The sequence below is a fragment of the Cicer arietinum genome, chromosome 3, assembly GCF_000331145.2.
Source record: "Cicer arietinum cultivar CDC Frontier isolate Library 1 chromosome 3, Cicar.CDCFrontier_v2.0, whole genome shotgun sequence".
NCBI lineage: Eukaryota > Viridiplantae > Streptophyta > Magnoliopsida > Fabales > Fabaceae > Cicer > Cicer arietinum.
Window position 1 is genome coordinate 3,992,848 of NC_021162.2, and position 62,185 is coordinate 4,055,032.

At 30.5% G+C, this 62,185-nt stretch overlaps 4 protein-coding genes across 5 annotated transcripts; 1 reads left to right on the plus strand and 3 right to left on the minus strand.

Annotated features, from left to right (window-relative positions):
• Positions 1-8,761: 8,761 nt before the first annotated feature.
• LOC101502419 (isoliquiritigenin 2'-O-methyltransferase-like) lies at positions 8,762-11,869 on the minus strand. Its single transcript, XM_004491815.4, has 4 exons — positions 11,490-11,869; positions 9,939-10,255; positions 9,787-9,851; positions 8,762-9,100 (listed from the first exon to the last, which is right to left on the minus strand). The coding sequence occupies exons 1-4, from the start codon at positions 11,864-11,866 to the stop codon at positions 8,762-8,764; spliced, it is 1,098 nt and encodes a 365-aa protein (XP_004491872.4). The 5' UTR covers positions 11,867-11,869.
• Positions 11,870-26,337: 14,468 nt separating this feature from the next.
• On the plus strand, positions 26,338-29,732 carry LOC101498236 (uncharacterized). Of its 2 annotated transcripts, none has more exons than XM_073366745.1 (5): positions 26,338-26,916; positions 27,942-28,146; positions 28,284-28,345; positions 28,708-28,846; positions 29,188-29,732. In XM_073366745.1, exons 1-5 carry the CDS (start codon positions 26,390-26,392, stop codon positions 29,314-29,316), a joined length of 1,062 nt encoding a protein of 353 aa, XP_073222846.1. In that variant the 5' UTR covers positions 26,338-26,389; the 3' UTR covers positions 29,317-29,732. The 2 variants fall into 2 exon arrangements, with proteins under 2 accessions (XP_073222846.1, XP_004491861.1); XM_004491804.4 differs by having other exon boundaries at positions 26,341-26,916; positions 27,942-28,080.
• Positions 29,733-29,829: 97 nt separating this feature from the next.
• On the minus strand, positions 29,830-37,188 carry LOC101498569 (phosphatidylinositol 3,4,5-trisphosphate 3-phosphatase and protein-tyrosine-phosphatase PTEN1). The gene is made up of 8 exons (XM_004491805.4): positions 36,984-37,188; positions 35,881-36,204; positions 34,790-34,966; positions 34,012-34,125; positions 33,003-33,191; positions 31,750-31,995; positions 31,105-31,206; positions 29,830-30,238 (listed from the first exon to the last, which is right to left on the minus strand). The coding sequence occupies exons 2-8, from the start codon at positions 36,163-36,165 to the stop codon at positions 30,086-30,088; spliced, it is 1,266 nt and encodes a 421-aa protein (XP_004491862.1). The 5' UTR covers positions 36,166-36,204; positions 36,984-37,188; the 3' UTR covers positions 29,830-30,085.
• A 5,137-nt stretch (positions 37,189-42,325) lies between these two features.
• LOC101498905 (cyclic nucleotide-gated ion channel 2) lies at positions 42,326-48,967 on the minus strand. The gene is made up of 8 exons (XM_004491806.4): positions 48,648-48,967; positions 47,779-48,436; positions 46,543-46,758; positions 45,464-45,780; positions 44,753-44,864; positions 43,992-44,228; positions 43,372-43,458; positions 42,326-43,102 (listed from the first exon to the last, which is right to left on the minus strand). The coding sequence occupies exons 1-8, from the start codon at positions 48,671-48,673 to the stop codon at positions 42,617-42,619; spliced, it is 2,139 nt and encodes a 712-aa protein (XP_004491863.1). The 5' UTR covers positions 48,674-48,967; the 3' UTR covers positions 42,326-42,616.
• Between the last annotated feature and the right edge of the window lie 13,218 nt (positions 48,968-62,185).

Consider the following 62,185-nt stretch of genomic DNA (forward strand, 5'->3'; position numbering starts at 1 on the left):
CGTGGGTGCAGGCACATAAAAGGCTGACGAACGTACACCTATCAGGCTCAAAACCTTCGTGTACCATCCTAGTGAAAAGCTCGATCGCTTTCTCACCATGTCCATGTATGCCAAACCCATGTATCATTGAATTCCAAGACACCAAATCTTTCTTCACCTTCATTCCGCTAAAAACACCAAACGCAGCATCCAAACAACCACACTTTGCATACATATCAATAAAAGCATTCAACACCTTAGTGCTGCATCTAAACCTACACTTCTGAATTGAATCATGAATTTTCTTCCCCAAACCAAGCATTCCCGATTCGGCGCACGCAGCCAAAATACTTATCAAAAACCCATCATTAGGCCTCAACCCAGCCTCCTCCATTTCATCATACAACCCTGTTGCCTCCTTCACCTGACCCTTCTCAGCATACCCAGATATTATTGTTGTCCACAACACCAAATTCTTCATAGGACACCTATCAAACAACATCCTCGCCATATCCATATCACCCTTTTTACTATAACCACAAACCATAGTAGACCAAGAAATTATATCCCTTTCACCCATTCTCTCAAACACATCAAAAGCCTTCTCCATTTCCCTCGCCTTCGCAAACCCATCCAAAACCGTATTCCAACTAACCATATCTCTCTCAGGCATTTCATCAAACATTTTCAAAGCACCATCAAAATCACCACATTTAACCAACCCACCAACCATAGAGTTCCAACTAACAACATCCCTTTCCTCCATACCCAAAAAAAACCTCATCGCGGTGTCAACACTCCCACACCTACAATAACAATCAATCAAAGAATTGGGCACAAAAATATCACCATAAAAACCCAATTTTTCAACATGGGCATGCACCATTCTCACCAAACTCAACCATTTACGACCATTACAACCCTTCAAAACAAAAGGGTAAGTAAAATTATCAGGCAAAACACCATTAACCTGCATCTTTAAAAAAGTTTCAATAGCAAGAGAAGTGTTCAAATCATCATTATTATCATTATCATTATTATTCCTCACATGTGCTCTAATGAGATAGTTATAAAGATGAACATTGGGGTCAGGAACTTGATTAAAGACATTAACAGCAGAAGTTATGTGAGAATTGAGGGAATAAGCAGCGATGAGTTTTGGAGCAATGTAAAGGTCTTGGTGAAGAGAGGATTTGATGAGTTGAGCGTGGATTTGTTTAACAAAGTGAAGGTTGGTGCATTTGTGGAGATTGGTGAGGTTATCCTCTAAGTGTTTTCGAAGAGAGAACCATGTGAAGACACGAACACTAGATGAAACTTGCATCATTCTCACCACTATATTCTTTCTATGAAAATGAAAGGGTCAAATACAATCTTTTTTCATGTGCTTTCAATGCGATTTCAATTAGGGTTTGCAAATTTTTGGGTTTGCATTTAGGGATTGGAAGAAGCTGAAGTATATGGTTTTTTGAACCAAGATGCAGCAGGGGAAGTATATTTGGTTTGGATAATCACATTTTGGTATTTAAGAATTTTTTAAAAAAAATTTAAAAGGTTTTTAAGGAAAGTAAATTGTGTGTTTGTGTTTGTTTTTTAAAGTGAAAATAACAAAAAAAAACATATTATTAATTTTTGGAGAAGATATTATAAATAGTTTTTATTTTATTTTGTGTTTAGTCTAATAATTAATTTTCTTTTTTGTTTTGTTTTAATAAGTATCACTAAATCAAAGAAATATTTGCATGCTTCAATATAATTTTGGATAATTTAATAATTTAATTTTTATTTTCTTGATTTAATATTATGGAACTTTGAACATTTTTTTAATTGTGTTAAAATGATATAATATTTTGTGATTTAACAATTTATTTTTTAATTGAATTGCGGGTAACAAATACAAACAAGTATGGATACTTAGGTATTTAGAAGGTACAAATATGAGAATTAAGATTGATATTCATGAGGGTACTGATCTAAGTAAGTACATATTTTTCTTTCTTCATGTTGCGAGTACTATAATACTCTACCCATTATCATCCCTACATATGCTATTAATGTAAAAAAATTACACTATCGATAAATGTCACAAATCACAGCTACTTATATGTATTACTTTAGAAGTAGATGTGATTAAAGTCAATCATAGCGATCATATGATATGATCTTTATTGACTAACATTATAAAAATTATATACACTTATAATGCGCATATGAAAAACATATGCCGAAAGATGTCAACCTCTTAAATGGATTTTAGTTACCTCGAAGGATTCGTCTCCTCAAGTTTGTGCGAGATTTCCCCTTGGTTAACCTAGAAAAAATATTAAATAGTGATTGCTTAGATGAATAAATCATTTATCTTCTTGACCAATTAAATATGATTTAGATTGGATCAACTTATTTGATGTTTATTAATATATAGTTATATATTTATATTATGTCAAATACTATATAACTTACATAATATATAATATATTAAAAAATATCAATACAAAGGAGAAGATAAGGTGAGAGGGTATGAAGAAGATATAACGAATAGCAAGGTAGTGGAAATTTTTTTACGCACCATACAGGTGAAGTTTGATCATGTGTTGACTATGATAATTGAGTCCCACGATAGTGAGACTTTGTTATTAGCAGAGTTGCAGTAAGTATTGATAGTCACATGAATAGAATATTAGAGAAAACTAAAAAAGTAAAAGAAGAAACTTTGAAAAGTTAGGTGCATCTAAAAAATGTTGTTGAATTAAGTCAAATGAGAGAAGGAAGAGGTCATGACCATTTCAATAATGGTGGAATAGGAAACTATAGAGGTATAGGTTGATGAAATTTTACAAGAACAGGACATGGCAATTTCAACCAATACATAGACAACAATTTCTATATGTCAAATCAAGAAAAATGTGAGAATAATTTCAGCCATACCAATAGTGGCAGAAAAAGAGACAACTACAATCAAGAAGGGACAACATATAATTATTATCACTGTGGAAAATTGGATACAAAACAGTTAACTACAGATATCGTCATCAGACAAACATGGTAGAATATTAGTATCAAAATACCAGTGAGAGTTTTGAAAATCCACAAAATTTATTTTTAGCAAGTAATAATTTTTCCAAAGATGAAGATATTTGGTATTTGGATATTAGATGTAATAATTGTTAGAACCAAGTTGGTTTGAAGAACAATGATCCTTAATTGTTTTCATGATAACATAAAGTATTTTGTGAGAACAATTTATTGTGTTAATAATTTATTTAAGTGTGCATATTCTTGTTACGAGAATTAAACGTTTTTACGCTCCATCCTCTAATGAATAAATAATCTAAACAAAGCAATTACGACAATACTTTGTTACATCTGTTGAAGTGTAATTGATTATTAAAAGCCTGCTCTCAATGCACCTCTGTTGAATCTTTTGATACAAGTTCACTTTGGTGATTCTGCGTTTGATAATCTTGACATCTAATTTGACCTTTGATGAAGTCAACACTATGATTAAGTCAACACTCTAATAAGTAGTCTATGCTCCAACTGGCTTTGCTCATTATAGAAGACTTATTCTCACTGAAGAAGTGCGTAACATCATCTAGTCATCCTACATTTTCTATCTAGATATATCGAATCAATTATAAAGATGGATTTGGACAAACTTTTAATGTTAATTTAAAATCTCTGAAGATTTGATACGTGAACGTCAAAAACCATATGCAATCACAAAATGGTCAAAAGCCCTAATGGACTAAATGACTCTATAAAATAATTCGTGATCATCACTAAGAATATATGAAAAACAAAAAACAAAAAACAAAAAACAAAAAACAAAGAGAATCACTTATGTCATTAGAAACACTTGAAAATCTCTTGTATTAGCTCTAAGTGTTGAGAAACCTAATACATCTTGTGAGGACAAAAATCTATGTAAACATTCTTGTGTGAGAATTCATTCCAAACCCAATTTAAACACTTTGTAAGTTGACCCTATAACGGATATCATGCTCAACCATACTAAGCTAGAAGATTGAGATGATTTGAACACAATCAATTGACTATAATGTGTTCAATAAACATGTGATTCCTTTGGCGAATAGTGGGTTAAATTCTTCTGCGTGAAGGAACTAAATGTAGCAACGATGTTGGTGGTGAAACATGATAAATTAACTTATGTTTCTTCTCTTATCTCCTTACTTATTATTTTACTCACTCCTATTTTCAACATCACATTTTTAAATTATATTTATTAAACAAAGCATAATTCAAACCTCATGCTCTTGTGTTTTTCTCTTTACAAGAAATTTGATGATCAAGATAAAAGATGTATCTTTATGAGGTTACAATTCAAACTCAAAGGCCTATAAACTTTGTAACCCAAAGAAAAAGAATGTGATTATCAATTGATATATGATATTTGATGAAGAAGGAATGTGGGACTGTTCGTCAAAGTCCCAAAAAAGAGTTGATCATGATTTCAAACAACTATGAAGAAGAGAATATGCATGTAGATCCAACTCTTGGTGAGCCAGAAACATCCAATAGACAACGAAGGCAACAAAGATTATTAGCTAAATTAGAGGGTTGTGTTTTTGGATAATGATAATGACCCATCATATGAAGAAATTATCTACTTTGCTTTATTTGCATATTGTGAGCCAATAAATTTTGGAGAAGCATCAAGTGATAAGAATTGGAGAACAACATGGATGAATAAATTAATGCATTTGAGAAGAACAAAATGTGGGAGCTGACAAAATTACCAACAAACAAGAAGCCTATACGAGTAAAGTGGGTGTACAAGACAAAATACAAACCCGATGATGAAATTGATCGCTTTAAAGCGAGGTTGGTAGTTAAAGGATACAAGCAAAAAACCCGTATTGATTATTTTTAGGTAATTGCTCATGTTACAAGATTACATATAATTGGAATGATTATTTATCTCGTTACTCAAAATAATTGGAAAAGACATCAAATGGATGTTAAGTCAACATTTCTTAATGCTTCTTTGGAACAAGAAGTATATGTTGAGCAACTTTCAGGATACGAAGTCAGTGGAAAGAAGATAAACTACAAATTAAAGAAAGTATTATATGGTTTGAAGCAGACGCCAAGATCGTGGTACAAAAAGATTAATTCTTATTTTCTACAACGTGGTTTTAAGAGATGTCCATTTGAGCACACACTATATATCACATTCATTGATCTAGGAGATGTTCTTATTGTGTGTTTTTATGTTGATGATTTTGTTTTCACTAGAAATAATTGAAAGATGATGGTAAAATTTAGGGAGGAAATGATTAACCATTTTGAAATGACATATTGAGCCTAATTTCCTATTTCCTCGGTATTGAGGTCACTCAACAAAATGATGGTGTTTTCATTTCTTATAAGAAGTATGCAGGTGATATTCTGAAGAAATTCAAGGTGCAAAATTCAAAACCAATCTTCACGACCGTTGAAGAAAAGTTGAAGCTGACAAGAGAAAGTGATGGTAAAAGGATAGACTCAGCCCTATCTAAAAGTTTGATCGAAAGTATGAGATATTTGATTGCGAAAAGACTAGATACAATATACGGGGTTGGATTGCTTAACAGATTTATGGAGGAGCCACATGTTAGTCACTTGCGAGGAGGTAATAGAATTCTTCATTATATCAAAGGTACTCTAACTCATGGAATTTTTTATGCTAATAATAATTATGTGAAGCTTGTTGGATATACTAATAGTGATTGAACCGAATATATAAAAACAAGAAAAAAACACGCAAGGGTATGCATTTCATTTGGATACAATGCAATATCATGGTCTTCAAAAAACCAACCAATTGTCGTGTTTTCTATAGCAGAAGCAAAATATATAGCATCAACCAGTTTTGTTACTCAAACAATATGGTTGATAGGAATTTTAGTAGTGATGCACCAGAAGCAAAATAAGTCGGCTATTTAACTATCCAAGAATGCCATTTTGCATGGATGATCCAAGCATATTGATATTCAATTTTGCAAAATTCGAGAATTAGTTGCAGAGAAAAAAATGGTGATTGAATACTGCCCCACTAAAGAATAAATTGCAGATAATTTTAAAAACTCTTTAAAGATTGAGTTGTTTTACCAATTGAATAAGATGCTTGGAGTTATGAATTTGAATACTAGATTTAAGGGAGACAATGTTGGAAAATTAAATAAGATTGTCTAGATGACTTTAAAAGCAACATGTTGATGTGTTGTCTTTAGCATGACTAACCTTCAAAGTTAAGACATAAATTCATTGGACCAAAGGAAAGGAAGGAGGCACAACCTATGTCTTGCCGTACCACCGTTTGCATTCTTTACTTAGTAGATAAGATTTTGTTACCTTAATTGTTAAGTTTGTAGAGTGCCATAAAAAGCCATAAAATCAATTGCATCTTGTAGAGTGCCATAAAATCAATTGCATGGATGAAATATAGTGTGAAGTTCATATTCAATTCCTCTACTCCCTCTTTGTTTGTGTGTATGGTTTGTGTCTTAAATTTATGTCCGACTTACATCACGTGGTCTTCAATGTGATTTCTATACATACATTCAAACAACTACCACTCATTTACATGAGTTTATAATTTCAAACTGAAATAATCATAAAATAACTAATATTTAAAAAGCCATTAAAATTTAGTCCAGAAAACGTAATCATGTCTTAGAAAAAGTAAGTGTTAACAGTATGAAAATAGAACATGACAAAACTCTTAATTTATTGAGATTAATCTATTTATCTGATGAACTTTATTGACTAAGAATCTATATCGAGTTGATTTAACCATGCGAAGTAGAATATGACCAAAATTTAATGTTATTAAAACTAATTTTCTTCTTCGATTAACTATATTGACTAAAAATTAATATGGAGTTGAGTTAATCATGTGAAGTAAAATATTACTAAAATATTGATACATTGAGATTAAACTTTTTATTAAATTAACTATATCAATTAAGAAGTAATATGAAGTAGAATATGATCAAAATCCTAATTCTACTATCTTTGAAGGTTCTACTATGTGACTAAGATCATAAAGATTAAAGATACTTTATCATCTTAGTCAACTTTTTTGCCTTTAATTCTCTACCAAATACTTTAGTAGGAGCAAATTTAAAAAAACACAGTCTCTAACTTCAAAAAGTAAATCTTTAGACATCTTGTAATGACAACTGCATACTCTAAGAAACTCTCATATTTTCTTAAATCATCTTGATTTTCTTCGTTGAATCTTCATAAGTGTCATTCCAATACAAGCCAACTTTAAGGTACTCCTTCTAACATTATTATCTCTTTGATATAGATCTATGCCAACTTTTCCTGTGGATGTTTGATACTCTAAAAATCAACATTTGACGAGGAACTATCATGTTTGATTTAGTTATTTGCACACATTTAACTCTCTTTTATATATAATATAGTATGCTTGAGTAATATTAAGACGGAGACTTCTATAGTACATTAAAAAAATTAATATATTTTATATTATTAAAATTAAATCGTCAATAGTTGAATGACATGTCATCTATATACTAAAATTATTAATTTAATCAATTTTAATAGATATTATAGTAATACATTTGTAGATAAATTAAAAATATTATTGATAAAAAAATGTATACTATCAATACACATTTTTTTTTATTATATTGTAGAACTTATCACATTTTTTTTATTAACGCAGTCATTTTATATTTGTTGATTCAGTAAACATTCTCCGTTCAAATTAAAATTTTAATACTTATTTGAAATATTGAAGTTATTTATTTAGTCAAGACGACACATAATTTTTATCTTTTAAGAGTTTTTCATGTTAAAATTTGAGATGTTTTATTTATAATGGTTTTTATTCTTTGAGAATTTTTCATGTTAAAATTTGAGATGTCCTATTTATATATTTTTTTCTTTTATTGCAATTATATTATTTTTAATATTGGCTGTGATTATTAAGTTTTAAGTTTAGGTTCTATAAAAATTAATTAATTTAATTTAGCGAATTTTGTTGTGTACTCTGGTGATGAGTACTCCTATATGTTACTTTGTCAATATATATTGTCTATATGTATATAATTTGTTGTTGCAATCTTAATTCCTACGTGCGAATAATTCAATCGTGTTTCAACTGTTTGATTTACATTTGTTCATATTTAGGGGATGCAAGTGGACAAAATAAATCTAATTAATTTGAACATTCAAACTAAATCAATCTGAAAAATTATCGGTTATTTTTAGTTCGGGTAAAAAACTAAATCAATGCATGTAAAGTAAAAATTATTGATTCAGGTATTGGATTTTAGTTTTAAAAACCAATAAAAATTGAACCAACCAATATACTATTCATGCTTTATATATATATATATATATTACATAAAAATCTAATCCAATAAGACAATATCGATAATATCGTATCATCCTCTTTAATAATTATAAGTTATTTAAAACCGAACCAAAACCAAACCCTAATAGATTCATTTTAATGATAGCAGAATAACTTATAAATTATTTAAAAAGATAAATAATTATATCAAGTTATCTTAATAATTATTGGTGTGTTTCTCACAATCATTAATGCAACAATATTTTAAATCCCAACATTACATAAGTATCCTCAAAGCTCAAACAATCAATCGTAAATAAAACATACGAGAAATAATATTTATATATCAAACTAGTAATTAAATCATTTACACTTTTTTATTTATTTTAAACTTTTTAGAAAATATGTTTCAAACACATATTTTAACATTTGATAAAAGTGAAGGTAAACGATTTAATAAAATTGGCATGCAAGACCAACTACTATTGAAATTATATAATTATTTATTTGTATCACTCCAAGGATAGAGAAAACAAGACAAACAACTTCAAGTTTAGAAAATCCAGAGCTTTTACTCAAATTTTCATATTCTTTTAGGGTTCTTTCCCTTCCACCAGTAGTGATAAACATCATATCAATAGTTGAAGTCAGCTTATAAGATATATTTGTTGATTCTGAATCTTCTGGTGATATGAACTCCACAAGAATGACTTTACCTTTTGGAGGCAAAGCTTTGTGACAATTGCTTAAAATTTCTAAGCATTTTTCGTCCGACCAATTATGGCACACAAACTACAACAGTATATATAATCAAATATAAAATGGGTGATATTATTAATAAATAATAGACATAATTAATTATGCAGTCCCTTAACATAATTTCAAATAACACTTCAGCCCTTTTTTTTTCCTTTTCGATTTGGTCCTTTATTTAATTTGAAGTAAACAATTTGATCTTTTATGTTTTAAAATATTTTTACAAAAATTCATCAAAATTTTTATACAAAACTCATAAATTAATTAATTATCATCTTCAATATATATAATGCAAATTTCATCAAATTTATAACTCATATTTTCATTCTTTATATTTTCGAATTTTTGTAATAAAATTAAATAAATGACCAAATCAAGAAAAAAAAGATATCTGACTGAAGTATTATCTAAAATTAAGTTAAGGGTCTGCATGAGCAATTGTACATAAATAATAAGATAAAATAAAAAAAATTCTACGATACAATAAAAAATACAGTGTGTATCGGTACTATGAATTTTTTAACTTATAATTTTGTTTCATTTATTTATTCACGTATGCAATACTATAGTATTTATTAAAATCGACTAAATTAAGAATTTTGATACATTAATGATATGTCATTCAACTATTGACTATTTAATTTTGAAAGTACCAATATTAATTTTTCAATGTTCTATAGAAGTCTCTAAAATAAATGTTTATATTATGTATGTATACTAACCTTAAGCATTATGGCATCTCCTTGTGGAACACATTCAAACATATTTCCTCCAACATGTTCAATACCTAAATAAAGTTTTACAATTTTAAATTAATAACATAAGTGGTTGTTATATATAAACTTTGAGAATTAAGATGTGATGAAACAATTACCTGAAAAGGGTGGTGCATTTTCAATCACTTGAGGAAGATCAAAATTGATTGCCTTGATTATTGATGGATATTTAGACAAAATCATTTTGAGGCTTTGTCCATTTCCACCTCCTACATCAACTAGTGTTGTTAGTCCTTCATATCCTTTGTATATTTCAAGGATTCCTTTCATATGAGCTGTACATGTTTCAGTCATTGATTTATTAAATATTTCGTTTATTTGTGGATCTTTTTCAAAATAATCATAGATAGATATTCCATGGACTTTTTTGAATAGATCAATCTCTGACTCCATAATTGTTTCCTTGAGATTCAACCTATATTAAAAAAAATGATTTTTGTATATAAATATATAACAAGTTATTTGCAAGTAATGATACATATTAATTAATGGAGAATATGTACCTAAATATTTAAAATTTAGATTAAAATTTTATTTATTAATCTACTCATCTCTCTAGATATACACATGCAAATGTAGCAAAATATATTTATATATACTTATGGTTGTTAAATAAAATTTAACAATACGTGTGTCTAAGTACAATTCAATTGGTAATTGAAAAAACATTAATATATAAAATTTGAATTCGAACACAAATTTCTTCATTTCTCCACGATTAAGGTGGGAGTCTAATCATTAAATTAGTTAACCTTCATTAACCATAATTTTTAAAATGTTTAAATATATATTATTTACATCAATCAACCAAATTATGTTCAAATATGCAAGATGACTTTCAGTTGTTTAAGTACACATGATATCTATTAGTATTAACTGTGATTAAATTCAAATATATGCTTCAAAATTCACAATTAATGATGTTTAAAATTGAGATTAATTGTGTTATGTGAATGGTTGATGAGTTGTGATGAATTAGTATGTTTATTAACCATCAACTAAATGTAATTAATCATTCATTTAAATGATGTTAAACTATTTGAGTTATATTGTCCTATTTTGTGTCAAAATATCATAACTCATTATTAGAAGAGTTAAAAAGATTTTTAGTTTTATAAAATTTCAAACTTTTAATTTTAGTCCAAGTATAAGAAAACTAAAATGTTTTTGTCCTTACAAAATTATCTTTCGAACAATTTTAATCTTTGTTGAAACAATTTTCGACTTTGAAGTTTTTACATGATTTTTTACAAGTATGTCTAGATCGTTATAAAAAGTTTCTCTACAAAAATTTAATTTTTTTTTTTAACTTAAGATGATTAAATATGAATTTTTTATTTGTAAGAAACTCAAGATAAAAGTAACAAAAATATGAATTTAAAAATCAAATTTCAAGCTCATTTTTTATAAGAACTTTTTATATTGTTGTAAATATTCATACAAAAATTCATTCAAAAAAATATATAACAACAAACATTAAAACTGTATCCATGATAATTTTGTAAAAACTAAAAATTGTAATTTTATTCTATATAAACTAAAAATAAAAGATTAAAATTTTATAAAAGACTAAAAAATATTTAACTCAATCAATAATATATATAACTATAATTAGTGGCAATAAATAACTAAAGGAGAAAAACACTTACCACACTCCTAAGAGAGTAGGGTGACACATGTATGATATCATTGAGCCCAAATAATCATCATTGTTGTCATAACTAACAAAGTATTTTCCCAAAGATGTGATTCCATAAAATCTAACAATGTTACCATCATCATCATTGGTTCGAGTTGATACAGACAAAAGAGAGTAGCTAGCAAGCAAGCGCAACATACGATCGAGCCTATTTGGCAACTCAGAGTGTTGTGTTGATAACTTTGAAGCAATTTCAAAAGTTGAAATGAATCCACCTTTATTGTTATCATCTTGTGAGCTAATTTCTTTGGCAATAATGTTAAACAAGTTGAGTTCCATTGCAGCATTAAGAACTGCAGGAAACACCAAGTTGGCACCTAGTACCATGGCATTGAGGACATAATTGTCTTTGGATGTTTGTGGATTCTCCATGGAATATGAATGTGTGTTTTTTTTCCCTCAACAAGTGTTGCTTTTTATAGGCAAAATAGTATTTGACTTGGCACATGCATGTGTCACTTATTTTATTTGGTGGGTTTTTTTTTATAACTCTTTGAATTCAGTGAGTAACTTTAGTTACTAAACAATTCAATTACACTTTGACCCGTTAATCAAATAATCCATTCTTTTTATTTTTATTTTTTAATTTTTTTATTTTTATGTAAATGACAAGTCAAAAAACTTCCACACAACTACTAATTAGTTCTGGATTTGAATTCGAGAAATATTAATATTATGCAAATTGAACTAAGATTTAAAGACATAATTTATTTTTTTATTTTAGTCTTAAAACTTTACATTTTTAGTTTCTATAAATATTAGTCATTTTAATTTTATTCTATATATTTTATTTTTGTTTATGCAATTTTTTAAATAATTTTGATTTTAGTCACTAATTATTATTATTTTTTTGTAAAATTTAATGTGACAAATTTTTAATGACGATGTGGTACATTTGATTGTTGATTCCGCCATTTAAATAGGTTTTGAAGAATTCAAAGAGTATAATTTTGTATTGTCTGATATAGGGACAAACAAACACAAGATAGAAATGAAGTGCAAAAGTATACTAATATTTGCAAGTATCTAAATTTTTGCCTATTATAACTTGCAAAAATCAAACCTTCTTGCAACACTTTAACTTTGTATCTATAAAATAGCATGCCAAAATTATATGCAAATAATTAAAAAATAAGAAATAAAAAAATAACATTGTAATTTAGCTTATTGCAAGATATATAAGAGTTAATGACTCGTCATACTTTTGAACATCCATATGAAAAAATAAAATTTGTTAACTTAATCATATTAAATCATAATTTTGATACAAAAATATGAAAAAGTATAATTTGTCAACTTATTCATATTAACTCATCATAATTAAATGTTTTACTTATAGAATACTAACTTATTAATATTAACTAGTCAATTTTTTTAAAAATAAGTTTGTTATATTTTAAAAGCAAAATTAAACTTAAAATATAAATTAATCATTATAATTTTTCGTCAAATTAATTTTTACTAAATTTCGAACAAAAAGTTAGTATTATTTTTACTGTAAAATTAATTTTTACTGTAAAAAATGGAGTATTATTTGGTATATAAAATCTAACAAAAATATGTTTTCTTAATATATTTTTCAATTTTACGATCTAAACTAATATCATTATTTTTACAGTTGGAATTCAAATTTGAAGTGATTATTCCTACATCGGCTAGGAATGAAAGAAATGTTAAATAAATAAGAGTGGTGACCCATATATCAGTTGTTTTAAAATTTTGGATTGGGATGTGGTGTCAAAGCCTCTGTGTTGTTGTCGTGGTGGAGGCAGTAGTGGAAGATCCTAGTGTGGATCAAGTATAGTGTTATGGGTGACTCCCACTTATGGGAGAAATTGTTGGAATTCAAGTGTGAGTGCTTAGTCACACATCGACTAGGAATAGAGGAAATGTTGAAGGTGACTCATACACTCATTTCCATTTTTCAGCTTGAAGGAAATCAAAATGGGAATGAAGGCGTTGCATGAATTGATTTTCGGTGAATGAAGGCGTCGCGTGAAATGGTTTTCAGTGAATGAAGGCGTGAAATGGTTTTTGGTGAATGAAGGCGTGAAATGGTTTTCGGTGAATGAAGGCGTGAAATGGTTTTCGGTGAATGAAGGCGTGAAATGGTTTTCGGTGAATGAAGGCGTGAAATGGTTTTAGGTAAGTTGATTTTTTACGTGAATAGATTTTTCATGTGAATAGTTTTTTGTTAAGTTATTATAAAATTAATACTAAATTAGCATTTGTGACACTCTCTCTATAGCTAAAAGTAACTATAGTGACAAATAAATATATATCACTAAATATTGAGTGTCACAATAGATCTTTTTTTTTTGTAGTGTATTAAGTTTTTGGGTTGAAAGAAATGTAATGTCAAGGTCTCTTAGGGATCCTAAATGTTTAGATTGTTGTTGTTGTTGCGCTCCATGGACTCCCCAACAAGTAGTATAAGAGTCATGGTTTGGTTTGGTGGAGTAGTGGAAGTGGGAGATACTAAAAATGGAGGAAATGTTTGATATATAAGAGTAGTAATCCATATATCCTGGACCTTTAGCCCATGGCACACAGTTAAAAGAGAGATTGTTGGAATTCAAGTATAAGTGATTAGTTTTATATCAACTAGATAAGAGTGGTGACTCATATATCTTGAATCTTCAACCCACATATACTGAACCTTTACCCTATTACCACTGACGCACTCTCCGATAAATGAATAAAATACATAAGAGTATACTTATCAAATAGTACAATTATTTTGATCTCGTCAAATTTAGATCACTCATTCTTTAATTACAAACCCAAAACCCATCAATCCAAAAATGCAACTCTGTTAATAGAAGTTATCTCATGTCAACCCTATTAATATGTGCCTTCAAAATTCAGAAATTTGTCTTCAACCACATGTCCAACAACTTTTTTTTACTCCTAGAAACCTAGACAATTCATAAAATAAGCATACAATAAACTCAACCCTAAATCAAATAGTTATTAGTAGAGAAAGAAAAATAACCATAAATCAAGTACTTGTTATTAGAAAGAAAAAAAGCATGAAAGAGTCGCACGCACGTACATACACACATACACATAAATCAAATACTTGTTATTAGAGAAAGAAAGTATAAAACAGCCACACACATAAATCAACTCCTTGTCATTAGAAAACACACATCAAACAAATGGCCATGGAGGGGGAGCTGCATGTAGTGGTGGTCTGATTTGTGGCTTGGTGAGACCACAGGTCGTCGGAAGTGAATCAGAGAGATTCAACCAACTAGCACTGGTGACCAACTTTGGACATAGTGGTGAGAGAGAAAGTCCCTTCAAGAATACATTCAACAATTTTATATGGTATGTTAATTTGTCTTTTTACACATAATGATATAAACTTATATTTTATTGTTTTCACAAGACTCACAAATAACATCACATAAATTTTCATACTTTTAATAGTTAAGATTGAATTTTTATTATGATTTATAATGTTAATATTATTTTATTAAAATATTATAATTATAGTCAACAACAAATTAATACTTACAAAAAAGAAAACAATTTTATAATATTGATATAAGAAATATGTAATTCATATTTTAAAATGTTAGTTGATTTATAAAAAAAAATAAAAAATAGAAACTACGTTCTTAATATATATATATATATATATATATATATATAATTTTGAAACAACTATAAAACATATTCATTTTAATGTAAATACTTTTTTAAAAATATTTATAAAATTAATGATATTAATATCTTTTGTTAGTTGAACACAAATAGTTGTAGTTGAGTTAATACAAAATTTAATATACTTTTAGGGTCTCTAATTTGATTTGTAGGGACTTATTTTACGCTAAAATCAATTAAAATTTTATTTAAATTTATGGTCCCTTAATTGACATATAAAATATGTCATAAATTATTATTTAGTAATTTGTAGTTGTTGTCATCAATAACAAAATAATGCTTTTTAAAAAATAAAATATTTTATATATAAAGCATCAATATAATTAGTGATTGTGTTGAATTTATATAACTTTTAGAATATATATACACCATAATTGGATGTATGATAGGAATTTTCTTGCAATGAAAGATTTTAAACAATATTACTAACTCTAACAAAATATAATTTTGGTACTTAATTTCGTAAAATAAAAATTAGACTAATAGCCTAAGAAATTCAATACATAATAACACTAACATTGCATAAATTAAATTTTAGAAAATTGAGAGTCTTACAACAGAGATATAAAAGATATAGATTAAAGAAGAATTACAAAAAATATTTATGAATGATTATTGATAAAACTCTTCAAATGGTGTTAGAAACAATCGTATCTGAGTTTCTCTGTTAGGGCACAAGTCTCCAAACTTCACAATAGCCAAAAATAAAAAATAAAAGACCCGTAAAGTGAAAAAAACACATTTCAATGTATTCAGATGCGCGCCACGCGTCCCAGGCACAATCTGGCAGATCCGGCGGTGCTGAAATGCGCCCCAGTCGCAGGTTCGCGCTTCAAGCGTACAACATCTCTTTGTCTGGAGTTTAGTACATTTTTATCCTCTTTTGAGTTCGAATTTGGTTCCAATGTCTTCACAAAATTTGTAGCTATGGATCTTAGCTTTCATTTGAATTTGGCTTGACTCTAATTGGACATATACAACTTCAGATATGGCTGAATTACTCCACATAGGTCATGTTGATTTCTCACCAAAGTTCAACATTGCACTAAAACAAAGAAAAAAAACGCAAAACTACGAAAAATCTCTACTTAATCAAGGAAATAAGAACATAAATGTTTTATGAACTCAAAGAACTAGAATCAACAAGATATATCAATTAACTCTTTAAGTTAACTAATAATCACTGATATATAAAATTAAAAACAGTGAAAAATATGCATATGATGAAGAATTATCAATTTACACCATATTTCAAAGCATCTTCTACTCCTTTTTGTTGTTGTCTTGTTATTTTTACTCCTTACAATCTTTCTCCTGATATGTATAATGACACAATAGGACAAAAATATGTTTTTATTTTTTTTTATTTTTAGAAATGCCATATTGAAAAGGCCCTTAGGCTTACTTCCTACTCAAACTGAGCCTAACCCAAAAGAGAAGAACGAGCATTGCAAGGCCATAAAACTTAGGAGTGGTAACGAGTTAAATCAAGAAAATAAGCAAGATGAGTGTGCCCTCGAGAAAAGAAAAGAAACTCCAAGGCGAGAAAGTCGTGTTAATCAAGACCAACCCTATGGCAAAAACTCGCTATTTCATATAGCAAAAACTCATTTTATTGTAACAGACCGACCCTTACCATTATTGATACTATTAATCAAGACCTTCTCGATCCCGTTTCCTTTCCATAGAAAATAATGAGTTTTTTTTCCTTTCGTGGGAGTCGAACTCGGTACCTGAAGGATAAGTATATTTGTCCACATATTCCCACTACCAATTGATCTGGAAAGGAGAAAGATGATCAAGTAAAGGCAAGTATTCATTTTCTCCAAAGACATAAAAATGAGCAACATGATGACTAATTTGCTAAATTTCTTGAGATATTTAGGAATTTGCATATCAAAATTCATTTTGTTGAACCTATTGCTCAAATGTCTAAATATGCTAAATTTTTAAAAGTAATTATTTCCAACAATAGAAAACTTCGAAATAATAAATCTTAATGAGGAATGTCCTGCTATAGTTTTAAAAAAGTTACCACCTAAGCTTAATTGGATCCATGTAATTTTAATATTCCTTGTTCAATTGGTAACTCTCTTTGTAAAATTGCATTGTGTGATTTAGAAGCAAGTATAAATTTGATGAATGTTTGTGTTTTAGAAAAATTGACTTGCATGAACCACAACCTACTAACATCTTCATATAATTAGCTTATAGATCTATAACTCACCTTTTGTAGGATAGTGGAATATGTTTTGATAAAAGTGGGAAAAATTATTATTTTTCTCACGAATTTTGTGGTGTTAAAGATAGAAGAGGATAAGGAAGTTCTAATAATTTTGGAGCGGCCATTCTTGGCCACAAGAGATGTTATAATTGAAGTTAAAAGGGGAGGTTAACTTTACAAATGGATGAGGAAAAATAAGTTTTCACAGTTTATAATTTCTTTAAAAATATTTTTTTTTCTACTTGTAATTTTGTGCAGGATATTTTAATTAATGATGGGAAGCCTCTAATGGAAACTATTGCTCTACATGATCCCATACTTGCTGAAGAGCCCCCTTGATTTTTCTTGTTGGGTCATTGTCAGCAAGCTCAAGACGTTAAAAAAGCTCTTCATAAGAGGAAACCATTGTTAACATATTTTTATTTTTTGAATTTTACTATTTTGGTATGTTTAATTTTATTTTTAGAAAATATAAGCTCCAATTGCGAACTCTATCAACTAAGTCACTTTTACTTTTTCTCAATTATTTATTTATTCATTCATTTTGTGTCAATTTCAATATTCTGGATAGGACCATGCTTTTTGCTAGTGTGAGAGGAGGAAATATATTTTGACGTTTGACCTCTTGTAGTGGTTGTGATGATTTCTTTGGTGGCTTGTTTTACTTAAATTATGTGTTTGAAGTTTATCATATAATATTGTTATTGTGTTTGATTTTCAAGCAAGGCCTAGTGATGAGCATGTTGTTAGGCCTAAATTGAAACTTTGAAACTATGTTTGCTCGGATAAAGATGTTCCTTAGTTTTAACACAATTTTTTTCTATTGTGAGTAAGTTTAGGTGTCTTAAGATAAACCAAAATTAAAAGAGTTAAGCCTAATTTGAAGTAAATTAAATCCTCAACATAGGACAACTCAAAAAGAAAAACTTCATGAACTAAGGAACAAGAAAAAGAAGTAATTGATAACTTAGTCTAAAGAATTAAAAATAAAATAAAATACTATATCACTTATTAGTTTAAGGTTACTCATACTAGTAATCAGATGAAAGGTGATGTGAAGTATTATTTCTCTTAGTAGCTTGTGGATTACTTGCACTAATAGTCAAACCAAAGATGAAATGTTGTCAAATTAAAAAAAAATGAAGTGTTTGTTTCAGTGAGTAGCTTGAGGATTACTTGCATTAGTTGCATTAATAGTCAAGTCAAAAGTAGAATGATATCAAAATCAAAAGAAAAAATGTCATGAATAAAAGGTGTTGAGTTATCTAATTAAATCAAAGAAAAATGTCCCTAATACTTGAAAAAAATAAACATATATGTTTTATGATAAAGATGAAACTTTATGAATGAGAATGATTAAATGGATTGATCGAAGAAAATCTAAAGACATTGAATGCTAAAAGCAATAAGGTTAACCACACACACTTTGAACTATGCAAATTAATCTTACTTAGTTGGCATAAGGTAGGAAGAATTCTATTTAGTCTTAACAATTCACAAGGATTATTGCTCAAATTGAAAAATTCATGGTGTCTAGGTGAATTTCATTTTTGTTGATTGTTTCTCTTCAAAATTTTAATTTATCTTTGAGCCATAACTTGCTTGAGGGCAAGTAAAGATTAAGTATCAGGGGGTTTATAAACTCCATCTTAGTACAATTTTTAGTTTATTATTATTAATTATTTTTAGAGCAATTATATAATTATATAAATTATTATGAAAAAGATGAAAAGAATTAAAGAAATAATATATAAAATATATATGTAAATATAATATATATATATATATATATATATATATATATATATATATATATTATACTTATATTAAAAATAAAAAAGTTATTGAGACAAAAAAATAAATAAATTAAATTATTGAAAACAAATACTGCGTGAAGAAAGAAGATATTTAGGTCAGTATATATTCTCTATGCAAAACATTATACTTCACCGTCTAGTGATATATTTGTAAAATAATTACCAAAATGAATTATCTTTTCAATATTTTAATATAATATTAATGTAAAGAAATATATTGATCCTTACAAAAAAGCAGTACAAATAAGTCATTGATAAAATAGGGCTCTTTTTAATCTGAGAAAAAAAAAATTACAACAATTTAGTTTTTGAACTACAATATATCATTATAAAAATTGATGACGTGTATCGTTAAATCATTACACTGTTAATGAATTTCTTATAGGATCTTTACCAAAAGTATAAACGGACAATTTTAAGTGATTTTTGTCTACACGATAAGGAAGGGTTAACGTCTGACACAACGACTATATTCCGACGATTTTCATTCGAGGTATTTCTACTATTATTTTTTTGTTTTTTATTTCCGTTTCCTAATTGCAATTTCTTTCCTTTATGTGATGATTTTGTTTCCTTAAATGTTGGGAGTTTGTTTTTATATTCATTCTTTTTATTTTTAACATCCTTGAATTTGTGTTGTTCTCGATTGATATATTCTACCAATTTAAAATAATGAATATCGTGACATATGGAGATGATTTTCTTTAATTTAGTACTTGTTAATTAATTTATATGAATACGATAATCTTTTATACTATTTCTGCGATAAAGTATATTTGCTCTAAGTGTGTTTTTATCGTAACATATGTGAATTATTGTATGGTTAAAGACTTTGGCACAATCTTTAGGATGTGAGCATGCAAGTATTTTTATTTTTGAATTAGCTAAAAAAATATATAACAATAAAAGTTCAAAGTACAAGAGATATTCATAATTTAAAAATATAAGAAAATAATGCCAAAAACGAACCACAAACACAAATCATTCGAAAGAGATTAGGAGATTATCACACAACACAAAATACATAATAAAAAGTCCCATACACTTTCGGGTCGTAAATACCAAGAAATAAAATCATAAATGAAATTATTATCTTTTAACTTTGATCACGCCTAAATTGACAATTTTATGTTCTCAACAAGAAACACACCATTTAGTGTGATACCCTAAATTCTAAAATAATATATATATATATATATATATATATATTAATTATTATAAGAATTTTTAAATTTAATTTACAGTAGATAAAGAAAATCTATTTTTATTTTTTGAAATAAAACTTTTATAACAAATTTAGGATATCACATTTCTCAAAATTCAAAAGGAACAATTTAAACTTTTCCATTTATAAAACAACAGGGTTTTCATAAAAGAGTTGTTTCTAATTAAATAAATAAAATACAACTTATGACTATCATTCCCGGTATCAGCTATCAAAGCGGGCTTCTCCCAAACTTGAACTTCAAGACTCATTAATCTGTAATAATTGCGACTTCGCAAACGCAGGGGCAAACCAGTCAAACACAAACAACTAAGGAGGTGAGTTTTGAAATCATGTTAATAGTATAATATAAGTAAAAAGAACACACAAACAATCATCATAGAACCGTATCATTACACAAACACTGCTCAAGAAGAATATCACATTAAAAAGTTAAAACCACTCAAGGAAAATCAATACCTTTTACTATAATATCAAATAGTCTAAGAGAAATTATCATCCCTTTTCAAACACATCAATCACAACAAAACAATCACAAGGAATGCAATGCTATGCATGAGCTTAAACTCTACTTCACAATATGGTACCATTCTAACTCTGAAGTACTTGGTTAGGAGGTTTGATACTATGCCACCATCCCGGTGGACGGACAATTCAAATTGGTCATGTCCTCATAGATCCCCTCAACTCAACCCGAGACACATACACGACAATCAAGGTAAATGTGTGTTGCATGGTAGCTCCCGACATTTGGAGTGCGATCTCCAAGTCACGTAGGAAATCCTCACCTGAATACCTTAAGGTCTAACAATCTTGCCATAAAGCTCAACAACAGACCGCTACGATCAGGCTCATTCAGTTGTACTTCCCTGAAATCACTAGGCTTGTCAGGCCCTACCTATATGATGACAAAATAATCTCCACTTCACAAATTCTCAATATTTATTTTCTTCCCTCGTTAGCTTAGACTACTCCATTAAGAGCATCATCTTTAAAAATCATCAATATCTCATCAAATATGGGGTACTTCAATATTCTCATCACAATTTTATAATATCATTAATCATACATAATCATGATCATCATATAAAGTCGTCACAATTTTATAACATCATTATCATCAATCAAAATTATCATTATCATCATGTAAACATATATCATACCATGCATCCATCTTTTATTAACACATCACATAAATTCGTTTAATCAAACATATGCACATAATTTCATTCAACATCCAACATCACAATAATGACAAATATCAACTACCACACAAGTATCAAAAATTAAATCAATCAACACCTTATAAACATTTCTATTTTACATTTTAATCTCACAATTATCATATTTCACATTAATCAATTTATCTCTCAAAGGACTACTGCCATACGTAGCGAGCCCCGGAAGAATCGTTGGAAAATACGATTTTCCCATTCATCTCACAATATATTATACTCATGAACTCAAACGCTCTCTCACCCCTTACCTTATTTCGACGGTTTCACACACGAGTACGATTCCACGAGCAAACAATCTTTGTTCTTTGACTTTTTATCCTTCAATCGATCTAACTCGATAGTTTATGGGTAAACGTCAAAAATAAATTATGAGAAAATACTCTAAAAATTAAAATTTGAAATTCGATCAAGGAAAATTACCATAAATCAGAAAACCAATCAGTGGATAATATAGTAAAACAACGTACTGAAATTTGATAAAAGCATAAGAAGAAGTCTCCATGCAAACACAAACACTTTCAGAGGGACCATATTGTTCAATACCACATGGTGTGAAGAAGATGTAACCAACGATACTGATCCAAAGAGTAGTTTGTAAGCATCTTTAATTGTGTAGATCCTTCCAATTTCGAATTTGCAATGTCATTGTTAGATATGTTTTCCTGCAAAAATATGTTATCCAACAACACTACACACTCCTCTACCAACTCTTTATCCCATTCAAACTAGGAGTGTTCAAAAAAAAAAAACCAAAAACTGAACCAAACTGCAGAACTGAACTGAACCAAACTGTTTTTAAATTGATCTGGTTTATAAAAATTTAGAACCGAACTGTTTTCGAACTGATTTTTTAAAACTAAAATCGAACCAAATCGGTTTTTAGTTGAAAAATCGAACCGAACTGGTTTTTAGTTCAAAAAAACTGAATCGAGCCAGTTTTATTTCAAAAAACTTGAACCAAATTTTTTTTAGAAATCATTAGGGGTAGTTATGTAAAATTTGGCAGATATAAATAAAAAAAATTAAGTTAAACCTGTTTGGTTCGGTTCAAATATTAAACCGGTGCACTAATTTATAAAACGGTTCGGTTCGGTTTTTTGAACTGAAAACTAGTTCGGTTCAGATTTTTCAAACTAAAAACCAGTTTGGTTCAATTTTCAAACAGTTCTAGTTTAGAATTGAACTTTGCCCACCCCTAATTCAAACAACTCTCCCCTCCAACCCCAATTCACAACCAGACCCTCTTTTTCCATGTGAATCATATATGCTACCGTAAATTTTTTATCCAAATCCGCTTAACCCAATCAACTTTCCTCACATCATCCCCGTAAAAATGATTCCTAAATAAAAATTATTGACCACACATACATAAAAATACAAATCATTTAATTATTTTTAAAAAACTGTCGTTTCAACTGCTGCAAATATTTGCGACAATTCTAACCGGCTCGGACAAGATCTTTAAATGCACCTATTTTTTGTTCCAGAAAGATATTGCGACAGTTACGAACCGCTTCAATTCAAATAAGCGGTTAGTCTATTTAAAAATAGGAAAATGAGTGTCCTAAAATATTATTTAACATACTAAAATGATAAGTTTTTATTAAAAGTTGTATTCAATGTATCAAAAATAAGTCAAATTACTTATTAAAAAGTGTTAATACAAAATAAGATTTTAAGTAGGCTAATAAATTTTATTCATAAGATCATGTCAATACTAAAAATAAGTCCATCATAAATAATTAATAAGTTTTTCTTTTGTGAAAGTATTTAACAAGCCTGAATTAAGCTTTGAATGTCTTAAACAACTTAGACATATTTAATCAAAGTTTATTATCACCTTTATAATGGCTAGTACGTAGTTTAAAGAAATGATGTATTCCATAGTCAAATTTGCCTTTTTATTTATTTATATTTCTGTAAGTAAATATTGTATTAAAACAAGATTTAGGTGAGCATTATTAGTACACACTTTTCTTATCCTCTATAAAAGATTTGAGAGGATACCCAATATGTTATAGCAAATGAAGCAATCAAATTGAAGTTGCCTAAGTCGTCGGGTCAAATTAGTTGCATCATATTATATACCTTAGTTATTTTAGAATGTTAAAGATTTCATGTGAGGGATCGGAGTAAATAAAAAAGTTGTAGTATAAAAGGATTAAAAATTTGTCTAGATACCATTTTTTCTTAAAAGTTACACCCACTAAGAGAATTGGTATTTCGCGAAGAAGTTGAAGCTCATATGTTTCAATACATTTCAACTAAACTAGGATCATGCACATATACTTTTTGAACTGCGAAATGTGAAATCCATTATAAAAATTCAACAAAAATAATGGTTTCTCAACTTCCTAACAATGGTCTCTCAACTTCCTAACAATGGTCTCTCAACTATCAACAATTTTAATTTCTGTTTTTAAATCAACTTATATTTATTATTAAGTTGCGTTGTGATAGTCTAACCCCATCTGCTTCATTGGTGGAACAAGATTACGTTGTGAGAGTCTGATGTAGGAAAAAAAAATTCAATTTTTGACAAAATACGTTTACATATTTAATTAGGAATCAAAAAGATTTTTGTTGGAATAAAAGCGTATTGTAGTATTCAATTAAGATTTTGTACTCAATTAAAATAAATTTTGTGGTATTCAATTAGGATAATTTGGATTTTTTAAACAAAATGTAGAAATCCATTAGTATTCAATCAAAATTTACAACTTAGAAAATGTTTAGTGGTATTCAAAAATATTAAAATAGATTGTTTTATAAAATGAGTTTCGTTAGACTTTTTAATGAATTTTTATTAGAAAAAAGTATTTCCTCACCGCATGAGATTTTTATGTATTTTTATTTCTTTCATGTATTCTCATTTGTCTCTTCTTCCATCTCTATCATATATCACATCTCTTTATTTTCACATCTTTCTCGTGTCCTAATCTTTGTACTCTTTTGTTTATCCATTTGTGTATAGGGTATGTAAGAGGAAAATAATTTTTTAGTGAGATATGAATTTTTTGAATGACAACAATTTTTAGCTCTACTTTAAGGTGTGCAATATTCTACTAAGAGAAGTGTGATATAATCTACAAGGTAAGGCATATTATGGTAATGACCCTCCATATAAAAATGAACATGAGTTGGTAATCTTCTCTATGCATCGTTGAGAATCTTAACCGAGATGATAACGAGTACAAGTAAAATTTTAATTGTCTTAAAAAAAAACTGTTTTAATTTCACAAACTTCAAATGTTTACTAAAAATTCAAGGGGTTCTTTGAAGTCTTATAAATCTATTAAATCTTTTCATATCCTACGAATTCATATGATATAAATCTAGTAAAATCTAAAGGTATTGGAAAACAGAAGAAATAAAGGGTTTTGAGTTGTGTTGATCATTTTAAAACTTTTTCTTTCCATGTGTTCTTTATCTAAAAATTATCTTCATTTTAACACAATTAAGCAAAACAATGACTGGAGATAAAGCATGAAAATCTAAAGCACATAAGAGGTTAGGGAGAAGAAAAATACACCGATATTTTCATACTAATTATCAATAAATGTTGTTACATCTAATCCTTCTCTTACAGAGAAATTTCATCATGATACATTCAACGACTTAAACCACTAAAGTTCGAGTATATTAACCACCTCTCCAAGTGTTTAATATTGTTTTCAAAGCCTCTTCGGGTTCCCTGTATTTTGATGCCTTAGTAGGAAACCAAAAGTACATTCTCTCGATTACTCAAGACTATTGGTTTCACTTCCCTTGAGTTGAATATTATTTTCTCTGTATCTCCAGACTAAGTATTATTCAAGACCTCTTCAAACCTACCAAAACTACAACCTCTGAATTCCCTCAAGAATTTTGACATTATTTTGGCTCTTGAGTTGAGTTTATACAATGCCTCTCCAGGCTTCCCACTTGAAACTTTCTAGTCTTCTCAATACTCCTTGCAACCTTGCACTATTGAGGAATCAAGTATTTAATTGTCTCTTCAGACTACCAGTATTGTCCTAACATACTCTTCAAACTAAGTATTTTAAGATCTCTTCAGATCTACTATACAATTTCTAGATTTCCTCAAGAATTCCGACTTTACTCCCTCTTGAGTTTAATTTATACAATATCTCTCTAGACTTCCATATAAAGAAATGTTGTTGCTACTACTGAGCCAGACTCCATAACTGGGTTTTTGTGTGTGTGTGTGTGATGTGTGATTTAGTTCTTGATTAGTTTGGTAGGTTTAAAGTTTATTTATTATTTTTTTAATTTGAGAATTTTAACTTTAGAGTTTTTTTTTTCTTGGCTTGTTTGAATAAAATGATGATCTAGTTAATTTTTATTTTAATATTTTTTATCAAAAATAATTTAATATAGCCTCACACATCAATTTTTCTTTTTTAAAATGGTCAATTCCTATACATTTTAATAATAAAAACATTTTGAAGCAAGAAGATAAATGATTAAATTGGTATAAAATAAAAATATATAAAAAAAATGTAATCTTACCTTTATTTTAACCCCTTTGAATGATAGAATATCAGTTTTTATTTTTAAATAAATCATTTAATTTTTTTTTTAATAAATTTTTAGCTTGGACAAAAAAAAAACATTTGAGTTTGATACATATTCTTGTTATCTCGAAAATACAAGGAAGAAGTAAGAAGCAAGATGAGTAGCAGTTGCAAAACCATGTTGTGTTCATCACTCTCTTCTTCCTTCAAATTCAAATCCACGCTTTCACCTTCTCCTTCTCTCCTTCGCCGCCGTAACTACCACAAATCCACGTGGCAATGTTACAACTCACCTCAAAACGCCGCCGTTTCAGCAATAGACGATCCCCAATCAAACCACTCAATACAGAACCTCCTAAGCACCGAAGGAGTCACATCACTTATGAAAATGGAACGCAAACCTCTTCTTCACGAACCTCAGGTTCGGTGGTTCCCTTACCTAAACTCTTTCAGGTGCGGAAACGGTTACGAAGTTACAAGTTCGGAAGTTATTGAAGCGGTTAGTCCTTGCATTTCAGAAACGAGGAAGCATAGGTTCGGGAACGCGGTTCGGAACCGAAGCTACTCGGTTTGTCTTGTGGTGGAAGGGTTGTGTGATTTCGGCAATGTTTCGGCTACGTTTCGATCTGCTGATGCTCTTGGTGTTCAGTCTGTTCATGTTGTGTCTTGTGATGCTAACAAAAGGTGTTAGTTAACATTGTTGTTGAGGTGAAATTTGAAATTTGAAAATGGATTTGGAATTTTTTTTTTCAAGGTCTTCGATTTTTGAAATTACTTAACCTTAGGAATTTAATTGTGCATATATCATAGTGAAGTCGTATTTCATGTTAATATATAAGGCTAGCAAATTTGGTTTTAAAGAAAGCGTGTAGATAAATGAACGCACAACTATTGATCACAGAGTTCGACCAATTGTGTCTATATCTTCGAAAATAGAGTGACTGATGTAGTTTTGTATTATGCAGTGCTTAGAGTTGGGGATATGGGGTTGGTTTAGTGGCTGGGTTGAGTAAGTTAGGGAGTGGAGTGATAAGGAGGTTGAGGGTTCGATCCCTACCCTCAGCAAAATACTAACAATATTAATGTACTAATTACTATCATGTGTTCCAAAACAAAAAGGCAATGCTTAGGGTTTATTGAGTATAAGTTGTGTTCAAATACTAGAGTCTAGATTAAAAGTTTAGCCCTGAACCTACTGCGGTCTGCGCGGTGCGAAGCCGAAAGGGCAAGGTTCCACTATGCTTGTTGCACTTTCAGCTCCATTTGCTACGTTACACTATGCTCGAGCGTCTGTCCACTTATTAGTTAATATGAACCATACTCAACGTATGTTCTATATTGTACTAGAGTTGGTAGAGTTAAAGATAGTGGAATAACATTTTGTTATGAACTTCATCTTTTGAACATTGTAGAAAATTTTGTTATTGTTGCTTGCGGTTATAAAGGATGTTGCATTCTAATTATTGTTTTCATTCTCAACTATAAATGAAGTGAACAGTAATTTATGTACTAATTATTTTATATATGTTTTTACTCTTCTTGAATCTTGCTACTTACATTTTGCCAATGTCGTGAATTTTTTGTTGTCATGATCAAAACTTTTCATAATTATGACTTATGTATTTGAAGTTCATAAATCGAAATTGAAATGAACTTAAGTGAGTGGTATTTGCATATTTTCAATGTCTATCCTGGGTTTCTTGTTGCAGGTATAAGGACAATCGCCATGTAAGCATGGGCGCAGAGAAATGGTTAGACATTGAACTATGGGATTCTACAAAGGAGTGCTTTGAAATGTTGAAATCACGTGGTTATCGAATTGCCACTACTCATGTGGGAATAGATGCGGTATTGTTTGTCTCTGCTAATTTTGTTAGTTCACATCCAGAGAAATTGTGTGAAACCTGTAATCATGTATTGATGCATTTTATTAATGTTTTTTTTTTCCGTATTGAATTATTGTGTTTATTATTAAAAATCCTGTGGCAAAATGTTCGAAATCCTTGTATGTCATAGAGTGAAATTGACTGACCTTTTTCTGCTGTGTATAGGTTTCTATATATGACTTGGACTGGTCCTGTCCGACTGCAATAGTTGTCGGGAATGAAAATAGGTTATTTCCTTCATTTTTTATCCCTAGTCTTAATTGTTTATCAATGAAGTAATAGATGTCTTATTAGTAAAGGCGGTTCAGTTCAATTTGACAGTTGATGCTTTTGAAGAAAATACATATATTTCCTTCATATTGGTGCTTTTGATATGCGGTTGGATTAAAAAAATTCCATGTAATACTTTTGAAGAAGCAAATGTGAGCTTGCTTGTATGTTCTTGTTGACTGACTATGAGTAGTCTGAGGATCTCTGCCCATCTTGATATTGAATTAAATGTTAAATAGTTGTTCTATTTCTTGCAACTCGGGTTTGACTTTTGTACTCAGATTGTGTATATTTAACAGGAGTTGTGTTCTTTTTGCAGGGGTATTAGTGAAGAGGCTTTGGCATTGTCAGATTTGCACTGCAGTATTCCAATGAAGGGGATGGTTGACTCTTTCAATGTTTCAGTTGCTGCAGGAATCCTCATGCACCATGCTGTTTGCGATAGAATTTCTCGTATGGTAATGATTTTAATTTTGTACTTTATGTGGCATAGCATAGCTGTACATTTCAATCTGAATATGCTATGTGATTTTTTATCAATATGGTAGTAAACTTTTAACTATTATGGTCAGTCTTAAGCTTATCAAAAATAAAAAAAAAATTATGGCCACTCTTTACTCTTCTTAACTGTCTTAATAGCTGTAAATGAAGAACTGAACATGAGCTACTGTTCCAACAAGTTTATATGATATCAAAATCATGTCTGATTCTATAATTCATTTCTTACGGCATCATTGTTGATGTTTTCTGCATCTCATTTGACTTTTAGCAAAGTCTAAATTCTCCACAACATTTGCAGGGCCGTCATGGCGATTTGACAGTTGACGAAAGACAAATTCTACTTGCAGAGTTTTCGCTGCGTCATAGCAATAGTGCTATCAGTGTTGTCGAAGATTATGCAAAGCGCAAGGCAGCATTATTAACCTAACAGCATTGACAGGAAGTTAAACTACTTCAAATTGTATGTTTGCTCATCCTTGACAAGGAGACAGGCAAGCACTAGATCCCTGATTGATATTCGTGCAAATGCTATGTTGCATTAGCCGAAGCATGGCGCACAAGCCATACACATGACAATGAGGAACTCACCGTATAATACCATGCTTCTATTTAAATTGTAATATTTCATTAATGATGTGCTTACTAGTTACTAGCCCAATTTTCGTAGCCATGGGAAATTATGATAACTAATGTGCAACTGTTTTTTGTAGAGGTTCTTGGTATTACCGAGTCATAAAGACAAAAAATTTGAAGTTCCTAGTTTGATTCATTTTGACATACAGTAGTTTGTATTATAATCAAGGAAATGCAAAAGGTTATGCTGCTAGTTTGAATGCCGTATCATTCTTTATCTTAATGACTTATTTTCTTAGTGTATTTAAGACTGTTATTATTTTGGAAATTCCTTACAGAATGCATGAGATTTAAAAATTTGTAAACATGAAGTTAAATCCAGTTAGAGAATGCTATTCAATCACTAAAAACAATACAATAATTAGACTCTTCATGCCTTTCGCCAATGAAAAATTAGACGACAAGACAGGTGGAGGAATCAGTGCACTACTACACAGCAAGGGAAGGCAAGGGACTCATTGGTGGGATCATTTTGCAGGAAATATGTTACAACAAGTAGTGTAATGAATTGGACACAACCTTTCATATTATTTTTTGTAGACATATATGGACATATGATATTATTATAGTGAATCATCACTAGAATTGTCACTGATAGATATACTTGAGGAGGAAAATCCTGTATTAGCAGGACCAAACAGTAATTCTAAGCCGAATGTCGGGCCACATATTGATTTTCCTTTCTTCCCTACTTTGTCCAAGTCCTTTACTGTGAGCTACAAACAAAAATAGTTACAAAAGGGGACTCAGTCAGTCCTTTATTGTGTTATTTTTACAGAAAATTTGCCAACAACTTAGACAGTTAACACAATTTAAATATGAGATTTATTATGTTCAATAGATGGTTAATGATTATAACAAGGTGTCACAATTTATTAACATTAATTAAATACAATCAACTACAATTTTAAATGTTTTTAACCATGACTTTGACGCGTTCAAATAAAATATACATATTTATTCACTAACCATTCAAATTATGTTCAAATATACATATCTATTAATTAACTATCTAAATTATGTTCAAATGTACATGATTTTCACGTGTTCAAATATGCATAATATTTATTATCCATATTTTAGATTCAAATATACACTTGAAAATCGTGGTTAATAACATTCAAAAGTGTGGTTACTTAAAATGGATTATTAAAGAATTGTGACATCTTGTATTCATCAACCAACCGCTCACTAAATGTAATTAAACTACATATTAGAATTGTGTTAACCACTTAACTTGTCAAATTTTGGTGTTAAATTGGTGTGTCAAAATATCATTTCACATCCAATTTATATATGGTAATGTCAAAAAAAGAGAAAGCCAAAAGAAAAGAAAAGGCTAATCATTTCTGAACTAATACCGTATCTGGTATATATTCAGGTATATTTCTTGTGTCCAAGTATTTTTCTATATCCATATTCTGATTGCTTCAAAATCCTAACTATTTTAATGAAGGACTACCTAAACAAAAACTTATGATATACACAGATGTGAAATTTATGCTATGTAAACTTAGTATTATTTGAAGGGCATAATTCCATTTTCATGTACATTGCAGTTCCCTAAGAAGGATGAAATTACCTGTAGTAAGCTGTTCCTAATAAAAGATGTATTAAAACAGCAGTAGAAAAGACGGCCTCCAATCATTTTCTCATAGAATATCACACGTACATCTCCAGTTACCTGTCCAATGATTAAATGTCTGATCAGAATATATGCAAACACAAATGAAAATGAATAATGGATAATAACAAAATCTGTTGTTGATGCTTTGCACTTCCCTTTTCTTTTCAATAGTTCATTAAAATAAATAAGCATAAACACTAACAAAATGGACTAGATTGTGTGATTAGTAAAAAATAACTAGTTTCTGTGAAAAATACAAGTTTAATCCTTAAACTATCACTCTCTCTTATTTAGCCAGTGTTTGGTTATGCATTTGCTCAACGCTGCTGCATGTCAGGAGCCTTTTCACTGTGAAATTGAGAAGCTAGTAAGTCCACGTTGACACGGTTTTCAGCCACAGTTTTAAGAGTTGCCGTGGTTTCTGACTCCGAACAAAATACACTATTAGTCTTTGAACTATAGAGAGAATGATAATTCAGGGACTAGTTTACTGATTGAGAAAAGTTTAGAGACTATTTATTATATTTTTATTGTTTAGAGATCAAATTAAATGTTTACTCAAAAATACTGTATTATTTTTAATGGACACTTATAACTTACCTGTATAGGTTTATCAAAATAATGGTCCAAACAAGATTTCTGGTATATTGCAGGACTCTCTGTGTCCATTTGAACTACAACACGAGGCTCTTGCCGCTCTTCTATTTCTGATTGTATTCCATCTTCATCACTTTCAGGAATAGAAATATAATAGCGAGGGCTGTTAGTTCTCTGATAACCTTTCTTAACCTCTCTGCAGCAGCTCCTGTAAATTTCCACTGCTGGACGATACACCTCATTTGGAATCTGTCAAACAACACATGTTGGTAAGTCTAAAAAGAATTTTGCAGCTTATCAATATTTAATTATGTTCTCAAGACAATTGCTAGGGTGGAAAAGCGTCCCATGTGGTCTAGGATGAACCAATGCTTAAAAGATATCCAAAATTTTGACGACGATAGATGTTACTACTAGTAGAAGTTTAAAGTCCTTCACATCTTTAAGACTAAGTCAGTGATCTGATTGACGTTGATTCAATGAAAACTAGAGAAAACAAAAAATAAGTTGAATTTTGAGGCACTAATATTTGTTTTTCTTGATTTTTGATGAACCAACATTGATTGAATCATTGTCTCAGCGGTGAGGAGAGGGTGAGTAATACTATGTTAGGACTTAGAGTCTTGGGTTCCTAACATACTATGAGCTTTTACTTCATATAACAACATTGGTTATTGTTAGTTTCAAACCATTATCAAACATCAGTCCACCGTGGATATGAGACATTTCTCCACCCTAGACATCACCTGTTTCGATCACTCATATGATACATGCAAAATCATTATATTATAGAGATTGGTGGAAAAAGAGAGAAAATAAATAACAAAATTGATGTGATATGTATTGCAAAAAAGTTTTCTATTGACATAAGCACTTGTGAGATTGTTTAGAAGAGTTCATGGAAATAACTTATTACATGGTCATAAGCTGTTTTCAGAGCATTTTCATAAGTTCTCCATAATAGTTTATGTAAATAGCTTATAAATTATATGAAAGAAATTTGACTTTGTTTTATCCTGTAAGCGCTTACATGATAAACGCTTATTGAAGCTGTTTATCCAAACAGGGAATAAGTCAATTACTAGTGTAATGCATCTACTACAAGCTTAATCCTAAGACTCCTAACATATGAAGAATCCAAATACTAGTTCAAACACTAGCCTCAGCTTATGAAAATTAGCATGCTAGCTTAAATGTTTAAGGTGAGCTCCTTGAATCAATGCCAGAAACATTTAATAAATTGATGTGAAACTGACCTCCTGCAGTTCTGATATAACAAAGAAAATAGTGTCAATGTTGACAGTATCATACAGCCGAATTCGCCGTAATTCTCTGCTACATTGTTGAGGCAAATTCACGTTCGGCGATCCATATCCAGTTCCTCTAGGGACAGAAAGTAGACTTTCCCAGTACCCTACATAACGACGTTGGCTTGGTATTGATACCTGATCCAACAGTATAGGCACAAAAATGCACCTGAATTTAGTTCCTTTTTTCCTTTTCAATTACAGAACTATAGAAAATTGAAGTACTGGTATACTTATATAAAAAGGAAACTAAGTCACATAGACTTATTAATTTAACAATGTGTTTGGGAATGCGGTGAAAATATTAAGACATGTGGTCAATGTGAAGCTAGTAGTTGTAGCTTCAAGATAGAGGTGCGGTGAGACGGAGAATTTGAAGCTCTCCAAACACGCGCCACAACTTCTACTAATGAATTGTTCATGAATCTCCAATTTGTTTTTGTATTTTCACAGTTAACAAACTTGTTTTTTTTCTTCATATTTAATCATGGACTATGTTGTCATTGTTTGTTGAAAATAATAGGTCTTAATATCCAAACAAAATGTTATTTGAACGTCAATTTGAGACATGTAAATTTGACAACTTTTTACACATGTGGTTAACATAGTTCAATCAATAACCATCAACCAATTTTATTAAACCACAAATTTGAGTGCAATTACCACAATTTTAGTATAGATTTGAATATTAGAATCATGTTTAATCACGTTCAAATTTGTGGTTAAAGAAATGAAATAGATGGTTAGTAGTTAATTGAGTTATTTCACCTGATATGTATCTATTAACCAAATCTAACTCTTCATTAATCATGTTTTAAATTGGGTTAACTATTTAAAAATTGTTTAATTTAGGTGTCTCAAATTGATATTCAAATATCATTTCTGATATCCAAACTCATAGTTGCCGAAGATAAATTTACATTTCAAATTGTTGGAACTATACCTAATATTAACTTACTCCTTCATTATTGGTTGTCCTTCTATCTGCATATAATTGAAGAGCCTCTTCTGCTGACATGCCGCAATAAGTTAGGTATGAACTAACCATCAAACCAGTTCTACCTTTACCTGCCTGCATTATTGGAATCAAATCATAAATATGAGAAAAAATATGTAACTAGTATAGTTAAGAGTTTAAAAGAGATTTATTGTAAACCAGTTTTACACTTATATCTAATGAAAGTTTAATATTTTGACACATCGACTCTAACAAGTGTACTTTGAAATTGATTGTATGAAGTGGCAAAGTAATAAGTTCTTATTGAATGTCGGTGTAAAAACTTATTTACAATGACAGTCCTTTTAACTCTATATTTAAGCAAATTTTAATATAGACCATGTCCACCATAAACCATTATTTAGAAAATGTTTAAAACTCTAATGATTATAGACGTCATATTTTAGAAGTATACGTTAATGGTCATCTTCATTTCTATGACTAAGATAGTGACTTAAATGATTATGGTTCAATAAAAACTAGAGAAAACAAATATGTATCATGTATTGAATCGACATCAATCAGGTCACCATTTTATCCACAAAGACAAAGAGCACCATGAGCTATTACTTTTGAAGATTATTGTCGACTATTGTAAGAATTTTAGATGATTTTTAAATACTAGGCCACATTAGACTATTTATGAAAGTAGTCTACCGTATAACTCACCAGTTAATTAATATACTAGAGGAGAAATTATTTTACAGATATTTTTAATTAGAAGTGTGAACTCTCATACCATGCAATGAATAACAGCAATATTTTTGGGGTCACGTGACAGCCATGAATCCACACTTTCACAGAAAGCTTTGACCATTTCAAGAGATGGAACATGATTGTCATCAAAAGGGTATGCTTCGACACGACCATAGAATTGTGCTGGATCATAATTCTCTTCTATACAGAGATTATAGACCTGAAAATTTCAAAATTAGTATACTATGGTATAATAAAATGCATTGCTGGGAGAGGAGAAAGTAGAATTATAGGTATAAACAATATTATTTACAGTTTCTATATATAATCAGAAGACCAATGTGTTTATGAGGTGTCTGTTTAATGGTACAGTTTGACATTTTGACCTCATGAGAGGACGTTCAAGTAAGAAGAGTCATTTTTTATTTCTTCTATTACTATAGTTTTGGAAATATAAATATAATAATGTGATATTTGATACATCCAAATATTTTCTATATTCTTCAAATATGGCAGTGGAGACAAAAAATGGAGAAAGAAATTGGAGAGGATCTCAACTTTAGAAAACTAAATATTAGAAGCAAGAAATATTAAACTAAAATAAAGATAATAAACCCCCAATTGACTTGAAAGAAATAGATTTTAGTACTTTTCTTCCACATTTATAATCATTAAATTAAAATGTGTAGTCATGTATAGAAAAATGAACAAATGGTTATCAAATTGATGTATTTGATAAATGGTTAGTTAGTTATGTGAAAGACTATTTTGATTGGTGGTTAACGGTAGGCCGGTACTTACAAGTTATTTGAAATTCTAACGACAACAACTCTCGAAAATAGAAGTTCACATTTCTCTTTGTTCTTACAATTGAGCCTGTGATTTGATTAGTGTCAGTTTGACAAAAACAAGAAAAAATGAACATGAGTTGAGGTTTGAAACATGCATATTTGTTTTCTTTTGTTTTTGTCGAACAAACACCAATTAAATTATTGTTTCAACCATAAAAACAAAGAGGACCATAAACTTTTACTTTCGAAAAATGACGTCTATCGTCATTAGAGTTTCAAACAATTTAAAAATATATCTCCTGATGAGCAGTATACGCACAAATTAAGGGTGAATAGTATGCACCTTATAATGTTCTTGATGTCTCATATCCAACACAGATTTAACCTGCCAGAGAGGATTTCTATACATTGCTCTCATACGTTCTGCAGGAAATGACATAGCTAACACTCTATCTGTGATATATGACATATCAAGATCATAACCAGCAATAAGCATTCTTCTCCTTTGCTTGGATACCAAGTTACGTATAAAATTCTTGGTAAGATAACTGATCATGCGATGATGCAATTCCAAACTTGGACTATTCATTTTGGGTGGCGGTTCCTGCTTTGAGAATTTCAACCCCATTAGGTTGATATGCCAGGTTCCACGCTGACAATAGGGTACCTATCACAAAAATTAATAATAATGTTGTAAAATACTATAGAATATGATAAAGGTTAGCTACATAGTTTTTTTTTTCTTTCTAAAATTGTTATTGTGAACTTTCAAAAACTTAAATTGTTGGCTCCATTTTCATGTTACGATAATGATTGATACATAGTTGTAAACTATGGTTGTAATTATGCTGCAAAGCTTAATATTGTAGCAAAATACGGACAAATGCAGTCGGTATGGTTGCAATTAAAGATGCAATGTCGAAGTACTTCTAAAAACATTTATATTTTGTTGCTATTACGATTGTGTGCCGTAATTTAAAATTGGAATGGATATGACTCAAATATCTTTTTACTAATGATGTCATTAGATTAGTCTTTTCGCAGACAAAAATTTAAATCATATGCACTTTTGTTTTTGTCAACTTAAAATTAATCCACAAATTATAGGTTTCAACATGGTTTTAAATTGTTGTTTTAGGATCCCAAGATCAAAGTTTTTGAAATTTCCACATAATCAATTATATTTGTCTGCAAATTTTTACATCTGAATATAAAACCTTAGTTTCAACGACAACATAATTTAGACATAACATCATCAATAAAGAGTTGCATGTATGATCCATTTGTGAAAAGAACATAAGGTATTGTAAAAGATATATTAAATTTTGTAATTTTGTTGTTCTAAGATGTCCTTCATTAAAAAGATTAAATTTTTCATTGACCCTATTGAAAACAATGACAAATAAAAGACAAATAGAGATATACAAGAATAAAAAACTGTGGTACCTAATTAGTCTGAACATGTAGTAACTAAAATTGTAAGAGAAGAAACAAGCAAAATCCAGGGCTCCAAAAGAATTAAGGAGGCCCCAGAGAAAGCTAGTAGAAAGATGAATTGAAAGGTGATGATGATCTTCATGATCCATGTTGTGATAGGTTGGTAAGAAAGAGAAAAAAATGGGAATTGGATTGGCAGATATGGTTTGCTATATTTGGAGGTAATAATCACCTCACTTCCAACCAATATCTCCTAATTTGGAAACAACAGAACCGACATCATAGGAAATTAACTGTATCATATGTTATTTTTTTCTTTCTATTTCTCTTCTGTTGCTGCCAAATCACACTGCCTCATAGTAGTTACAATTAACTGTCATTTTGAATTTCTATAGCTGGTTTATATTACAGTTTGATATTATCTATAATTAGTTTGCATTAAGTACTCAACAATAAATAGGTTACCTTTTTTTTATCTAATCATAGATACAAAATATCCATCCCCATGTCTTATCTCTGTGAAAGAATCTGGCTGACACCCTCCATACCACAATTTTGAGTATACAATCATTTTGGTCTTTAAAATGTGCAAGATGTCGTCAGTCGTTACATTAGTATTTGAATATATCAAAGTCATATAAATATATTTAAACGTAACTTTTGTTATTTTATTTGGTTTTTGATTATGTCTTTCGTTAGTTAGGTTGATCATCGAATGTGTCTTCTGTTTATCGGGATTTAATGTGTCTTTTGTTACTAATAAAAGACACACTAATAGGGATTTAATTATATATGAATACTAATAGGATTTGGTTGTTTAATAATCTAGTGCATATATACATACATATATACATACATATATATATATATATATATATATATATATATATATATATATATATATTTGTGATACACCTCATTATTTTCGTAGTACCAAAAAAATACAGATTATGTCGGTTAATTGTTCATACTCGAAAAGATTGTCCAAATGTTACAGGCAACTCTAATCAATCTATGTAATTTAAAATTTGTGTTTATGTTTTTTCATGAAATATATATATATATATATATGATGTACTGTCAACATATTTCAATTCAATAAATATATTTTACCCTAATTCTTGACATGGTATCAGAGCTCTCAATCTTTGGGAATCTCGCTTCCGCATAAACCTGCCGCCTTCATTGCGGTTTCTTTTTTTCCTGAGATCTTAGCAACCTTCATTTGGCCTTTTTTGCTGCCTTCATTGCAGTAACTTAGATTTCTTTTTGGCCTACTCGCTGCCATAGTGTGTTCAATACTCACGTCGTTACTGCTCACGTCCATGTGACCGCCTTCTAGACCTCCTTTCGGCGCCATTTTAATTCAGATTGTAGATCGGTCGTTTCTCGTTTCATTTTGGGGGTTCACTTTTTGATCAGAGCACTTTTTTTGTGGGGTCATTTGAAGCTCACACGGTTTTTGCTCGGACTTTTCTCACTTACAGTTTGTGGACATATACTAGTTCTTTGGTATATACAAGTACACTTCCTCTTGGTTAGTTTCAATTTTCTTTTGGACTTAATGCTTCAGATACAACCTATAACCAATATTGGATATTGGATTCTGGAGCCACCGACCATATGACACCCTTACCTATACATTTCTCCACTTATTCACCTTGTCTTAGCAATAAGAAAATATCCACATCAGATGGTACCCTTCTAATTGCAGCAAATCAAAGAGATGTCCAAATAAACTCATCCATAACTCTAAGAAATGTCCTTCATATTCCTAAATTGTTCTCTAGCTTCATTTCCATACAAAAACTAACACAAGACCTATCATGTAATGTTTTTTATAACAAATCTTGTGTCTTTCAGGACAAGAATTCAGGGAGGAAAATTGGTAATGCTAGAGAATTGAATAGTCTATATTACTTGGATAATCAAAATCTTCCTCCAAATCTACTTAACAATACCAACTTTTTTTTTCTTTCTAAATCAATAAAGACCAACAGGGACAAGGTCATTTTGTACCACTGCCGCTGGGTCATCCTTCATGTAGAGTCATAAAACAGATGTTTCCTTCCATCTTCAAAAAATTAGAGGTAGAAAGTCTTCATTGTGAGGTGTTTGAGCTTGCTAAACACAAACGTGTACCTTTTCCAGGTAGTAACCAAATGAGTACTTCTCCATTCCATTTAGTTCATACTAATGTATAGGGTCCCTCTAATGTTCCAAATATATCACGAGCCCGTTGGTTTGTTACCTTTATTGATGACTGTTCTCGGGTTTACTTGCTAAAACAAAAATTTGAAGTCAGTTCTGTGTTTGTACACATCTTCTCCATGATAAAATACCAATTCGAAGTGAGTATGAAGAGGATTAGGTTTGATAATGTCAAAAATTACTGTAATCACTTGCTTAATTCTTTCTGTCAAAAAGAGGATATTATTCATGCTTCCTCATGTGTTAAAACACCCCAACAAAATGGGATTGCTAAGAGGAAAAATGGGCACTTGTTAGATCAAACTCGAGCGTTGTTATTTCAAAATAATGTTCCCAAGAAATTTTGGGGAGAGGCAGTTTTAATTGCATCGCATCTTATAAATCGATTACCTTCTAGTGTCTTTGCCTTCAAAACTCCAATGGAGGCCCTGTCCTCGTTTTACCCTAATGTGTCCACTAATAGTAATCTTACTCCCAAAATATTTGGGTGTGTGTCGTTTGTCCATATCCATAGTGATAGTAGAGATAAACTTGATCCCAAAGCCTTAAAATGTGTCTTTATCAGGTACTATTCCATCCAAAAAGGCTACAAATGTTATCATCCACCATCCCAATTTTTTTTTGTCTCTCGAGATGTCACTTTCCATGAACAAGAAAGTTTATTTGATCAAACTTATCTTCAGGGGGAGAATAGAACTATACAAGTAAGGAATATGAGTCTCTTCTACTTCCTGAGTTGACTCTTGAACCATAAATTGAGACTGAAATTGATTTTGTAAAAGATGGAAATGACAATTTTGAGACTGAAATTGATTCCGAGGAAGATGGAAATGATAACACTAATGTAAGATATGAGAATAATCTAGTATATACAAGAAGAACAAAGGTCATTCCTGAATCTATTCACATCCAAAAGTCCAATCCGATTTTACACGAGGTAACTTCTCTTGATGCTTCAAATTCTAGTGATCCAATTTATGAATCTTCCCATACACTAGAATCAAAATCCGACACACCACCAACTTATGATGGCCTCCATATCCCAATTTTCCTTAAGAAGAATACTAGGACATGTACCAACAAACCACTTTTCCCTCTATCCAACTACCTATGCTTTGAACAATTCTCACCTACCCATAAAGCCTTCCTCACAAGCCTGAATATTATCACTATACCTACCTCTCTATCTGAAGCGTTGTTCGAAAAAAAAATAGAAACAAGCAATGGACTTGGAAATGGAAGCACTGGACAAGAACGGTACTCGGGATTTTGTCCCTCTACTGAATGGAAAGAAACCTGTAGGATGCAAGTGGGTATACACTATAAAGTACAAGGCTGATGGGTCTATTGAGGGGTACAAGGCAAGGTTGGTAGCTAAAGTATTTATTCAAACGTATGGAGTGGATTACATGGAAACATTTGCTCCGGTTGCAAAAATGAATACCGTCCAAGTGATATTATCTCTAGCATCTAATTACAATTGAAACTTGCACCAATTTGATGTAAAAAATGTCTTCCTCCATGGAGATATAGGAGAAGAGATTTATGTGGACTTACCCCCTAGATATAGTGAGCATATTGCTGCCAACACTGTTTTTAAGCTAAAGAAGGCTCTATATGGGATTAAACAATCACCACGAGCGTGGTTTGGGAGGTTTGCTAGAGTCATGGTGGGTCTAGGCTTCAAACAAAGCCAAAGAGATCATACCCTCTTTATCAAACACTCTGAGTCAGGGGGAGTAATAGTGTTAATGGTATATGTGGACGACATTATAGTGACTAGTGATGATGAAAAAGAGCAACAATTGTTAGGACAACACCTAGCCAAAGAATTTGAGATTAAAAACGTGGGAAAATTGAAATATTTCTTGGGAATTGAAGTGATTCATTCTAAGAAAGGGATTTTCATATCCCAACAAAAATACGTCACAGATCTTCTGCAGGAAATAGGAAAGACAACATGCAAGCCGATGAGTACACCAATCAATCCAAATTTAAAGTTGGGAAATACAGAAGAAGACATTGCAGTTGACAAAGAAATGTAACAAAGATTTGTTGGAAGACTCATATATTTGTCACATACTATACTTGATATTGCATTTGCTGTAAGCCTAGTCTGTCAATTCATGCACCAACCCAAGGAGGTACACTTGCAAGTTGCACTCAGAATCATGCAATATTTGAAAGAAACCCCAGGAAGAGGAATTTTGTTCAGACGAAATGGAAATGTGGGTCTTGAAGCATATACTGATGTTGACTATGCAGGGTCAATTATAGATAGAAGGTCAACCACATGATATTTCACTTTTCTATGTGGGAATCTTGTGACTTGAAAGAGTAAGAAACAACGTGTGGTATCTAGATCCAGTGCTGAAGTAGAATTTAGGACAATGGCACAAGGAATATGTGAGTTACTGTGGTTGAAGATCATTTTGGAAGACCGAAAGATAAAGTGTGATGAACCAATGAAACTCTATTGTGATAATAAATCTGCTATTAGCTTAGCACATAATCCAGTGCAACATGATAGAACCAAGCATATTGAAGTTGCTAGACATTTCATCAAAGAAAAGCTCGACAGTGGTCTAATTTGCACTCTATATGTCTCCTCGAAAGGCAACCTTGAAAATCTTCTAACTAAAGGGCTAAACAACAGCAACTTTGAAATAATTGTATCCAAGTTGGGAATAGAGAACGTCTATTCACCAACTTGAGGGGAAGTGTCAAAATCTGCTTCTGTTTATATCTCTCAAGTATAGGGATTCAATTGTATAGCACTACTAGTAGAGATTTAGTTATATATGAACACTAATAGGGATTTAGTTATATATGAGTACTAATATGATTTGGTTGTTTAGTAATCTAGTATATATATATATATATATTTGATGTATTGCCAACATATTTCAATTCAATAAATATATTTTACCCTAATTCTTGAAAGTTACTATTCTTGATTTTTGATAGAAACCATTGATAAGAGAAAAATATAACTAACAAGTTGATTTAATAGGTCGAGAATGCTTTCGCGCGGACCGTCTCATACTAATGTAAGGTTAAAAGGTTACTAATTTGAAATTGAGTTAAAAAAACAGATAATTCCCTATTTTTGTTTTTCATAGAAAGGAAGCTTCATGAAATTGAACAGAAACAAATTTGACTCTAGTGCCCTTTATTCATTTATGCAATAAGTACATTGCATCCTCAAGAGGAAATTGTTCAAATACAAGTCCAATAAAAAATTCACAGTGCAAAACAATATAGTAAAATCAAATGAACAAACAGGAGTTCAATGATTCCTGCATTTCTCATTTTCTTTTTGCTTTTTTATACATTTCAAGAATAATTTCAATACTTGATAGAAATTTCAAAGGTCTGAAGAATTTGATGACACAGAAAATTCAAGATAACCAATCATGGACATTAGCTTTTCATTCAAGATGATCATGTGGCCTAAGTGACATGAACATTGCAGCATACTGCAAGAGCCTGCGCTCCGAGCCGCCAATTTCCCTTACAGGAGTCACTGGACCTCTAGTCCTCTGCCTGTAACGTCGCCATGCAAGTTGAATGTTAACTGCAGCCCATGTTCTCCAATTGGATGAGTAGTATCTTGCTGTTCTCTTTAGCCTCTCGTTCGCGAATTTGTAGCGGAAATGATCAGTTATGTATCTCAAGTTTTGAGCATCAAGACCAAATGCTTCTGTTGATTCAAGGCATATAAATGTTGCTGAGGAGGCTGGAAGACGGTCGATAAAAGGGCGTCGAAGGCACCAAGAAAGTAGTTCATCCCCTAAAAACCCTCCTGGTTCGAGGACACTAGTTGCTACCATTCCTTTGCTGAGACTTTGGTTTCTTCTAATGCGTCCTCGAACAATGAATACCATCCTTGGTACAGGATCACCTTCTCTAATTATCTGTTTCACAAGGATAACAACGAGTTAAAAAAACCATAATAGTCATTTTAAAGTTTAATTTATATGCACTCTCAGTGTAAAAATATTTATTTTACACATGCGTTCAATGATGTGTTGTTTTCGCAGCATTTAATATGTTTGAAAACACATGACTTGTCATATACATTAGATTATGTGACAATACATCATTGGACACATGTGTAAAATAACATTTCAGAGACACTTTATAGAAGTTAAACTCATTGTTTATATGTTGATATCATTAATACCTTTTCATCTTTAGAGAAGACTAGGGGCTTTACCCTATCACAGATGTTGTCAAGAATAAGATCATCCAAGTTGTGGAACAATGGTACCTGTCAAACAGACATAACTACTTATCAAGAGAGGTTACTTGATAAATATAGCAAAATAAGGTGAACAAGTATATGGAAATAGACACATAACCTATTAGTTATAGGTTAATAATATCCTTTTATAAACTTCTTTCCTTTATCTTTCTTAGGTCCTATTTTAATAAACACTTTAATTAAGGCCTTATAATAACAAACTATTTCTATAACAAATGATAAAATAAAGTCAATTTGTTTTAATATAAGCTATAAGTTATTTTTATGAACTATTTTAGAAAGCTTATGAAAATAGGTTAAAAATAGCTTATGGACATGTCATAAACTCTTCCAAACAGTCTCAAACATGTTTTTGTTGGTAGATATACTCACATAAGTTATTCCAAACACAATTCTTAAGTGTTTATGTCTATAGATAAGTTCTCCCAATAATCTCACAAGTGTTTATGTCCATAGATAAGTTCAAATAAATCAATCTAGATAGTAACAACTAAGGAAACTTATCCATCTTTTCTTTGCAAGTTTTTATCATTCTTTACCTTTTTAATGAGATCCAAGCAAAGATAGCGCTTGATGTCTCTCCTAAGACCCTCAGGTAAGTCTTTGATCAATTCCATCTCATCTTCTCCTCCCATAGCTACCCATCTTTGACGTTCGAAATGCCGAACTCTTTGTCTTAATCGGGACGGCAACTGCCTCCTCTTCATCCACCATTCCATGTCACGGCATCTCAGCTGCATCTTTCTCTTCTTTGCCATGACTGCATGTAAGAATACCTTCACAGTAGGAATAATGGTGCCATTGTTAGACCATGTTTGAGTATGAAACAGTTTTTCAATAAGTATAACAATATCCATCATCTTTTCATATTCACTTGTAATATTAAGGTTTAAATATGTTTGAAGCCACTCTAAATATATAATTTTTTGGTTTTAATCCATACAACTTGTTTTTTGTCTTTGTCAAGATACCACTTTTTGCTTTTAGTCTTTATTGCTTTATTTTGATCTCTACAAAATTTCTTCATATTGAAATTGGTTTTCTAATACGTAGAACATTTGATTCTCGGCCCTCCAGTATGAGCTATGTAAGGACTAAAATGAATATTACACATGATACTGAAATCAATTCGATATAAACAAATTTTGCAAGAACCAAAACAAAGCAACAAAACAATAAAGTGGTATATTTGCAAGGATCATAAACATAATTTATTTATTATAAGGAGTAAAACAAAAAAATGATATATTTGCATATAACAAAAACATTATTAAACCTAATAATAATCTACTATGGTTACCTGAATGTTACCAATCAACAAAGTGAAAAGTAGCAGTCCACTCAGCACAATGCATATGCTGAAAATCACTTCTAGCCAGTTACTTGTGGGTTCAAGATCATTTCCAAAAGTGCTGCAAGAATTAGTAGGGTGATTAGGAAACTGGAAATTCAAGATCATAACCATCTATGTAGAACCGACACTTCAGATTATAAGTGTGCTTGGTATCCGACACAAACATGACACTAATCCATTTAGTTATATTCAATCTTCCGTTTTCTTAAATTACGATTACTAGTATCTATTTGTTAATACCAATGTCATATATGGTGTCCGTGTTTACGTCAGTGTTTCATTGATTTATAATTATAACTTAGGTTGTTAAAGAAAAGCACAAGTTATCAAATGACTTCCAAGTTGGAGAAAAATATACAAACCAAACCTATATATAAAAAATGCTTATTAATCATTTGATTTATAAATTATAATTATCAGTACACTAACTTGAACAATCAAACTATTTAACTGGACTTGAATTCCTTGAGCAAGGTCTCGGATTCGAGCCTTGTGAATGGAAATGTGGTTGAGAGGGTAGATTCTATCAAAGGTGACCAGTCAAATTTCCTGAGAGAGATTAATCATCAACAAAATTCGATCGATACTTCACAACAATATCATAACATGATTAAAAAATCTATAATACTATAACAGATTGTTTATTGACAAATTTACCTGAGGGTCATCAAACCCCAAAAAATGGGATAAAGAATCTTGACAGCCAAGGAATTGCTGGATATGACTGGAAGTGCCCATTGGTAGATTCCATATTTGAAAGGTCCGTCAACATCTAAGCACAAAGGCTTACTTATCATCAATGTTGAGTTTCCACCACATGGATTTCCAATGGTTCCTGGTGATAACAAAGACTGATAGCATACCTCCTCTGAACATGACAGAGATAGATTGCATCCAATAGTTCTGTCACATTGCTGTTGAAGGCATGATGCTACGCGTTGAATAGCAAGGACATACCAGCACCCTCCAGCAACCTTTGGAAAAGAAAAAGAATGTTTATGTCAAAGACAGTGAATTAGGCCCTGTTTGGATAAACAACTTAGTTAAGCGCCTATAGATCAGAGTAATGCTTATATATCTATAATAAGACATAAAATAAAGTCAAATTGTTTCATATAAGTTATAAGTTGTTTTCGAAAGATATTTTGAAGAGTTTAAGGATATAAGCTGAAAAAAAGCTTATGAACATGTCATAAGTTCTTTCTAGAAACTCTCCCAAACAATTTCACAAGTTCTTATACTAGTAGATAAACTTATGAAAACATCTTATGACATATCATAAGATCTCCGTATTGAATTACGAAAACAACTTATTGCTTATATAAAAATAATTTGCCTTTATTTTATTTTTTGTTATATAAATAACTTATACATAAGCACTTATATGATAAACATTGATGTTATTAATAAGTGATTAATAAAGTTGAATATCCTAACAAGGCCTTAATCAAGTGCTTATAGCTTAAGTGTTTATCATATAAGTACTTACGTTTAAGTTATTTCTATAACAAAAGAAATTGCTTCATATACGCTACAAGCTGATTTTATAAGTTATTCTAAATAGTTTATGGAAAAGAGTGAAAACAACTTATGAACATGTCATAAGCTATTTCTATAAAATCTTCTAAAAAGTCTCACAAAGCTTATGTTAGTAGATAAGTTCAAATAAAACAATGCAAATGTGATAATTTGCGTACAAGGATGAAGCTCAAATTTCAGTTGCGGTGTTTGCTTACATGAGAAGCAATGAAATAAGCTATGAGATTGAGTCCAAAACCCCACCAAATGGTGCCAAAGATGTAGCCAGTGACTTTTTGCATTCTTCTCATCATGCATATGCTATGGTAAACTTTAGGGAGAAATTGGAACAAAAAAATTAATAGCATTGTGGTCATAATGATTTTAATCTTGTCTTCTCTTATCAATTTTGGTACTACTAGCCAAAACACAGCCTGCAAAATACAGGGAAATCAGATAGTCAAAAGAAGTTTATTTATAATTAAACAAGGACAGATAGAGGACTAGTAATCACTTCTGTTACTTTGGAAAGAAAAATATATCTACTGTCTTATAAACTATCTGTTTACTAATAAAAAAATTATATTATTGTTCTAGTTTTGACCAATTTTCATGAACTTAATATATGACCAACAACTTAAATATGGCACTTTATAAGGTATTTAAAATTATAAAGAGATTGATTTTTATAAAAACAATAGAAACAATATTATTACTAAATAAATAGACATACTTGAATATTTTATTTTATTTTAAAAATTAGGAAAAGATAAATTATTATTAACTAGAGTAGTAGCGATGATTATTTTACATCGATCTCAGATATATTAATAAAGATTTAAATTATATACATCATTCTTGTAAAGAGTTTTATACTATCAATTAATTATAATTATCATAAACACTTCTAAAATTAGTTGTTGTAGTATATTGACACTATAAATTTTTATACTACTAATAGTCCATGACAATTAAACTCAATAAAAAATTATGTTTAATTGTAATTTTAGTTTTCTATTTTTACTAATTCATAAAAACGGTCCCTTATTTTAAAATCTGACATGTTTTGTCATTTGTTATGATTTTTTAACTAAAAAATAACGACCTTAAACAACGTGACATATAATACGATATATAATAATTTAATATTCATTAAATCGTAATAAAATTCTATAAAATTTACTTTTTAATATTAATTTTTTTAATTCACTTAATGATATATAAATAATTAATGCACGTAGATAAACTTATAATATAAAATCGTATGTTAAATTTATTTAAAATATTAGAACCAGTAACTTTAAAAATTGAAGGATGAATTCCTTAAATTAGTAAAAATTAATAGATAAAAACCATACGCACTCGATGTGTTAAAAAAAAAAAAAAAACCACACGTTGTACACTATATTAGCCAGTTCAGGGAATCTGAAGAAAGAATAAAATAAAATTCTTACCTGAGGCACCGGAAGAATAACAAAAAGATCGAACCAAAAACCCTTTGAGTTTCTAAGATAATGAGAAGCAATGGTACGTGCGTCCCACACGAGTTTTCCACACCCAACAACAAGCGATTCTCTCGACACATACGCTAATCTAAACTGCAACCACACATGTATCAAATGCACCGCATCAACACACGTACGCGCCGCCGTAACCATCGCCGCCAAACCACCGTCCATATAAAGACACGGCGAACCTTCTCTCCCTATCGATAGCGCGTAGAAAAACAACGGGTCTATAGCCAACGCAACTCCACGCGCCAACAACAACACGCGGTTCCATATCTGCACGCGCTTGCTTCTTGGATCTAAAACGGATCCTAACGGTCCCCAATTTGCCCTTGTAACTGCTCTTGCGAATTTTCCGGGTCGGTTTTGAATTGGAACAAGATAAGAACCCGCTGATGCTTCCCATTCGGGTTGGTGACAGCTATCGCAGCTGGTGGAGTGAAACACCGGTACACCTACTTGTGTACAGGCATAACACTCCACCACGCTTGTCACTGGATTGTCATCTGTCACGACGACAACTCCAGTAGTGTCACTGTTACTGTCACCAACGTTGTTGATTGTGCTCTTGGGATTCCTTCCCAACAATTTTCCTCCAATCCACCTATAAAACAACACATCAAAACTTGAAAATCTTAATTATTTCATATTAAAATTAAAATCTATTACAAGGGAAGGTGTCTATTATAGGCAACTTTTGGTTTTTCACATGTTCACTCCCATAGTAATAATCTTATTTGAGAAATTAGTTGTACATTTTAATTTGATGTTATAACTCAATTAATAACCAAATTAGATTGAGTGATTGATTATACCTAGGGAGAGAGTAGAAGGTGGACATGGTTGATGATGGAGAGTAACAACCATGGGAGGGTGAAGAAGAATTTGTGTAGATGAGTTATTACTACTACATGGAAGAAAGTGAGAGGGTGGGGTTGGGATGTGGCAGGGAAGAGCACATGTGTTGGTATTGGAAAAAGATAAAGTATAATATTATAAGATGATGGAAATGAAATGAAGATGAGTTTTGATTTTGCATGTGAATGAATTGGGTGAATTAGTTAAACTGGTGCTCATGGTTACGCAACGTAGAGTGGATGGTAGTGTTTGTGAAGAGAGAGAGTGTGGTGTGGTGGGACAACTTACGTTCCAATGTGTTGTTTCTTCTTTGCCGTTTTATGTCACACTTTCGGGACCACGGTTGTTTTCTTTGTCTACTTCTGCACCTGCGTTGCGAACATCCATGTTTTGATCACTAGTCTCCTTAATAGTTGTGTTTGCAATCATGGTTTTCAATTATGTTTCGCAACCGCGGTAAAATTATAGATTTTAAAGTTTCTGCAATGTAAATGGTATGATAATTACAATTTGTTTGAAATATGATTTCCTGATTATAAAGTAAAATTATTAAATATAATTTGAAATTTAAAATATCCTACAATTATTTAGATAAATTATGATATTATTTAAAAATTTAAAACTATATTAAATAACTTTAATTTTAAATCTAGAAATTATGTCTTTTAGGAAAAATTAATGTTTAGTGTATGATTTTGTAGAAATAAGATATGAAGAACCGTTTTAAGAATCAAAATGCTATAGAAAATTGTCGCAACAAGTTACACATCAAATTAGTGAGTACCAATGCCGGCAAGTTTGTGTAAGTCTCAAATTCATTCAACATCTACTCAAAGGCTCTAAGATATCTCAATGTTAAGAGGTGTTAAAAGGTAAAATAGTTGAACCACTTTTAAAGGAAAGGCTCTAGGACACCCTAGCGTTAAAGTGGAGAAAGAGAGAGAGAGAGAGAGCAGTCTTATAAAATAAAAGAGAGATAAAAACTTAATAAAAAAGAGCGAAAATCAGACTTGTTGCAATCAAGTTGAAGGAGAAGCTGTCTTAGCTGCTACGTTAAACTTGCGATTTTCATATTTGAGTCGTCATTTCTATAATTACTTAAGCTACAATATTATCATTAATGTTTTATCCATTTCCATATTAGAACAAATTAAGTTCAATACATATTATATCCTTAACTTGTTTCCATACTTTGATTTTTAGATATTTGATTACTTTCTCAATCTTATAATTAGATATATTTAATTTTAATTTATGAATCCAAAAATGTTATTTTTTATTTATTTTATAACAAAGAATTTGAATGTATTAAAAAAGTATTGAAATTAATGACATAATCAATCAATTTATGTGAGAATGATCTTTATTTATAATATTTGTGTTTGACTATGTATATTTGCAAATTTAAAATTATGCAACACTTGTGCATTCCACTTCTTGAAAATTCAAAAAGTTATTTTTCTCAACAAAAAAAATTATACTTTTGGCATTCTTAACATGTGTCCATACTAACATAAAATAAGCCTATCTCATCATCATAGTGAAAAAAAGCTATCCACTTTCTTGAAGGGTTGTATAGTACTCACACAATCATGCGCTAGCAAGATAGAAAAAGATCATACAAAGTTTATTACTCCAATAGAGGTGCTACACAAATAGAGGTGCATGATTACATAGCTGCCTCACACACAAGGACAAAGTTATTATAAAAACCATAATTAAATACAATAGATTTATTTAAAAATTGAAAGTTATATGAGATCATAGTCCAACTCGTCTATTTAACAAAATTAACGACTAAATCGACTATTTCAAAAAAAAAAAAAATACAATAAATTTACTTTTAATTATAGTTGCATTATAATTTTTAATCAACTAACTTTGATTGTAGTTTTTTCTTTTTTATTGACAAATATTATTTAGTTAAATTACTAATTTTCCTCCTTTACCAATTTGAACTATGATGTTTTTACTTCTTCACTTCTTCAACTTTTAGTTTAAATCAATTAAACTATTCAACCTTCACTTTATTTGTAGTTTGGATCCTTGGTTTTGACCCAAAAAATCACAATTAAATACAATATATTTATCTTAATTTCAAACTTTGCTAACAATCCTACTTGCTATTTTAATGCTTAGCTAATAGCATGAGCCATGAGTCATGCATGTTCTGTGGATATAACTTTTTAACATAGAACGAATATTAACGAATAAATTCGTTCACATTCCCGGTTTCAATCAAAATCGAGTGCAAATTCATGTCAGAATCAAATTTGTATTCCCTCTCTTGAATTTTCTGTTGTTTAGCTAATCATGAGGCTTGTCACATCAGCTCAATTTCAATCTCACGATTCACAGCTTTTTATTTAGTTTTTAGAAGTGAAGAAAAAAATAATTACTTAAAGAGAAAATGTGAGAAGAGATAAAGAAGATGTTAGAAATAATAATACTGAATTTGAAATATTTTATATAATTATATTTTTTTTTATCATATTTTTTTAAAACAACCCATTTCTCTTATAAATCAATCAATAATAATTATAGTTCTCTCAACGTAAGTCTTTTTTATTCATGTTCAACCAATCACATATTTAATTAATTTTTTTTTAATTTATGCAAAAAAATAATTATACCATCTTTTAAGATTTAAACACAATTTTAATTAATATATTATTTTATTTGTAGTTTATTAGTCTCTTTATTTTAAAATTTACAATTTTAACCTCTTGATTTTTAAAACAATTGAAGTTTTTTCACTTATTTATTTTAATAAAAAAATATTATTACATGGAAAATAGGATATTTATGTAGCAACTCAATTGATGAGCTGATACTGTTTAACATAATTTTTACATGATGACTAATTTATCATATTATCAAAATATAAATTATATATCACAAAAATAATTAAATTTGATGTGAAATACTGTGTAGATAGATTCTCACTTTATAACTTATTTTCATGCTAATAACTTAGAACTCGTTGACATGGTTCTGAGTTTTTGTTTGATCGTTTTCAAAGTTAATTTTGAAAACAAAAATATATTGAGTAAAGTAGTCTTAAGTTTATTTTTCACATAATCATAAAATGTTCTTCTAAAATTTAAAATCACAAAAATATATTTTGTCATTTTTGTTTTACCTCTAACGCAACACCACCAATAGTCATTAGTCATCATTTTGATTACTATTGATCATCACTCTAAAATAATAAATTAAAATTAGTATATTATTAATATTATAAACATAAAAATGAGAACAATTGTAATACAATAAAAATATTTTTTCACATTTTAATTTTTAGTTTAATTGCAGTTTTGATCTTTCTATTTTCATCTATTCTTGGAATTGTTCATCCATTTTAAAATTCTTCAGTTTTGGTCCCTCCCTTATATTTTTGGATTAAAAAATTGTGACATGACATGTCTTAAATGATGTAATATACAATTTAATAATGTGAAATGATCAACACTTATAATATTTCAAGAAAATCCTTAAAAGCTTCATTTTCAACTTCATAAATTTTCAGCTTCATTTTCACTTAGTTAATGACCAGTAAAAAAAATAATCAATATGAATGATTCTATATTATCAAAATATCTCACATCAATTAAAACATGTCACATTACTATTCTTGTGTTCATAAATTTGAGGGAGGGACCAAAATTGTGAGATTTTAAAATGGGGGATCAATATTAAGAATATGTAAAAATAAGGTGACTAATTTTGCAATTAAACCCTAGGTTTTTACGTTTTTTTCTTCTTAAAATGAGTTTCAATTTTTATTGTTGAAATGTAATATTCATACACGGAGCAAGTCTATGTCTCTAATCACTACGCCAAAAATGACATTTTATAGCGCGACTTTTATAGCGATTATTAAATACAAGCGTTGTTGTATAAATTTTTTAAAAATAATGGAGGATACAACAATGCTTTTTTGACGAGCGCCGTGGAAAAAGAGCTGTTGTAGGATTATATAGGGTCACATAGCGCTTGCACATAATGTTTACAAGACTTTTACAGCACTTCTGAAAAAATGCTGTAAACGGAAGCGCCGTCACATAATATTTTACACCACTTTTGGAGTGTTTTAAACACAAGCGCTGTAAAATATAGCGCTCCCACCTAATGTTACATAGCTTTTAAAGCGTTTTTTTGACAAGCACTGTAAAACTTGCGCTTTCACATAATTAAATGACCTATTAGAGCACTTTTTATACAAGCGCTGTAAAAGACTTGCGCTTTCACATAATTAAAGGACCTATTAGAGCGCTTATTATACAAGCGCTGTAAAATCATTCACTTTAAATAAAAATCATTTACTTTAAATAAATAAAAACAAATTTAAAACAAACCTTACGAACCCTCATCTCCTCTACTCTGCGAACCCTCTTCTCCTCTACTGTGCACCCATCTACTGCTCCTCCTTTAAAAAAATTGGATATGTTGTCTCAGGTACTGTATTTATTAATTTGTTGTTGTCACTAAAACTAATAAATTGTTACACAATAAATCATATAAAATCTATTCTTTTTTGAAATTTATTGATCTGTTCTGTTTTGAAATCAGACTTGGACATTGGTTTCCATTTTCCAATATTAGATATGTGTACTATATATTGGTATAATGTTATCAGTAGTTTATTATTTGTGTAACTGCATTTATATAGGTCATATAAAATGGACCGAAAATGGATGTCTGCCAATCGATTTTCAAAAGAGTATGAAAATAGAGTGAATGAGTTTGTTGAGTTTGCAGTGAAGAATGCAAAAGATCCAAATAGAGTCGTTTGTCCTTGTTTAAAATTTTGTTTTGCAAAACGTGTTAGAGAAGATGAATTGGAAGGACATTTAGTATGACATGAAATTGATCAAAGATATACATGTTGGATAAGACATGGTGAGAAGAAAAAAGGAACATTAATTTTGAGAATGGTTCGACATATGCTTCAACTGATTTCGACACAGATGCATATGAGCCGGACCGAGTTGAGTAGATTGCAAAAGCAGTTGAAGAACATCTTTGGGATTGTCCTAAAATGTTTGAGAGTTTGTTGAGTGATGCCAAGAAACCATTATATAATGGTTGTACTAAATTCACAAGATTGTCGGCGATATTAAAGTTGTACAACTTAAAAGCGAGTAATGGATGGTCTGATAAAAGCTTCACAGAATTATTAACACTCTTAAAAGATATGTTGCCATGAGTTACGAAAGGATTCATATGTGTCCTAACGATTGCATTTTATTTCGAAACGAATATGAATTACTAAAGGCGTGTCCGAAATGCAATGTCTCTCGATATAAGAAGAAATAATCTACTCCAACAAAAGTCATGTGGTATTTTCCTATAATACCAAGATTTAGGCGCATGTATCGCAGTGAAGAAGATTCAAAACATTTGAGATGGCATGCAGATGAAAGAATTAGAGATGGAAAATTTCAACACCTTGCAGATTCTCCACAATGGGCAAACATTGATCACGAGTATCCTGAATTCGGTAAAGAGTCAAGAAATCTACGACTTGCACTTTCTACTGATGGAATGAATCCAAATGATCTTCAAAGCATCTCACACATCACGTGGCATGTGATTTTGTTGATTTATAACCTACCTCCATGGTTATGTATGAAGTGTAAGTTATGATGTTGTCTTTGTTAATTTCTGGACCCAAACAATCGGGGAATGATATCGATGTATACTTGACTCCTTTAATTGAAGATTTAAAAAATATGTGGGAGACAAGTGTGGAAGTTTATGAATGGTATAAGAAAGAATGTTTCAATTTGAGGGCTATGTTGTGCGGCACAATTAATGATTTTCCAGCATATGGTAATATATCAAGATATAGCATTAAAGGTCAGTGTGCATGTCCTATATGTGAAGAGAGTACAAATTGGATGCGGTTGAAACATTGTAAGAAGAATGTATTTCTTGGACATCGTAGCTTTTTACCTTATAGTCATCAGTATCGTGGGTGGAGAAATGCATTCAATGGAAAATCAGAGGAAGATAAAGCTCCTTTAGCACCGACTGAATATCAAATACTTGAAAAAGTACAAGGTTTGACCAATAAATTTGGCAAACCTTTTGCGGGAGAGCTGGTCAAAATTGGGTGGAAGAAAAAGTCAATTTTCTTTGAATTGCCATATTAGAAGTCATTGTATATAAGACATTTCCTCGATGCGATGCATATTGAAAAAAATGTATTTGATAGTGTTATTGGTATGTTACTCAATGTTCCGGGAAAGTCTAAAGATTGTATCAATGCAAGATTTGACTTGGTCGATATAGGAATAAGAAATGAATTAGGTCCCGTAAAGAAAGGAAATCGCACATATCTACCTCCAGCCGCTCATACTCTATCTAGAAAGGAAAAAATTGTTTTGTGTAAATTTCTACACGAAGTTAAAGTTCCCGAAGGATACTCTTCAAACATTAAAAATTTAGTTTGTATGAAAGACCTCAAGTAAAAAGTTTGAAGACCCATGATTGTCATATTCTAATGGAGCATTTGCTACCAATAGGTATACGTTCCATTTTACCCGAAAAAGTTCGACAAGCCATAACTAGATTACGTTTCTTCTTCAAGGAAATTTGTAGTAAAGTGATCGATCCTCAGAAATTACCGACATTGCAGACGGAAATTGTTGTTACTTTGTGTGAGCTTGAAATGTATTTCGCACCCTCGTTTTTTGATATAATGGTTCACCTTACTGTTCATCTTATTAGGGAGACACAACTTTGTGGGCCAACTAATATGAGATGGATGTATCCGATAGAACGATATATGAAAATATTAAAAGGGTACGTAAAAAGTAGAAGTCGACCAGAAGGTTGTATTGCTGAACGGTACATTGTTGAAGAAGTTGTTGAATTTTGTACTGAATATCTGTCCAATGTTGAATCCATAGGGCTTCCCATGTCTCGTCATTCGGGAAGAATATCAGGAGAATGGATAATTGGAAAGAGACTAATGACTATATCAAGGACAAAATGGGAGCAGGCACAATTGTTTGTTCTGCACAATGATGATGAGGTTCAACCGTATGTTACAATATACATGGATCAGTTATCTAGTTTGAACATGAATAGGAATCAAAATTGGATAACTCGAGAGCATAATCGAAATTTTATAACATGGTTAAATAATCACATAAAGTCAAAGTTTGATATAGACCCCAGATCAATTTCACAAAGATTGAGGTGGCAAGCAAATGGTACGAGTTTACATGTATTTTCTTACACCGGTTATGTAATTAACGGCTACACATTTTATACCAAAGAACAAGATGATCAAACCACTATGCAAAATAGCGGAGTCACTCTCGTAGCTAAAGCGATGCATATCTCAAGTGCAAAAGACAAAAACCCAATATATGCAAATCTATCATATTTTGGGGTTATCGAGTGCATATGGGAGTTAGACTACACAATGTTTCGTGTCTCATATTTGGTTGCAAGTGGGTCGATAATAATAATGGCGTTCGGATTGATGAGTCAGGATTCTTGCTTGTCGATTTTAATAGGGTGGGATACAAAGACGAGCCTTTTATTTTAGCGTCGCAAGCTCAACAAGTGTTTTATGTCACTGATCCTTCTAATGATAAATGGTCTGTTGTCCTATCGACCAATAAAATCGAAATTTTATAACATGGTTAAATAATCACATAAAGTCAAAGTTTGATATAGACCCCAGATCAATTTCACAAAGATTGAGGTGGCAAGCAAATGGTACGAGTTTACATGTATTTTCTTACACCGGTTATGTAATTAACGGCTACACATTTTATACCAAAGAACAAGATGATCAAACCACTATGCAAAATAGCGGAGTCACTCTCGTAGCTAAAGCGATGCATATCTCAAGTGCAAAAGACAAAAACCCAATATATGCAAATCTATCATATTTTGGGGTTATCGAGTGCATATGGGAGTTAGACAACACAATGTTTCGTGTTCCCATATTTGGTTGCAAGTGGGTTGATAATAATAATGGCGGCGGATTGATGAGTCAAGGTTTTTGCTTGTCGATTTTAATAGGGTGGGATACAAAGATGAGCCTTTTATTTTGGCGTCGCAAGCTCAACAAGTGTTTTATGTCACTGATCCTGCTGATGATAAATGGTCTGTTGTCCTATCGACCAATAAAATAAGCGATGATAACAATAATGATGAAGATGTTGGTAATGATCTTTTCTTTGCAACATCACAACCACATGAAATTGATTCAACTGATGATTGTTTATATCTTAGATATGATCATGATGAGGGAATTTGGATTAATCCATCGTTTCGTATCGTTAATGGACAAACAAAAGTGAATCCCACCAGGAAAAGAAGAAGGACATCTTAATGTGTTTAATTGTTTTATATAAGCCATGTAATCCGAACTGAGTTCATGTAATTTAATTGTTTGATCTACCAGAATTGAGCATTTTGGTATTTTGCTTAAACTGTATTTGATTTTCTGCTTATAATTATTTTCTACTTATATTTAGCTTGATCTTAGTGTTTTATACTAAGTTCATGTAATTTAAGTGTAATTTAGCTTGACCATGAACTGAACTGAATATAGATTAGTAATTTACGTGAACTGAATTGATCTGAACTGAAAAATAGCCTTATAAAAATAAAATAAGGAGGCCTTTTAGAGCGCTTATATAAGCCATGTAATCCGAACTGAGTTCATGTAATTTAATTGTTTGATCTACCAGAATTGAGCATTTTGGTATTTTGCTTAAACTGTATTTGATTTTCTGCTTATAATTATTTTCTACTTATATTTAGCTTGATCTTAGTGTTTTATACTAAGTTCATGTAATTTAAGTGTAATTTAGCTTGACCTACCATAACTGGTTTTCAGCTTATATTGAACTTGAAAAAGCTTTGTTTGAGTACTGGGAATTTTTCTTGAACTTGAACTGATCATCCCAATATATATATTTAACTAATTATTTGGAAGAAAAAAAACCCAAACTTGTAATTTTATAGCGCTTTGGTCAATAAGTGCTATAAAAGCCTTTAAAAAAAATAAGGAGGTCACAAAGCTTTGTTTTATACTAAGTTAAAGAGGTCTTTAAAGCGCTCTTTGGAAAAGCGCTGTAAAAGGATTTTAAAAGGTAAAATAAGGAGGTCTTTTATAGCGCTTTTGTCAATAAGCGCTATAAAAGCCTTTAAAAAAATAAGGAGGTCACAAAGCTTTGTTTTATACTAAGTTAAATAGGTCTTTTAAAGCGCTTGTTGAAAAAGCTTTGTAATAGGCTTTTAAAAGTAAAATAATGAGGTCTTTTACAGCGCTTTTGTCAATAAGCGCTATAAAAGCCTTTAAAAAAATAAGGAGGTCACAAAGCTTTGTTTTATACTAAGTTAAATAGGTCTTTTAAAGCGCTTGTTGAAAAAGCTTTGTAATAGGCTTTTAAAAGTAAAATAATGAGGTCTTTTACAGCGCTTTTGTCAATAAGCGCTATAAAAGCCTTTAAAAAAATAAGGAGGTCACAAAGCTTTGTTTTATACTAAGTTAAATAGGTCTTTTAAAGCGCTTGTTGAAAAAGCTTTGTAATAGGCTTTTAAAAGTAAAATAAGGAGGTCTTTTACAGCGCTTTTGTCAATAAGCGCTATAAAAGCCTTTAAAAAAATAAGGAGGTCACAAAGCTTTGTTTTATATTAAGTTAAATAGGTCTTTTAAAATGCTTGTTGAAAAAACGCTGTAATGGGCTTTTAAAAAGTAAAATAAGGAGGTCTTTTACAACGCTTTTGTCAATAAGCGCTATAAAAGCCTTTAAAAAAAATAAGGAGGTCATAAAGCTTTGTTTTATACCAAGTTAAATAGGTCTTTTAAAGCGCTTGTTGCAAAAGCGCTGTAATAGGCTTTTAAAAAGTAAAATAAGGAGGTCTTTTACAGCGCTATTTCAAAAAGCGTTGTAATAAGGCTTTATTTATAACAGTAAACCGCTTCAGTTTCCTCTTCATTTCGTAAACTTTACTACGCTTCAGAGTCCTCCTCCTCTTCATTGTCCTTCTCATTGCGAACCCTATTGTCCATATGAACCATATTGTGAACCATCTCCATCTTTGTTACTATCCCTACCAACCTTCATTCAAATACATACTCTTCTCATTGAAATACGTAACCCTCATTACGTATTTATGCGAACCCTACTTTGTCCTACGAACCGTTCGTATTTCTGTGCATTCTCGCTATTCCTTTTTAAACGAAGTTGTAACCCTATGGACCCTACATATTTCTTCGCACTTTTCAGGTATTGTATATATTAATTTTTTGTTGTCACTAAAATGCATGTTGAACTTATACTGCTACGTACTCAGACTACTGCATGTTGAACTTGTCGATGTTATACTAAACTGCATGTTGAACTTGTTGTAGATAAATGGATTCTAACAAGGCTTTGGATCATCAATATGAGGAAGTTTTCAACACTAAGACTTATGAAAATGAAGTTTGTGACACCCTAAACCCCAAAATAATATATATATATATATATATATATATATATAATAATTTATATCATATTTCTATAAAATTTGCAGCGGATAAATAAAAATATGTTTCCAAGAAAATAAAAACTTTAATTTTTAATTTAGGATATCACGTTTCTCAAAAATCCAAAGCAACACTTTATACTTCTTTACTTCATAGTGCAATCTCAATAAGCTTGATTTAAGTATAATTACTTAATTCTAAAAACTTACTAGTACTTATATGGTTTTCATACAAAATTCGTTTCAAAATAAATAAGTAAAATACAAAATGTAACCCTTATTCCCGGTATCACCTATCAGAGCGGGGTTCCTCCCAAACTTGAACTTCAAGACTCATTAACCTGTAACAACTGCGAGAATTTTAGGGAGAAATTCGGGTTGTTAAATATCTGGAAAATTGTGTTTAATTGAATAGTTAAATAAGTAAAGCAACATACTGAAATTTGGACGAAAACGGAGAAACGTTTCTTGAACAATTATGGATCACCGGTGCCAAACGATATGTTGCTGTTATTGTGCTTGTTTCAGAGCTGCCCGTTCAATCCCTTTTTTTTCTTTTTGGTTGTTTTATTTTATTAACAATTAGGGTTCACACATGGTTAGAACTCATTGGTCCCTTTATTTATTTTTAAATAAAACCAATAATTAATAAACTAATGTTTTAACATTTTTTTTAACATCTGAAGTACTTGGTTAGGAGGCTTGATACTATGCCACCATCCCGGTGGACGGACAATTCAAATTGGCCCTGTCCTCATAGATCCCCTCAACTCAACCCGAAACACATATATGTGACAGTCGAGGTAAACGTGTGTTGCGTGGTAGCTCCCGACATTTGGAGTGCTACCTCCAAGTCACCTAGGAATTCCCCGCCCGAATACCTCCAAGGTCTAACAATCTTGTCTTAAGGCTCAACAACAGACCGCCACGATCAGGCTCATTCAGTTGTACTTCCATGGAATCCCTAGGCTTGTCAGACCCTACCTATATGTTGACAAAATAATCTCCACTTCACAAATTCACAATATTTATTTTCTCCCCTCGTTGGTATATGATACTCCATTAATACCGTCATCTCAGACACAAATTGAAATCACAATATTCTCATCACAATTTATAACATCACTATAATTAATCACACATCATCAACATCATCACATAAACTCATCACAATTTATAGAATCACTATCATCAATCATACAACAACACATATATTCATCACAAATTTATCACATCACCATTATTAATCATACATTATCATCATTACATATAATTATCACAACACATCTATTTTTATTATAACATCATTTAAACTCATCTAATCAAACATATGCATAAAATTAATTCAACAACCAATATCACAATAATATCACACACCACACATTTAAAGAAATTAAATCAAATATCACAATAATATCAAATGCCACACATTTAACGAAATTAAATCAAATATCACAATAATATCAAATGCCACACATTTAACGAAATTAAATCAAATATCACAATAATATCAAATGCCACACATTTAACGAAATTAAATCAAATATCACAATAATATCAAATGCCACACATTCAAACAAATTAAATCAATCAACACCCTACAAATATTTCTATTCTATATTTTAATCTCACAATTTACATATTTTCACATTAATTAATTTATCCCTCAAAGGGATACTGTCGTACGTAGCGAACCCCGGATGAATCGTTGGGAAATATGGTTTTCCGGTTCATCTGACAATATATAATACTCATGAATTCAAATGCTCTCTCACCCCTTACCTTATTTCGACGCTTTCACACACGAATACGATTCCACGAGCAAACAGCCTTTGTTCATTGACTCTTTGTCCATCAATCGATCTAACTCGACAGTTTATGGGTAAACGTTAAAAATAGTTTATGAGAAGATACTCTAAAAACTAAATTCGAAATTCGGTCAAGGAAACTTACCATAAATCAGAAAAATCGTATAAAATCTTTTTCTTTAAAATATATATTACACTAAATACTATTATTTTTTAAAAATATATCAAATAATAAAATATAATATTTATTATTTATATCCCTCATGTAATCTAGTATATATAAAACTAACGGAAATTAATCACAAAGTTTATTAACATATATTTTATAATAATTTTAACATCAAATTAATTGTTTAAAATCCTATTTAATTAATAAAATAATTTATCATAAAATTTAGGGTGTTACAATTCTCCCCTTGTTAAAGAATTTCGTCCTCAAAATTTGCGGTGAGTGAACTAATATCTAACTTACCAAACTCAAGATTCAAACTTAGTCTACAAACATATTTAAGATATTCAATCTCCAATTAAGCACAACATGTAAAAAAATCAACTAACATAGCATGATAGAATAACATGACAAAATAAATCAATTAAACACAGCATTTATCATTTAATCATAGGTTTGCAATCTTGCACATACACATGCATTAAACATGATGTTAGGTCTAGAAACGGTAATGAAAAATAGGGATTCTATCATTCCTCTATAGGTTTTCCGGTCAACTTTTTTTTCCTGAATCATATTTTTCAAGTGAACGGGTAGAGTGCATTGATAAAGTCTAAGTCCTATCGCCAAACATTCAACAAATTTAACTTAGGTCCGACAAAGAGAGCTATTTTTAAAATATTAAACACATCTAACAACTTAATAATATTATAATAGATTTACAATCAATTACTCTATAAAAACATAATTTTTATATAATCAAGGAGAAAGAAAAAAAACTAATATAGAGATACTATTTCCTAATAACATATATTTAATAATTAAATTCATTCAATTGATATAAGCGATGAACATGTTTTTTTAACTATTTAAAAATAAAATTAAAAGGTACTTCTAACAAAATAATGAGTTACCGTTTTCTCTTTTATTGACGATGAACCATTGAGGTAGCTAGTCTTTCCTACTCATGTAGTCAACTACTTAAGGAACTATAACTGCAGTCATTCAATTT

Coding starts and splice junctions, on each gene's coding strand:
- LOC101502419 (XM_004491815.4), bottom strand. CDS start 11,866: ATGGTACTAGGTGCCAACTTGGTGTTTCCTGCAGTTCTTAATGCTGCA. Junction 9,852..9,938: donor AAATGCACCACCCTTTTCAG/GTAATTGTTTCA, acceptor AACTTTATTTAG/GTATTGAACATGTTGGAGGA. Junction 9,101..9,786: donor GAGATGCCATAATGCTTAAG/GTTAGTATACAT, acceptor ATACTGTTGTAG/TTTGTGTGCCATAATTGGTC.
- LOC101498236 (XM_073366745.1), top strand. CDS start 26,390: ATGAGTAGCAGTTGCAAAACCATGTTGTGTTCATCACTCTCTTCTTCC. Junction 26,917..27,941: donor TCTTGTGATGCTAACAAAAG/GTGTTAGTTAAC, acceptor TTCTTGTTGCAG/GTATAAGGACAATCGCCATG. Junction 28,847..29,187: donor GCGATAGAATTTCTCGTATG/GTAATGATTTTA, acceptor CAACATTTGCAG/GGCCGTCATGGCGATTTGAC.
- LOC101498569 (XM_004491805.4), bottom strand. CDS start 36,165: ATGGGGTTGAAATTCTCAAAGCAGGAACCGCCACCCAAAATGAATAGT. Junction 34,967..35,880: donor GACATCAAGAACATTATAAG/GTGCATACTATT, acceptor TGAAATTTTCAG/GTCTATAATCTCTGTATAGA. Junction 33,192..34,011: donor GGACAACCAATAATGAAGGA/GTAAGTTAATAT, acceptor CTGTTGGATCAG/GTATCAATACCAAGCCAACG.
- LOC101498905 (XM_004491806.4), bottom strand. CDS start 48,673: ATGTCCACCTTCTACTCTCTCCCTAG. Junction 48,437..48,647: donor ACCTTCTACTCTCTCCCTAG/GTATAATCAATC, acceptor GTTGTTTTATAG/GTGGATTGGAGGAAAATTGT. Junction 45,781..46,542: donor CTTATTTCATTGCTTCTCAT/GTAAGCAAACAC, acceptor TCTTTTCCAAAG/GTTGCTGGAGGGTGCTGGTA.